The sequence below is a fragment of the Panicum virgatum genome, chromosome 9N, assembly GCF_016808335.1.
Source record: "Panicum virgatum strain AP13 chromosome 9N, P.virgatum_v5, whole genome shotgun sequence".
NCBI lineage: Eukaryota > Viridiplantae > Streptophyta > Magnoliopsida > Poales > Poaceae > Panicum > Panicum virgatum.
The window spans coordinates 50,958,794-51,030,882 of NC_053153.1; the positions used below are offsets into that span (position 1 = coordinate 50,958,794).

At 46.4% G+C, this 72,089-nt stretch overlaps 1 non-coding gene across 1 annotated transcript; it reads left to right on the forward strand.

The window, feature by feature from the left end:
* Positions 1-33,797: 33,797 nt before the first annotated feature.
* Positions 33,798-33,906, forward strand: LOC120693716. Its single transcript, XR_005683171.1, has one exon. It is a non-coding gene; the product is annotated as a small nucleolar RNA R71 (small nucleolar RNA).
* The last annotated feature ends 38,183 nt before the right edge of the window (positions 33,907-72,089 follow it).

Here is a 72,089-nt window from a genome sequence, read left to right on the forward strand (position 1 = left end):
TAAACAAGTGACGAGCCTAAGTTTACCTTGCCTTGATCTTCAACCTTAGATAAACCACACTACCCAAATCTCGCCTACCTCTTCTTCTCTTGGGTTAAACTAGCCAGAAGGTCATTACACATCCGTTCCTAGTGAAATCTCGATACCCTGAATACTTCCGGGGTGAAGTGCTACAACGGTATCTTCCGTGCGCTTGCGGATTATTCTGTGAACGTTAAGAAATACCAACAAGTATTTCTAGCGCCATTGCCAGGGAATGGTTGCTGTAGTTATCTTCGAACCTAGTTGACCCGTGTATCCTTTCTTTTACCTTTTCTTTTATCCTTTTCTTATATCATGGAAAACCTTTCTATCCAAAACCTTTCTGCTCCCAAGGGCGAGTTCGTAGAGCCACCACAATCATCGAAGCCAATCACAGCTTCTAGCTTTGAACTCCGCCCTGGCTTTATAGCCATGGTTCGGGAACAAACCTTCTCAGGACATGATAACGAAAATCCCTACCACCACCTATGAGAGTTCGAGCAGTTGTGCTCATGCCTGTCAATCGCAGGCATGGCACAAGAAACACTTTGGTGGAAGTTATTTCCCTTCTCTCTCAGTGGGAGGGCGAGGCAATGGTATGCCCATGACGTAGGAAAGGTAAACGGAGAATGGGAAGAACTACGAGATAGATTCTGTCTCGCGTTCTTTCCCATTTCTCGCATCGCTTCCCTACGAAAAGAAATCCTCGACTTTCGTCAGGGTGAGAAGGAATCCTTAGGTGCAGCCTGAGCCAGGTTCTCACAGCTTACGCATGCCGGCCCAGACTTGTCTATCCCTGACCACGTGTTGCTTCAGCACTTCTGGTTAGGGCTTAGCAAGGAATCTGCCCTACAGCTTGACATCTCTGCTGGAGGGTCGTTCACCCATAAAACCGCAGCCGAAGGAGAAGCTCTCCTGGATCGTATCCTAAAGAACACATCCTTCACTGAAACCCTTTCGGCAGCAGAATCCTCAAGCCATGAGGAAGTTCCGTTGGTTGATTCCACAAAACCACCATCAGATCCCATAGAACCAACCACCGAATCTTCCCCTGAACCAGAAACATTGGAGGAAGAAGAAATTCAACCTCCAGAGTTTCCCTTTAACATCGAGGAGGACGTTTTCCAAAACTTTGGAAACACCTCGATGTATCCACGTGAAAAGAGACCTTCAGTTCCCAGGGACCCAGTAACCCCTCCAGACAAAGCTTCTTTACAAGAAGCCATTAAGGGGGTGACAGCCGTCATGAACAGTGAATGGGTACACGAAGGGGAGATGTCAACCGAAGCAATTCGATTACAAACCCCCTTATATACTCTTCACTGTTTCATCCAAGGAACTACTGTCTCAGCTCACTACAGTTGTAACGTCCTGCCTCCCCGAGGCCGGGCCCGCTTACATCTGGCTGCTTTTTAGGACATAGATTATCCTCACAGACCAACACCAGTCTTTTCTGCACACTTTGTCCTCACTCGTGCGCACCCGGAAAGAACTTCCCGGTCGGTCACCCATCCTCAAATTTCTCCGGGTCAAGCATGCTTAACCTCGGAGTTCTTTGGAGACCGGCTTCCGGAAAAGAAGTTGCAACTTGTTGGTATGAGTATCCTATTAATCCTATTAAGCCCTGGGCCGGGGTGTCACAACAGTCCCACGGTCGGAGCAAACATTATGTCTGCATCCTTTGCGCTTAGCTACCTAAGTGACAAACCATTGCTCCCGACCATGAGATCCCTCTGGAGTGGACCTCGCTCCACCATGGAAGGGATCGGAATCTTGCATGATATACCAGTTTTGTATGATCAAACTGAGCTTGCCCTAGACTTTCATATTTTCGTAGTTCAAGACTTCAACATTCTGATTGGGCATCCCGTCGAGAAGATGTTCCAAAACATTTCTCCCTTAGGAACACTCGACGTAACTCTTGGGGGTAAGGACATTAGCTTGCCAATCCTCCGGTCAAAAGATTCCATGACCGAACCTACACCCCAAGAAGAAATAGTTGACGAGGTTGAAGCCATCCTTCCTGTAGAAACTCCTGAATCGTCCTTAGATAACGATGCCGAACTCTTTACTGAGGAAGAGGACGATCAGGATGAAACAATTGAGTTACCCACTCATGAACAGCCGCCTCGTCAACCCATAGAACTAAAACCTCTTCCTTCTGGACTCCGCTATGCTTTTCTAAATGACAACACTAAAACCCCCGTCATCATTAGCTACAAGCTATCTGACGAGGAGACAACAAAATTAATTGCTGTTTTGGAAAAGCATAGGGCCATGTTCGGCTACTCACTCCAAGACCTTAAGGGAATCAGCCCTGCCCTTTGCACGCATCATATTCCGACAGATTCTACAAAACCACCTTCTAGAGAGTCTCAGCATAGGCTCAACCATACGATGCGAGAGGTTGTCAAGAAAGAGGTCCTGAAACTCTTGCATGCCGGGATAATCCATCCCGTGCCACATAGTGAGTGGGTTAGCCCAGTCCAGGTAGTGCCAAAGAAGGGAGGTATGACGATCGTTGAAAATAACAAAAGCGAGCTAATCCCTCAACGAACCGTCATAGGATGGAGGATGTGCATAGATTACCGAAAACTCAACGCAGCCACAAAGAAGGATCACTTTCCGCTTCTGTTCATTGACGAAATGTTAGAATGGCTAGCCAAGCATTCCTTCTTCTGTTTTCTTGATGGGTATTCGGGTTATCATCAAATTCTCATCCATCTCGACGACCAGAGTAAGACCATGTTCACATGCCCCTACGGAACCTATGCTTACCGTAGGATGTCGTTTGGGCTATGTAACACTCCTGCATCATTCCAAAGATGCATGATGTCTATCTTTCCTGACATGATTGAGGAAATCATGGAAGTTTTCATGGACGATTTCTCCGTCTATGGAAAAACTTTCGATCATTGTCTTGAAAACTTAGACAGGGTATTACAAAGATGCCAAGAAAAGGACCTGGTTCTCAATTGGGAAAAATGCCATTTCATGGTCCGTGAAGGCATCGTCCTCGGACACCTAGTGTCCGAAAGAGGAATAGAGGTGGATAAAACCAAAATTGAGGTCATAGAAAAACTTCCACCTCCGATGAATGTTAAGGGCATTTGTAGCTTCCTAGGTCATGCGGGGTTCCATAGAAGATTCATTAAGGACTTTTCACAAACTGCTAGACCCCTCACAAGCCTGTTAGCTAAAGACGCACCCTTCGAGTTCACCGACGAGTGCTTGAAAGCCTTTAACACTTGAAAAAGGCACTCATCTCGGCCCCGATCATCAAACCTCCGGATTGGAGCCTTCGCTTTGAAATAATGTGTGATGCCAGTGACTTTGCTGTTGGGGTGGTCTTAGGCCAAACCAAAGATAAAAAGCATCACGCAATCGCTTACGCTAGCAAGACGCTAACAGGAGCCCAGCTTAATTATGCAACCACAGAGAAGGAGCTCCTGGCAGTTGTCTTTGCTATAGACAAGTTTTGATCTTATCTGATCGGAGCAAAGTTCATTGTTTATACTGATCATGCAGCTTTAAAATACTTGCTCACCAAGAAAGATGCTAAACCATGTTTAATAAGATGGATTCTCTTACTCCAAGAATTTGACCTTGAAATAAAAGATACAAAGGGAGTAGAGAATACGGTTGCAGACCATCTATCGCGTATGCAGGTTACTAACTTGCAGGAACCGCCGATGAACAACTTTCTACGCGATGACATGCTACTAAAGGTGACGGACTCCACCCCATGGTATGCAAATATTGTGAACTTTATGGTTGCAGGATATGTGCCACCAGGGGAGAATAAGAAGAAGCTGATCTACGAGAGCCGTCGACACCTTTGGGATGATCCATACCTATACAAGGTATGCTCAGATGGTCTGCTAAGACGATGCGTACCCGCTGCAGAAGCCGTACAAATCATAGAGAAGTGCCACACTGCAGCATATGGAGGCCACTATGGAGCATTCAGAACTCAAGCAAAAATCTGGCAAAGCGGTTTCTTCTGGCCAACAATGTATGAAGACACCAGAGAGTTCATCCGAAGGTGTCGCAGATGCCAGATGCATGGTGGCATAACAACTCGCAATGCAATGCCCCTCACAAACAACCTTCAAGTCGAACTATTCGATGTCTGGGGTATTGATTTCATGGGACCATTCCCAAAGTCCCAGGATTGCTAGTACATACTGGTGGCAGTGGAGTACGTATCCAAGTGGGTGGAAGCATTACCATGCAGAGCTGCCGATGCCAAACACACCCGGAAGATGTTCCAAGAAATCATCTTCCAGCAGTTTGGAACTCCAAGAATGGTCATAAGTGACGGAGGGTCACACTTCATTGACAAGACCTTCTGAAACTACCTCAGGGAGTTAGGAGCCAAGCACAACATTGCCACTCCATACCACCCACAAACCAACGGTCAAGCAGAGACATCCAACAAACAAATAAAAAATATCCTGCAGAAGACCGTCAACGAGATGGGGAAGGGATGGAAGAGTAAGTTGCCTGATGCACTCTGGGCATATAGGACAGCATACAAAACCCCCATCGGAATGTCCCCATTTCAACTTGTCTATGGCAAAACATGCCATCTGCCAGTGGAATTAGAACACAGAGCCCACTGGGCCATCCGGCAATGGAACATGGATTTAAAGCAAGCCGGAAAGAACCGACAGATCCAACTGGCAGAATTGGAAGAATGGAGAGAGAAGGCTTACCACAGTGCTAAGATTTACAAAGACAGAACAAAATGATGGCACGACAAGAGGATCATGCCGAAAGAATTCAAACCCGAAGATAAGGTACTATTGTTTAATTCCAGGGTTAAACTCTTCGGCGAAGAAAAGCTCCGAAGGAAGTGGAAGGGGCCATATACCATCCTCAATGCATCATCACATGGAGCCGTCACACTCCAAGACGACAAAGGTAAGTTGTTCAAGGTAAATGACCAACGTTTAAAAGTTTTTCATATGCCATATAACCCCAGTGAAGAGTTTGATATTATAAATTTAGTAGAATTCGACACATATCAAACTCCTCAGCCCCAAAATAAAATCCAAAACCACTTGCATGGGGGCCACCTCGTGCCCCCTGTCCTGTGAGAAAAAGTTGAGAGCCAGAGGGGCCCGAGTGGGGCCGACCGAACCCCTGGGTCGGCCGACCCCACCTGGCAGCTGCAGCGCTTCAAATTTCATATTTGGATCCCCTCAAATGGCCACTTCTCGTTTCCATACGTGCCGAGCTGCAGAAAGAAAATTTTCTCCCAGTTTTGGCTTTAAAATGATCCTCTCCTTCTCCTTTCTTCCTCACCTCCATCTTGATCTTCTTGCTCTCATCCCCTCCACAACTCTGATCATTCCCTATGGCCAGCAAGGCAATCATTCCGTTCAATGAAACTTCGTCCACGTTCGCCCTCGAGGGAGAGCCCTCGCCGACAAACCTTGCCCTTGCAGTCATGGAAGTCGACCAGGAGGCCGAGCACATCGCCAAGACACCATTGGTGGTCATCCCTGCGCCAGCACCGAAGGGGGAGGCGAGGGGCACCGACAAGGGGCCGGCCGAACCCCTAGTTTGGCCGAACCACCTCGGCGGCCCCTCGGCCTCCCGTTCGATGCCGCGCACCGTCAGGAAGATCTCCGCCAAGAGGGGCAGGTGCCCGGGCTCAGGAGGTTCTGCACGGCCAACGACGGGGATGCTCGCGCCAAAGGACGTCTCCAAGCGCCTCTTCGCCGACCCGCTTTCGCCGATGCCGTTAGAGGAGGGACAAGAGCACATTTATTCGCTGTACACCAAGAGTGGGGATGTCGTTAGTCATAACTATGTAACCACACCCACGCGCACCACCACGACACCCTCGCCTTCACAACGATTTCACGTTGTGGGCATTCGTACCCCAGGCGGTAGGTACGGCAAGGGGTTGATGCCCGGACTCTCTCCTAAGGATAAAGGAGAGGCTGAGTCTGTGGCATCCTCCCCTAAGGGTGCCAAGCGCGTTAAGAGACACATCCCCCCTCCTCCGATCACGCGTCCCGGTTCGCAGTATGAGAGCGAGGATGAGCAGGTCCTCAAGGGACCTAAGGTCGCCCAGCTCCTTCGCACAATAATAAAACTGCGCGATGGGCAAAAGGAGCTTAACGACCGCGTGGCAGAGCTCACTTTAGAGCTCAAGTCCATTAAGGACGACTAAGACACGCTCCACCGCGGTCTAGGCGTTAAGATAGAACGCCTGGAAAAGCGAGTTGAGAAGGGCAATCTCTAGATTGCACATCACCCTTCACAGTATCCTTTGGGCACATTACCACTTTACTTCCAATATTTATTTTTCATGTATTTCCCTTCAAATTGTAATGTGCCCCCATTTGATAACTCAATAAAAAGATCAACTCCCCAGTCTTCAAACCGGCAGAGTTTTTGTTTTGTTTCCATGTGTTTTTGAGTAAGATCGCAAGCAAAAGACTAGTGTGGGGGAACAGCACGCACCTAACACAGCACACAACACCGAGACAAGCCACACAAAAAAGGGCAAGGCCAGAGGGGCCAACCTTGGGCCGGCCGACCCATGGGTTCGGCCGAGCCCAAGGGAAGCCCATCTTGGCCCCACTTTCTCCTAGACCTCAGTTTGTATTTCTAAACCTGTTTTCCCTGTGTTCCAAAAGAAAATCCTGTGCAAATAAATAAGAATTAAAAAGAACCATGCACTCCATGCACTTCATGATAAAATTTGCATACTCTTTATTCCTTGTGTTTACCTCATTCTTGTGAACCCATTCATGATATGGACCCCATGCTAATCTAGTAATTGACTTTTGCGATATGGTTAAAATGAATGGAACCTAGTTCTCCCTTGCAAAGTACTTAGAATTTTCTTTTTAAAATAAAAATTTTAATAGCATGGCTCCTTGTTTGTTTATAAAATTCCCATCCAAAGCCATATATTATTCAAATTTAAAACCTTCTACATATGCAACTTGTTATCTCTTTGAACTTTGTCAAATTGTTGTGACCCTTTTGAGAGATGCATTTCATATTCCCATGATCAAGATCACGTACACTCCACATATTTTACCAACTTCTACACTGGAAGTTGTGCATCCATTCCACAAAAATAAAAACTCCATGTTATTCATAGCTATTCTCTCCAAGCTGAAAGGACATGGGCTAGGTAAAAAAATGGACACATGAAGGTCCAAAGCATTAAAAAAATGGACACATAAAGGTCCAACATGTTTCAAAGGAAAGTTAGCCCATGTCCAAAAGAAAATAAGAGAGAAATAGCTCATGAAAGGAGTTCATACATCATCCACAAATTCCACACACTTGCACATCTTGATCAAGGTTTATGACTTGTTTCTCCTAAAGGATCCGGTCTTTGACTCAGCAACACAAGAGGAACAAGTATGTTTACAACTTTTCCCTACCCTGAGATCCACATAAGCCTTTCTAGAGGTAGGAGGAAAAGAAGGCATGATCTGCCTTGGTAAGGAATCCAAAAAGCAAAAAGAGAGATCCGAGAGTACAAACTGAGGAGCTAAGCTATATTTTGATTTTGAAAATTAATAAAACCTAAGTACCGAAGCTCGGGAGACTAAGGAACCTGAAGTTTAAACCGTTCCAAGTTTCAATTATCAAGGTAAGCATGGTAGACACTCAAAAAGTTCATAAGTTTGGGAGAAAACTTGGAATAACTTGTATGAAGGTTTCTTCAAGGGAGTTGCATCCACCTTAGTCTTCGCCTCTTCACTCGAGGACGAGTAAAGGCTAAGTGTGGGGGTGTTGTTGATGGCCCTTAAGTCAGAAATAAAACCGTCCACTCCTGCATCTTTTCATAACTTTCAAACACCAAAAGTAGTTATAGGGCTTAATGCTAACCATTTCCACAAGTTTTGGTGATTCTTGATTTGCAGGCACCCATACCCGGAATAGAGCAAAAACAGACAAAAGACGCAACACACTTGCACAGAATATCCAACACTGCGTCATACCAACAAAGAAGGCCCACAAACTAGACCAAACTGACCAACCCAGCCCCCGCACCGACCTATCTGACATCAGGACCCATCAAGAAGAGACCCAGCAGAAGGCAGTGGCCAGAGGCGGCCATGTGGGGTCGGCCGACCCCACATGGCAGGGGATCGCCCTGAGTTTTGGCGGAAGATCATTCTTAGCCTCCAGAAGGCGGTTATCCATGTTCCCATATTTGTTGATGGCGGGAACCGACCTTTGGAGCTATAAAAGGAGCCCCACACACCCTCTCAAGCATTCCATCATCATCCATCACTCCATTCACTAGTTGGAGAAGTAGTAGTAGGTCTCCACTTGTATTAGTAGAGTAGAGGGAGTGTGCGGGAGAAGGATCGGAGAAGAGCCGGACATGTCGGCCTCTCTTCGTCTTGTACCCCGGCGGGTATGAATCATTTGAGTAAGTATCCGAAGTTCATCTTTCGTTAAATTCTTGGTTTAGTATTCTTAAGTTATTCATTTGTTTACGGGATCATCGTTCGTTCTCGTAACGGTTGCTCTAGTAGAGGGCCCCTGATAAAGACGGGTAACCCTGCGCAACGCTAGAGTAAGTAGTCGAAGGATTAAGCGTGGTGCTTAGGTCCTAGATTGCCTTTGTTTGCCTCGTGCTCCACAGTATTGCGGGGTAGACCGTAGGTGGTGACAGCCCTGTTGGTCCGCTACGAAGCTGCTTCGTGGTTAGTGCACTCCCTCCTGTCCGAGTACGGCGTAGAGCCACAAGCCGGAGGTCCCTAACAATACCTGGGTCAGATCGGTGCCCAAAGTAAACAAGTGACGAGCCTAAGTTTACCTTGCCTTGATCTTCAACTTTAGATAAACAACACTACCCAAAGCTCGCCTACCTCTTCTTCTCTTGGGTTAAACTAGCCAGAAGGTCGTTACACATGCGTTCCCAGTGAAATCTCGATACCCTGAATACTTCCGGGTGAAGTGCTATAACGGTATCTTCCGTGCGCTTGCGGATTATTCTGTGAACGTTAAGAAATGTAAAGGCTAAGATTTGAGAGAAACAAAAGTGATGTAAATTGTATTGATTCGATTGAGAATACTCTCAATCGGCCTTAGACTTTACATTTATAGGTCGAGGAAGTCGTACCCCTTCCAAGTCGGTTTGTACAAGGATTCTAAACATAAAAATGAAACCTACTCGGATTACAGACTGGCTGGCCACCGACTCTGCCAATTTTGGCTGTCAACATTTGCCCCCCCTGCTTTTTGGTGAGTTTCACAAGCCAAAAAGTAAGTACTAAAATCTAGTATGATATTCATGCATTACACCACAAGTCAAAAAAACAAAACCAAGGACGATATCCAATACCGGTCATCTTCGTCTTCGTGCACTCTGCCACGAGCTGGGATAATATTTCTTCAAATACCTTCCATTGATAGTTCTGCATAGACGCTCCTCTTGCACCGTCTCCATCATATATGAATTTCCGGAAATAACCTTGATAATCTTGTATGGACCCTCCCAACTTGGCGACCATTTGCCAAACTTATTGCTTTTCATTCCAAGAGGCAAAATTGTCTTCCAAACCAGATCTCCAACCTGAAAAGATTTAACTTTTACTTTCTTGTTGTAAGCTCTGGCTACCCGAAACTTGTCCTTCTCAATTTCCTTTAGAGCCCACAAATACTTGTCGGTTACTTCATCAATATAATCCATCATCAAATCATAATAATCAACAACAGAAAGGTTATTTTGTTTAGCAAACCTATAAGCGTCCAGATTTACCTCAACGTGCAAAACGGTCTCCTGACCATACACAAGTTCAAAAGGAGTAACTTTAGTAGCACCATGTCGAGATATACGATGAGCCCATAATATTTCGGATAACACTTCATGCCACCTCTTAGGATTTTCTTCTATCTTTTTCTTGATAAGTTGATCAAAATCTTATTACTTGACTAGGCCTGTCCATTTGTCTGAGCATAATATGGAGATGAATTGAGAAATTTAATCTTATAAGATTCGGCAAAAGCACCCACCTCCTTTGATATAAATGAAGAAGCTTGATCCGTTGTCAAAGTTTGTGGTATGCCGAATCTGTGAATAATATGCTCAGTGATGAACTCAATTACCTCCTTGTATGTCATATTTTTCAAAGGAACTGCTTTGATCCACTTAGTGAAATAATCTGTAGCAACCAACACGAAGCGAAGCCCCTTTGAAGATGAAGGATTAATTTGTCCAATGAAATCCAACCCCCAATCTCGGAATGGTGATGGTTTAATAATAGAACGCATCAACGCAACGGGCACCAATTGTAAATCACCAAACCGTTACCACTTTTCACATCTTCATAATATTTGAAACAATCAAATATCATGGTAGGCCAATAAAAACCGGCTCTTCTAAACAACCACTTCATCTTGGGAGCCGATTGACGAGGACCACAAATGCCTTCATGAACCTCATCCTTAGAAACTCTAGCCTGATCTGAGCCCAAACATTTGAGAAGCAAATCTTCGGCAGTTCGACGATAAAGCTCGTCGTCAATCAAAATATATTTAAAAGCCAAATGCCGAATATTCCTCTCTGCACCACGACCAGAATCTCTTAAATAAGATATAAGAGGAACCCTCCAATCCTGATCTTGGGCCTTGATGATCGAATCACCTTCATAGTCGAATTGACATTATCAGCAGAACTACCTGTTAGACCGGTTGTTTCAACAGGTCGGACCGGTTCGTTCAGAACCTGACACTCGGCTTTCGCCCGCATCGGCTTGCGAATGTTAAAATATTTTTTTGTAACATTATAGTCAGATGCTTGCTAAGCCAGAACGTTTGCCTTTCCGTTCTCTTCCCTCGGGAGATGTCTTATCACAAACTCATCAAATGAAGAAATAATATCAAGGCATCTATCAAGATATGCATTTAAAGAACCATTATAGTATTGGCATACCTTGGATACTTGCTGCACAACTAGAAAAGAATCCCCAAAGGCTTCAACATGCTTTACGCCCATGGATTGCAAGAATTCCAAGCCAAATAGATGTGCTTCATATTCAACTTGATTATTTATGCATTCTTCTTCTAATCGATTTGAAAATTCAAAAATAGCACTATTCGAAGAAATAAAAACAACACCAATTTCTTGACCATCATCACAAACCGATCCATCAAAGTACAACTTCCATGATGTACATGTAACGTAACCGACTTCTAGATTATGCTCGTCATTAATCCGATGGTCAACAATGAAATTCGCTACAATTTGGCCTCTCATAGATTTTAAAGATTCACAAGCCAAATCATATTCAACTAAAGCATAAGCCCACTTGCTGATCTTACCACTCAAAATCGGTTTTTGTAACATGTGTTTGATCACTTCGGTTTGACACACTACTATGCAAGTACTAGATAGTATATAATGCCTTAATAGTACAAGCATAATAGAGAGACAAACACAACTTTTCAATGAAACTATACATTGTCTCTGCATCAATAAGGCGTCAGCTTAAATATGTAATGATATACTCCTTGCCTTCGGTCTCTTGAGTCAAAATAGCTCCAATAATCTTGTCTTCAGCAGCCACATAAAGCCTGAAAGGCACTCCTCTCCTAGGTGCCTTAAGCACGGGTGGTGAAGACAAATAAATCTTGATCTTCTCAAACACTTCTTGCTGTTTTGCCCTCCAAATAAATTCGGCTTCATCTTTTAACTGAAGAATAGGAGTAAAAGCATCGATCTTCCCAGACAAGTTGGATATAAATCTTCTCATGAAATTTACCTTGCCCAAGAACTTATGCAAATCCTTCTTGCAGGTTGGAGCCTCAACTTTCTTCGTGGCTTCAATTCTCTTAGGATCAATCTCTATGCCATTCTCATGAATAATGAAGCCAAGAAACTTCCCAGCCGATACACCAAAAGCACACTTGAGCGGATTCATCTTCAAATCATACCGGCGCATCCTCTCAAGAGCAAGTCTCAAATCGGCCAAATAATAACCCAAACCAGCCGATTTAATAACAATATCATCAATGTATACTTCCAAGATGACACCAAGCAAATCATGGAAGATCAAATTCATAGCTCTCTGATAAGTTGCACCCGCATTCTTTAAACCAAAAGTCATGACAACCCACTCAAACAAACCGACCAATTCAGTACATCTAAAGGCCGTTTTAGATGCATCTTCTTCTCCCATAAATATTTGATTGTAATAGGCGTTACCATCAAGAAAGCTAATAGCACGATGTCCGGAAGCCTCATTAATCAACTTATCGGCTATAGGCATAGGATATTCATCTTTGGGAGTAGCTTTATTAAGATCTCTAAAATCAATGCACACTCTAATTTTCCCCGAGTTCTTTTTTTCAGCAGGCACAATATTAGAGATCCAATCAGCGTAATGACAAGACCAAATAAACCCAGCATCAAGTAAATGATTTATTTCATCTTTAATTCGGTCATACATAACGGGATTGAAACGCCTAGCCGATTGCTTATAAGGTCTAAAACCGGCTTTAATTGGTAAACGATACTCAACAAGATCACGACTCAAATTAGGCATTTCATGATATTCCCAAGCAAAGCATTTAACATATTCTTTCAATAAATCAATTAAATCGGCTTTATATTCAATCAACAAATTTTTGTTTAAAGGTCAGCCTAGGAACAGTCCCATCAACAATATCTACCTTTTCTAAAGGATCAGCCGATGTAAAACCTTGGCCCAGCTTGTCCAGATCATCAAAATCTTTAATGGCTTCACACATATCATTTGTACACGCCCGATATTGATCTAGCCTTTGCTGCAGCCATTCTGAATTAGACCGGTCTGACCGGTCAGGGCATCCGATCTGACCGGTCGCCTCTGCGCACCGACCAGAGTCAGACCGGTCGGACCGGTCGGTGCTGGCAGTCTGACCAGTCACATCTAAAACTGCTGATGTACTCATCTGATTCACATTAAATGATTTAGCCGATTATCCATCAGCTTTAGCACAACATAAACAAATACATCCTTGGTGCAGCTGATCAAATCATAATCGGACAGATACATGCCCGATAGACACTTGACGTTGTCATGCGCACTAATAGAATCGGAATCGGCCATAGAAACAAAAGGTGAAGTATCTCAATGGACCACTTCAACCTCATCACCGATCCACTGAATAAGAAACTAGTGCAAGGTAGAAGGAACACACTGGTTTGCATTAATCCAATCCCTTCCTAGAATTAAATTGAAATTACCTTCCACCTCTAAGACGAAGAAGGCTATAGCAAGCGTTTTACTCCCGATGGTGAGCTCCATGGAAGCAACCTCCTTGGCATCAATGGGCTCAGTCCCATCGATGCCGCTGACCGTCATGTCTTGATCAGCTCTTCGTCTTGGCCACCAAGCTTCTTATATAAAGAGTAGGGCATAAGATTTACAATGGCCCCACAATCTACTAGCATGCGATTGACCGGTTTCTGTTGATGTGTCCCCTCATGTAAAGAGCCTTCAGATGGTTATCTTTCTCACTGGGCTTATGGAACATAGCCTCACAAGGTCCAAACTGAAGATGAGCCACATCCTCTTCCGGAACCACGAAGTAATCCAAAGACAAATGAACAACATTGATCTCAATGTTAGTGCGCTCCAGAGATGCCTCATAATCCACCAATTCCTCATCCTCTGGCGCTGGAATAATTGCTGGGGCTTCATCAATAGGAGTAACAGAAACAAGCACAGCTGATTCGGCCATCGGCTCTATGCTGGGCTCAACCGATCTGACCGGTTGCTCGGGGCAGTCAGACCAGTCTGGCTCACCGGTCAGACCGGTCGGCTGTGGTGGTCCAACCGGTCCTGCTGGCTGGTCAGCTGACTTGAATAGCCAAATCTTGCCTTGAGGGACCATGGGTCTGTACTTGTTGAAGTGCTTGTCCCTCATCTTTTCTGCCTCCTACTCCTTCATCTTCTTGTTGCGAAGGCACTACAACTTCCTCTTCTGCATATGAGTCAAGCGGTACCACCTAGGTTGGTGGTACTTGCCCACTGCACTGCTGCTACTGGGCTCATGATCATTAGCCATGACCGTCCTCTACACAGGAGTATCAACCATTTTTTCAAAAACCATCGGTCCTTTGCCTGTGTTGACGATCCTTAAATCAGAAATAAAACCATCAGCTCCTGCATTTTTTCATAACTTTCAAACACCAAAAGTAGTTATAGGGCTTATTTCTAACCATTTCCATGAGTTTTGGTGATTCTCGAATTGCAGGCACCCATACCTGGAATAGAGCAAAAACAGACAAAAGACGCAACACAATTGCACAGATACCCAACGCGGTGTAATACCAACAAAGAGGGCCCACAAACCAGACCAAACCGACCAACCAAGCCCCGGCACCGACCATCTGACATCAGGACCCACCAGGCAGAGACCCTGATGAAGGCGGTGGCCAGAGGCGGCCATAGGGGGTCGGCCGATCCCACCTGGAAGGCTCTCACTCTGAGTTTTGGTGGGAATGTCATTCTTATCCTCCAGAAGGCGGTTGTCAATGTTCCCATATTTGTTGAGGACAGGAACCGACCTTTTGAGCTATATAAAGAGCCTCCACACACCCTCTCAAAGAGACACCATTCACCATTCACCACTCTATTCACTTGTTGGAGAAGTAGTAGTAGGACTCCACTTGTATCATTAGAGTAGAGGGAGTGTGCGAGGAGAAGGATCAGAGAAGAGCCGGACGTGTCGGCCTCTCTTCGTCTTGTACCTTGACGGGTACGAATCACTTGAGTAAGTATCCGGAGTTCATCTTTCGTTAAGTTCTTGGTTTAGTATTCTTAAGTTATTCATTTGTTTACGGGTTCATCATCCGTTCTCGTAACGGTTGCTCTGGTAGAGGGCCTCTGATAAAGACGGGTAACCCTGTGCAACGCTAGAGTAAGTAGTCGAAGGCTTAAGCGTGGTGCTTAGGTCCTAGATTGCCTTTATTTGCCTCGTGCTCCACAGTATTGCGGGGTAGACTACAGGTGGTGACAGCCCTGTCGGTCCGCTACGAATCTGCTTTGTGGTTAGTGCACTCCCCCCTATCCGAGTATGGCGTAGAGCCACAAGCCGGAGGTCCCTAACAGTACCTGGGTCAGACCGGTACCCGAAGTAAACAAGTGACGAGCCTAAGTTTACCTTGTCTTGATCTTTAACCTTAGATAAACCACACTACACAAAGCTTGCCTACCTCTTATCCTCCTGGATTAAACTAGCCAGAAGATCTTTACACATCCGTTCCATGTGAAATCTCGATACCCTGAATACTCTCCGGGTGAAGTGCTACAACGGTATCTTCCGTGTGCTTGCGGATTATTCTGTGATCGATAAGAAATACCAACAGCCCGCATCTTTTATAGCCACTCTAACATCGCCGATCTGAACAACAACATCGGCTTTAAGCTCTTCTATGTCATTAGTGGGCTTTGGCTCCTCCCTTTTTGCCTTGATGCAGTTACTTGCCTTGAAACATGAGCTTTGCCCGGCCTCCGATAAGACCGGTCTGACCGGTCGGCGATGGCCGGTCTGATCGGTGCCCGCTGCACTGAACTCGATTGGCGTGGCCCCAATCGGTCATGCACGGATCTCCTGGAATCTTCCCCTAATTATGTGGAGGATAAGACATCGGGAAGCACTGCATCTAGATCCCTTCATCCTCTCATGTAGGATTTATAGTATTTGACGCCGGCGGCACCCATGGCATGGTAGCATACACCTTTTGGGGAGGAAACAACGTAGTAACCTCACCCCTGCGCCTGTTGGATTCCCTCCTCGGGGATATTGGCCTGTCTTGGCGCGGTGGTGGTCGCGATCTCTTTTTGAACGACCGACCTTTTTGAACAGCCTTTGTGTACTTGTTTAGCAACTGATCAAAGGTGGGCTTCTGATTAGCAGCTCTTCTCTACACCTTTGCTTCATTGGTCTTCCAAGTACCCACTTCCGGATGTTTCGGCTTGAAAGTCTAGGGACGGTCACTGGGCCGGTTTGTCCGGCTAGAAGAACCGGTCTGACCGGTCGGAGGAACGGTCTCACCGGTCGTGCCTAGGCAGCAGACTGACTATCTGATGGAGAGCTTCCTTGACCCCAAGCCTTGGAGCTCTAACAATGATCTTCAGAGTGTGTTCACCATTAGCAGTCTTCTCCTTGACAACCTCTCTGGCCAGAATCTTGTCATTAGCATTCATCGCCCTAGGGTCACCAATGACAACGTTATTCCCCTTGGCTCCCTTCGGCTTGTTCTGGCCTAATGAGTATCTGTAACAGCCCACATTTTATGAGCATGGATTAATCCTAAGAAGCTAGGGTTAAGAAGGAGAAAAGGAGATGCAAAAAGGAAAGGACGGAAAATAGAGTAAAGAAAAGTCAAACTGAGTCGAGTTTGGTCAAACTTCAACCATATTTGAAAACTTTGAATGTTGAATTCTCTAAATAGTATCAAACAACATATTTGAATAGAGGACACTCACAATAGCTGATATTTTGAAAAGTTGCTAAGCAAGTCAATCCTTAATTTGTATGAGAATACAATACAATGTGTATGCTTTGCAATATGACCAAGGTTCAAGTGTCTTGAAGATGATGATAATTTATTTGACGGACTCAAAGTTGGAAAGAAATGTTGAAACAGCCCAACACTAAGAATATTTCTAGTCTGGAATTTATAGTGAAAATGGTCAACTTTGGAGCCAAATAAAGTGATATCGCATGCAGTATCTTTGGATGAAATTACCAAAGTTGAAAGTTGGAGGTCCAGGCTTCACAGTGATACTATTTGGATATATGAAAAATGGCAAGAAGCAATTTAAATTTGAATGCAAAAGTGCTAAGTGGAATGATTTTGCTGAAAATTCTGAAACTCGTTTAAACCAGCCATTTTCAGAGCTATTTTTGACTACCATAGAGGCAAAATGAGAGGAGGTGCCTGAAAGGAAAAATGTAGCCTAATGTTAGGTCTAAAACTTTTTATTTGGAAGATTTCAAATTTTCTTAATGGAATTTGGAGACAAAAGAGCTGAAATGTTTAGATTCAGAAATATTCAGTTTCAACTCAGTGCAAACAGCCAAGTTCAGACCACTTTTTGACCATGGTAGAGGCTGAACCAAGGAAAGTGCATATGGAGAAAAATGTCAAGGAATGTCCCCTCTACAAGTTTTGTATTGGCTGATTTCAAAGTTTACTAGTGAAATTTAGAGAAAAGAGGACTGCAATTATCAGGTTCCGAGGTGTGCGCAGTTCGATTCAGTAAATGCAGAGATTGATCATCCTTATCCTGTCGCCGGTGCATTGCCTTTGCTTCGTCGGCAAAATTCAAAGGCTCCACGCGTCGATTCCGGGCAACGCCAGCAGCAAACAAGCAGGCATGAGGTGGAGAATTCGGAGGCGGTAAGAATTCGAATAAGAACTGCCGTGAGAGCGATTCATCGTCATCTACAGACAGTACATCTCCCCTCGCGCCCCTCCCTGTCCTTGCCAAAACTCGTGCTCACCCCGTCTTGGTCCGATTCCTCGCACACACCACCTCCTAGGATCACTACGAATCAGTTCGAACCCTTCCCAAGCCAAATCCATCACCACAGCTTCGAGTCCGCCATCATCTTCTTCCTCTGGTTGCCGTCGCGCAGAGAGCCTAGGTCACCGGTGAGCACCATGTTAGGGGCTCGATTTGTTTGAGTCAAGCCGTGTTCTAGGTGTTGTAGGTATACTAGGAGCTTGCGCAGCGGGAGGTTTGCCGGGCGTGGTTCCAGGGAGCTCGGAACGGCTCCTCGCCGCCGCCATGCCCGCCTGCCATGGCGGGCGCCGTGGAGATCACTGTTCCGGAGGGTTTGGGGCAGGGCGAAGAGCATGGAGAGGTTACAGGGGAGGCGAAGATAATCCTCGGCCTGGGGGATTTGGCCGGGGAGGGCCGTGTGTGGCCAGCCACCGCTGCCCGAGCTTAAGCTCAGCGTCGGCCATGGCGGGCGGCTACAGGCAGGGTAAGAGAGGGAGAAACTGGGGGCCTAGGGGCGCGGGGAGTAGGGGGTGATGGGGCGCGCCTAGGGGCCGGCCGCCGGCGTGGCCGCTGCTGGCGAGCCGCCGGGGGCTCTGCCCTGCGCGCGCGCCCAGCCCCAAAAATAGGGGAGGACCGACCACAGCGGAGGGAGCAAGAGCAAATTTGCTCCCTTCTCGTTTCCCACGTCCTCTCTATTTATATTTACAGTGACAAACAGTGTATTTACAGTGCCAAACAGTGTATTTGCTCCTTCATTTCCTCCTTCCACTGTGGACGGTCTAAGTGGAAAAAGGAAGGGCCTGGTTGAGAGAAAAAGAGAGGGGTTTGGGTGAAACAGAAGAAAGGAGTAGGGGGTTTTGTGTAAAAACTTAATTAAATTTTGTTTCTTGTGCCAAAAATTGTAGATTCATCCAAAAATTGTGAAATAAATTTTGCTAGGTTTCTTTAATTATTCTCTATGTAATAAAATATAAGAACCAAATATTTTAAATAAGAACTTTTACTTATTTAATTTCTTTATTCTAAGAGATTTAAATAAATAACTAAATCCTTATTTCTTTTTAGAAATAAAATTTTGGATAATTCTTAAATAGTTAATAGATATAATTAGGAATAGCAGATAAGGAATTTAGGTTTTGTTTTCTTAAGTAAAATAAATCAAGAAATCTTAATTAAAATTTAAAGACTTGTTTAGACTTAATTAAATTAGAAGTAAATTGTGGTTAAAGTTTTAAGGGTGTGTTAGTGTTGGATTACAACTTTATAGGGGTGTAAAGTTGTAATTCAATTCTTCCAAATGCCTTGCATTCATGCACTGACACTGCATATCATCACGATCAGAATTCGATCGAGGTCGTCCGAGCCAAGTTCGTCAAGCCGTTGCTCGAGGCTTCAGAAGAGGAGAAAGGAAGTTAATTAGGATAAAGCTCGTACAATTACTTCAAGTTGAAGTATCACCTTCCAAATCGGAGAAAGGCAAGCACCGGAGCATCTACACCTACTAATTTCCTAACTATTACTGTTATTTTCATATCATCTCATATGAATGCTTAAGTCAAGGAGTTGCGTGAAACCCATTTGATGCATGTTGAACATTCTTGATTTAAGGGCATCTTTGCTACCTTCTCAACTAGTTAGATCAAACCAAAGTGTCTAAAAGAAATCTACACTAAAAGCAACAAAAAGTCTAGATATTACTCAAAGGTTCACTTGATGAAACTAGACAATGGTTGATGATGGGTATGGTGGTCGTTGAGTACAGAGCAGAAGAGGAGTTCTAGCTCTGTGCTCACTTCCAAAGAAAGAATAAGGAACTATGGTATGTTTGACCGTAGAGAGAGCGGAACCTACCGGTCACATGCTGACATATGGAACTAGTAAGCCCAGTAGCTTGGTGGACCTAAATTCTAAAATCGAGTTTTACCCCACCTGGCATGGGAAGTTGGCGGGGTCGAAGCCTTAAACCGGTGTCGAGATCAGGCCCGATGGGGGGGGTCTGTCAGACCCGGGGCAGCGGGACTGCTTATAGGCATAGAATGTTTTAGAGTAAGGGATATCACATGGATGTACCACTTGCCTCTTTTGTAACTACCTGAATAGGCGTAGAACTAGCTACAGTACAAGAAACCTACCCGACCGTGTTGTAGTAGGACTCCAACTGTACTCGGCTAGAACTTTCCATGTAATCCTGTTGTCAGACCCGGGGTAGCAGGACTGCTTATAGGCATAGAATGTTCTAGAGTAAGGGATAGCCCATGGATGTACCTTACCTCTCTTGTAACTATCCGAATAGGCGTAGAACTAGCTGCAGTACAAAGGAAACTACCCGATCTTGTTGTAGTAGGACTCCAACTGTACTCGGTTATGACTTTCCATGTAACCCTGTTCCCCCGGATATATAAGGGCGCAGGGATCCCCTCCAAACAATCATCAACACCTAAGACAATACAAACAACCACACAGGACGTAGGGTATTACACAACTCGCAGCCCGAACCTGTCTAAATCTTTGTGTTCCTTGCACCATCGAGTTCCATAGTAGTCGATCCGTACCTACAAACCTTACTGCTAAGGGTATCCCTGAGCAGACTTGGTGGTTAACACCAACAGCTGGCGCGCTAGGTAGGGGACCTTCGCTTTCAGCACCATGGTGTTTCCTCAAGGCGCCACCTTCGTCTTCGGCTCGTGGGTCTGCGTCGCCAATGGTTCGGGCGGCTTTGACAGCCACTTCACCAACTCACCCACGCTGAAGACCACCACATCGGAAAGCTCCAACAAACTCGCTGGATCAGATGATCATGGCATCATGCTGCTTCCCGACCTCACTAAGGAGATCGAGAAGAAACTCGAAGACAACTCGAGTTCTACTCGGACTCAGATTGATCTCATACCGAATTCTACTCGGATTGAGATTCCACTCGCTCAACCCGTCCTTGGGTTGCGCAATGCGTCATCTACTTACAAACAAATGATTAGATCCATCTATGAAAACAGCTTGGATCGTTTCCTCTACGTCGAGAACCACTCAGTCACCGCCAGCCGGGAGGCACCCGTTTTTGAAGTATATCCAGATCCAGTCGGGTCATCCCAAGACAGCCTGGACTTCATCACCAGTGCGCTGGCAAAAATCCAAATCAAGTCTTACCAAAGTCATACTCTCGCAGAACTACTCGATAACCTTCGAGAAGTTGCCAGAATTAATGATCTTTCGTTTCAACATGGCACTCCCCTTGCAGCCGAGAGGGAGACGGGTTCTGGGGAAACTGTCCTAGCTGATTGCGAATCAGTCTAGAAAGCTTCTCTCCCGAACGTCTGGTTCCGGTGATCATCCAACAAGCTGGAGGTGGTCCAAGTCATCATGATCCCATTGAAGCCTTGGATCATATTTCAGAAGACAATTTGACCCTAGACGCTCCACAAGATGAGGATGAAGCCACTCGCACAGCTCGCACGACAAGAAATCAATGTAAAGGAGAACGCAGGGTTTGAGCTGCTGAGCGATCTCCCCTTCCCCCGCGCAACCTCAACAATGAGTTCAACAACGTCGCGGATCTAGTCTTCAGAACCCCAATCTCTGCGATGACAGAAGCAACCCTGCGGCTCATGCAGATGCCTCAAAATCCGGAGATGGAACGTGTCATACACCTTGCCAAGAATGCAGTTGAACAACTCGAGAGACAGAATCCGCTGTCCTTGCTTCATGGCACCCGGTCGAGGGCCACCGCAACAGTCATACCCCAAGCAAGCCGTACTCCTGGAGGCCATCATCGTCAACAATAGCTGGAGGACCAAATTCAAAGAAACCAAGAGGATCAAGAAGTCGCAAGCATCCATCGCCCTAGGGGTGGTCAACCACCAGCAAACCAAGCTCCTGGGCCTCAACCAGGTCGCAAAAACAACCGTGGCCACAACAGAGAAGAAGTAGCCGATTCCATAGTGGACGCACGGGACATCATCAACGCAAGGCGCAGATCGCAGCTTGCAGACAATTCTGATCGCTTCCAAGCCCTCAGCAGAGTCTTCGACAACATCGAGTACCCGAAGGACTTCAAACCAACGAACATATAGAAGTACGATGGTAAGCAAGACCCTGCTCAATGGTTACGTTTATACTCGACCGCTGTTAGTGTTGCAGGAGGAGACACCAACACCAAGGTCCTCTACTTTTCGATGGCCCTGGAGCCCACACCCCTCACGTGGCTAGAGAGCTTGGCACGCGAGTCCATACACTCATGGGATGATCTCAAGAAGGCCTTCATCGACAACTTCCAAGGGTCGCTACATCGAGTAGCTACCCGACACGCTTTGTCGATGTGCAAGCAGGAACAAGGCGAATCGATCAGATCCTACGTCAAGCGCTTCTTCGACACAAGAGCCACCATCCCCAACGTTGCTGATGATGACATCATCGACTACTTCTAGAGCGGCATCACTGTCCAATCTCTATACCGTGACTTTGGGCGCAATCGCCTTAAAATGGTAGTGGAGCTACGAGACATGATGCAGCGTTGGGCAGACGAAGAGGAGCAAGAACGCAGCCGCTTCCCACGCCGTAACAACGACAACAATGGAAAGCATCACAACAACCGTGGAGGGTCCAGGAACCAGCGGGATCCTGCGCAAGCTCATGCCTGACGATACCGTCGGTACCATGGATCGCACTCCGCGTGGTAAGAAGGGTGAAAAACCGCAGGACCAGTTCGACAAGATCCTTCACAACAAAAGGTGTCCAATCCAACCCAAGAGCAACCACTCGATGTGGGAGTGTACGATCCTACGCAAATCTTTCCAGACGGCACCTGCAGACACTCCCAAGAAAAAGCAGAACAAAGATGACGAAGACGACAAGAAAGACCCCGACGGGTTCCAACAGCAGCGAAACATTATCAACGTCAAATTTGGAGGAGATCCCAGCTTCTCCAAGCGAGCCCAGAAGCTTCTACTTAGAGAAATTCTCTCAGTTGAGCTAGCAATTCAGAGGCCACTAAAATACAGCAAGGTCCCCATCACCTTCTCCAGGGAGGATCAATGGACCAGCTTCTCTGAACCCGGAAAGTTCCCGCTAGTACTTGACCCAGTTGTCCAAGGATCCAAGCTCACTCGAGTACTCATTGATGGCGGCAGCGGGATCAACCTGATCTTCGTGAGTACATTGGCCAAGATGGGCCTCAACTACATGAGCCTACTGACTCCAAGCAAGGCTCCATTCTACGGCATTGTTCCTGGAAATTCGTCTACACCGATTGGCTCGGTCACCCTCCCAGTCACATTCGGTACATAACAAAACTTCCGGACAGAGTACATCAAGTTCGAAGTAGCCGACTTTGAATCTTCCTACCATGTCATACTAGGAAGACATGCGCTGGCTAAGTTCATGGCAGTACCAGACTATGTGTACCTGCTCCTCAAGATGCCATGCAACACAGGAGTACTCTCCCTGCGAGGAGACCTCCTCAAATCCTTCGAGTGTGACAAGGAAGCAATAGATCATGCTGCCACAATCTGAGTTCCTAGCTCCGTCAGTGAAATACTTGCTGCAGCTAAGGAACTCTCACTCAACACGGACTCAACGCCATCCAACAAATCAAGCCAGTCGTCGGTTAAATCAACCGGCAATGTGGGCACCAAGACTATACAGCTACAAGAGGGAGATGACTCCAAAACTGCCATCATCGGAGCTGGCTTGGGCGACAAATAGGAACTCGAGCTCGTCAACTTCCTTAGGGCCAATCGAGACGTATTCGCGTGGAAACCAGCGGACATGCCAGGAGTGCCCAAGGAGTTGATCGAGCATGCCCTGAAAGTTGACCCCACAGCTACACCAAAGAAGCAGCGGCTACGATGTTTCTCCCCAGACAAGCGAGAAGCCATCAAGAAGGAGCTGGCGAAACTCCTCGCAGCAGGGTTCATCAAAGAAGTCTACCATCCAGAATGGTTGGCCAACCCTGTACTCGTCCAGAAGAAAAACAACAACGAGTGGAGGATGTGCGTCGACTACACCGATCTAAACAAGCATTGCCCAAAGGATCCTTTCGGGCTACCCCGCATTGATCAAGTAATCGACTCCATGGCAGTATGTGTCATGTTATCCTTCCTCGACTGCTATTTAGGCTATCATTAGATCGCCCTGAAAGAAGAAGACCAAATCAAGACGGCATTCATCACCCCTTACGGGGCATACGCCTACAAGACCATGTCCTTTGGGTTGAAGAACGCTGGTGCCACTTATCAGCGTGCGATACAGCTGTGCTTCGCTGACCAGCTACATCGCAATATTGAAGCCTCTGTTGACGATGTTGTCATCAAAACCAAGACCCAGGATCAATTCATCACTGACCTGGAGGAAACCTTCAATAGTCTTCGAAAATTCCGTTGGAATCTCAACCCAACTAAGTGTGTCTTCGTCGTACCCTCTGGAAAACTACTCGGATTCATCGTCAGCAACCAAGGAATCAAGGCCAACCCAGAGAAGATCAATGAAATCATGGCCATGGACACCCAAGCTACTATCAAAGACATCCAAAAGCTTACAGGTTGCATGGCTGCCTTGAACCGGTTCTTGTCGAGACTTGGTGAACGAGGCCTACCCTTCTTCAAGCTCCTCAAGCGACAAGACAAATTGGAGTGGACTACAGAAGCCGTGGAAGCGCTCGAGAACCTCAAGCATCATCTCCAGTCACCGCCAATTCTTACAGCTCCACTACCAGGCGAGGAACTACTCCTCTACATCACCGCGACTACTCACGTAGTCAGTACGGCGATCGTAGTCGAACGCCCGGAGGAAGGCCATGCTTACGGCGTTAGAGATCAGTCTACTTCATCAACGAAGTACTCTCTGAATCAAAGTAATAACTGACTTCCCATTGGCGGATATACTCCACAATCGGGACGCCACTGGACGAATTTCAAAGTGGGCAGTTGAACTAGGAGCCTTGGAAATCAACTTTAAGCCAAGAACAGCAATCAAGTCACAAGCACTAGTCGACTTCTTAGCTGAATGGTGGGAAAATCAAATCCCAGCACCTCATAACGTCCCTGAGCATTGGGCAATGTACTTTGACGGCTCATTCAAGCTCGACGGAGGCGGCGCGGGAGTTTTGTTCATCTCCCCCAAGGGAGAACAATTGAAGTATGTGTTCCAAATCCTGTTCAAAGTTTAGTCAAAGACATCCTCAGGGAAATTCACGAAGGAGTTTGTGGCAACCACGCCACATCAAGGACACTAGTCGGCAAGGCTTACAGATCAGGGTTTTTTTCCTACAGTTGTTTCAGATGTAGAAGACCTTGTCAGACGATACCCCGGCTGTCAATTTTTGGCAAGAAGACTCACGTCCCAGCACACAATTTGATAACAATCCCTCTATCATGGCCATTCGCCTGTTGGAGTTTGGACATGATCGGACCTTTAACCGTAGCTCCAGGAGGATTCAATCATGTGCTGTTAGCAGTCGACAAGTTCACCAAGTGGATCGAGTACAAGCCCATTGTCAAGATTTCATCAGATAGAGCAGTGGATTTCATCTCTGACATCATTCACCGGTTTGGATTCCCACACACCATCATCACAAATCTTGGCTCCAATTTTACATCGCAGTCCTTTTGGGATTTCTTTGATAACTCTTGCATTGAGGTCAAGTATGCTTCAGTAGCTCATCCTAGAGCAAATGGTCAAGTGGAGCACATCAATGGCTTAGTACTCGATGGCTTAAAAAAAGACTCTACGACGCCAATACCAAGAAAGGTGGCAAGTGGATTCAAGAATTACCCCATGTGGTCTGGGGGCTGCAAACGCAGCCTAGCAAAGCAACTAGACAGTCTCCTTTCTTCCTCACCAATGGGTCAGAGGCTATATTACATGCGGATATCATGTGGAAATCCCCACGAGTAGAAGCCTATCAAGAAGGAGAGGCAGACGAACCTCGACAACTTGAGTTAGATTCAGTCGAAGAGGTCAGGATCAATGCTTTGACCCAATCGGCTAGATATCTTCAAGGAGTCGGGCGCTATCACGATCACAATGTCCAGCGGAGATCTTTCAACATTGGAGACCTAGTTCTACGAAGGATTCAAGATGAGACAGGATTACACAAGTTAAATTCCAGATGGGAGGGACCTTTCATCGTGTCTAAGGTCACAAGACCCGGATCATACAGAATTACTGATGCAGATGGCAACGAGGTACCCAATTCCTGGAATATTGAACACTTGCAAAGATTTTATCCTTGATCCAAGTAGCATGGTGATGTCAGTTGATCTCTTTAATAAAGCAAGGGTTTTCATCAGCTCTTCGACTACATTAAAGGCAGTTTTCAATCTGGCGGCATCATCTCCGACTACTCTCCAAAAGGTTCATCAAACCAGGGTAATCTCCATAGGTTCATACCGACATGGATAGCCTCTTCAGGATAGCTTACACAGTTTTCCATCAGGATAACTATACAAGTCACATCCTTGTCCTCGATATAAGGGCACAACCTACTCGTTGTCTCGAGAAGGTATATGGATACCTTTACTAGTTTGTCCATCTTGGGTAACTCGACGGAGTTCATCCTAGCAGGTCAAACCATAAGGAACTCCGACCTTGCGCTAAAGGCAAAACTACTCGCTCGCTCGAGTACGTTATGGATGCCACTAAAATTTGTCCTTCTGGGGTAACCCGACGGGGTTCAAACTAACTGGTCAATTTTAGTAGTTACTCCAGTCTACAAGTTAGACACCCTATTCGCCAGGCTGAGTAGGTATTGGATATTTCTAAGGTGGTTTCGTCTTGGATAGCTCGACGGGGTTCATCCTAACAGATCTATCTTAAAAATTACTCCAGTCCGTGGTCAGGACACCTTACTTACTTGCTCGAGTAGTTTATGGATATCTTTATAGTTTTTTCTATCTGGGTAATCCGACAGGATTCATCCTAATTGACCAACTGTAGAGATTACTCCATGCTAACATTCTACTCGACTGATCGAGTAGTTTGTACTTATCCTGCAATATCAGATCATATTTCTGAAGACACACCAACAGGACAAAAGCAATATATACAACGACAAGATCTTACAGAAGATGACAGGAACTATTACAGGCAGATCATTCTGCCAAGTTCTTCAAAATCTCCTCAGCAATTACTTCCGACTCTTTACAACCCTGGAATTTCTCATCAGAACAATCAGGAGCTATTCCTTTAGCTATGGGAGCTAAATTTTACTGAGGCAAGTAAGACTTGACAACTCCAATCATATGGGTAAGATAATTCTTGGAGATGGCCGTCATGACTTCGAAGAATTTCTTGGGAGCCTCCTCTAGACGCTCTACTAAAGATTTACTACTCGACGACCCCTCTTTAGAATCTACCATATCCACAATAATCTGAGCTGCTGCTACTAGTCGGTTATGGTCACTTGGAGAGCTTGATGGAAGGATACCTTAATGGTTATTCAAAGCATTGATGAAGCAATATCAAGATAAGGATCAAAATACTTGTTGACATTTCTTAGCTCAATCACTAGGAATGGATAATCCTTAGCAACAGCGCCAGAAATGCCTGTTGGCAGTCCTTAGTGAAATCACTAGAAATGAGGGCGCCGAACCCATCCTAGCAACTGCACCCAAGGGGTGCCACTCTCGTGGTATAATCAATATGATTACAGATGGATCCGCAAGCGCACGGATATACCATTGTAGCATTTCACCCGGAGAGTAAGGGTATCGTCATTTATTTGTGTCCCAAAGGACGGCAGCGGCAAAGGTATTGTACTCAACATTAACCATGACATTGTGCCTCAAGCAATAGGCAATACTCTAACAGGGGTAAGTACAGATAAATAATAAGTAAGGGTAATGCGACACAGCACACATCCACACTCCAAGAGGAAGGAATAAAGTATAGAAACTATAAAACAAAGGACTACTCTATCCTACGACAAGTCAGCTGGAGCTTAGGCTAGGTTAGGTGTCCTAGTGCTTCTAACCAAAGCTGGGGTCATGTTAGATCATGGTTAGGACTGCAGGTGCCAGAAAAATGGGATAGCGGGGAGATGGTCCAACGCCGGAGTACATCCAGTCCCGTTACCTCTTTGCATGAACTCCTACACCGAACCCGAACGTCGAGGAGTACGCTAAACGCAACACCACTGTTACGCCGGACGGACAGGGCTGTCACCACCTGCCGTCTACCCCAGTCACACCGTGGAGCACGGTCATATCAGAAGAATCCCGCATACCCGAGCACCACGCTCGTGTATGAAGTCACTACTCTAGTGCCCCCAGGTCTCCCACCCTTCGGATGGACGAGTAAAACACTAGAGCAAGCCCGAAGGCACAACGAACCTCTATCCGTACCTGGATCATCTGGCCTAACCAAGACCGTAGCATAACTTATGAACAATCAAAGCATGGATTGATAAACTATCAAGATAGTAAAGCAACCATGGCAAAACTCTATATTATGAATAGAAGTCTGACAAGTCGGATACAAAGCCATACCAGGAGCCGAGGATTGCTCAACGACCCCGAGGACGACTTGCTCGCTAAAGAGAACTAGCCTAGCTCCACTACCTAGCTAAGAGAGCAAGAGAGAGGAGAGCCTTCTTGGAGAGAATGGAATGAAGTGTGTGTGTGTGTTTGAGAGGGGGGGAGAGGCCCTATTTATATTACTTGGAGGTCGGTTTCCCGCCAACGCATATATGGATGGTGATCAGGTGCCTTGGCCGTGACTCCTCCTCGAGATGCACCTGGACGTGTTGTAGGCCAGGTTCGGCTGACCCCACCTGTCAGCCGTTCGTGCTAATCCTTTGCTGGGTGGTGATTCGTTAGATCTTATCCTTATCCTCTAGTGCATCTTGTGTGGAAGCCCCATTTCCTATGACATGTGGGCCCTCTTTGTAAGGGTGTGACGCCGGATGCGATATTCTGCGTAGTTATGTGGCGTCTGCTGCGTGTTTTCGTCTTATTCCACTCTTGCTCGTCTGAAATGTACAAAACTCGAAAACAACCGTGGAGCGAGGTTAGTGATACAAATATGTGAGTAAGGCATATAGGTTTCCTTTATTATTGAGTATAGTTGACGGGTGGAAATGGCTCTTAAGCACCATCAACAACTCCCCCAAGCTAGCCCTTTGCTCGTCCCGATCAAAGTTTTAGACTTAGGTTGTTGATCAGGAGTTGCTACAATGTCGCATTCCTGACTTCTGCCCAAGGCACAACCGAGTGTTCTTACCTTTATTCTGAATAAGTTGGCCTTGTTCGCACCTTTTACCTTACTCCTGTGGGGATTATAGCATCATCCTAATCTTTGGCGGTTGAGGGTCAAAATGGCTTGTAGAGTACCACTTACCACTCCTTTGTTCAACCGTTAATCCGGAGGTTTTATAAAGTTTTTGAAAAGAAATATTGTAGTTCCTCGGGTGATCTCTCGGTTCGCTCAAATGTGTTTCATTCCTCACCAAGGCCTTTTTATGTGCCTTTGTTTTTCCATCTTACTTCTAATGGCTCTTTTTGGTGGATCTGTAGGTATGGAGGATATAATGGCAAACTTGCTTCTCATATTTCGCTAAGTCAAAGACCGGATCCAAAGGAGGAACAAATCATAAGCCTTGATCAAGATGTGCAAGTGTGTGGATATTTTTGGTGGATGGTGGATGAAACTCCTTTATATGATTTCTCTCTCCCTTGTAACATTTTTTGTATGGGCTATATTTTCTTTTTCCCATTTGTTTTTTGACACACCTTGTGGGTGTGTGGCATACCTTCTTTGGGTATGCATCTTTTCTCTTCTTTTTTTTTGACATGCCTTGTGGGCATGTGGTATACCTTCTTTGGGTATGCATCTTTTATTTCTTTTTGTATAGCCCATACATTATGATGATTACTTTGGAGAGAGATAATCATGGCACATCTTGGAGTTTTATTTGTGGATGGATGGGGGATGTACTTGCTATCTTCCAGATGTAGAAGTATAGCATGTGAGTGGACGTATACGTGATCTTGATCATGGGCGTATGAAGTGATTCTCACAAAGGGTCACAACAATTTGACAAAGCTCAATGAGAAGACAAGTTGCATATGTAGAAAGGCTTTTCAAACTTGTAACTCATATGGCTCTGGATAGGAATTGCATATCACCGAGAAACTTTATTCTATTTTTGTATTTTCTTTTCCGGATATCAAGCATCATGTAGGTGAAGATCATAGCAACTCTTTTCAGCCATATTATAACCCACAACAACCTAGATTCGAATTCTGCTTTTTCGCTACCCACAAGTTTCAAGCTTAAGGTTTGAACATCTAGCCACCAAACTCAGAACTTAGGGAGAGCACAAGGTTGTAAATAGGCATATGAAAGGAACTAACAGAGCAACTATTCATCATCTCAACAAGGAAAAACTACACATACTGGAAAGCAAGTAAATATTTTTGGGTTTTTAAAGATTTTGTCAATTTTTATTTGATTTTAGTTATGCAAATTTTTATGGATTTTCAGAATTTTGCAAATTTTTGTTTGGTTTCATGCAAGGTTTTGGAAAGCGGTAAATGTAGAGTTTGATACAAGGTACCTCTCATGGGGATCCTCCCCCAAGCTAGTTTTAGGCTCACTTCTGCTGGTTGGGATTAAACCCAGCCCAACGGTAGTAGGCCCTCCACTCCTCCTGGGATTGCTGCTATTGCTGCTCCAGATTGCGGATCCTCTCGCCTATGTATCGCTGCCAGTTCTGTGTTGACTCGATGTGCTGGCCCAGCGACTCGTCGATGTTGGTGGTGCGCACGTTCAGCTCGCCCATCTGCCGAGTCAGAGTGGCGAAGCCTCTGGACGAAGCTGTACGTCACGGGGGACCACAAGGGCTGGAACTGGTGGACCGATGCCCTGAGGCCTGCCGTGCCCACTCGGTGGAGCTGGCACTCTGCCATGACGAACTTCCAGCCTCATATTGCTGTGGTTGAGGCTGAGGTTGCTGCTGCATGAATTCTTTCCTTCTGGCCCTGCTTCTTGTAACCCTGCCAGGAAGACCAGAAATACTATGCCGGCGGCTCTCCTCTTGTGGAACAAGAGGGATGGTTAGCGAACGGCAGTTATACAAATGATATCCCGCTTTTGGCAACGGGATTTCATTTGCATAACCAAGTGAAAAGAAAATCAAGGAGTCATCCGGACCTTTCATGAGCGTGTAGCCTTGAACCAAGTACGCCTCATCGATCATAACACGGGACTCCTCAATGAAAGGAACGGGGTTCCCGTCTAAGATTCCCATGTTTGATGCGATGCGGGTAACCAAAGAAGTGCATTCAATTGGACCCGTCATCCGAAAATTTGTGAGCCATTGCTTAACCATTGCTTGTGCGGGGGAGATTCGGATCTTGTTGACCATGGCGTATAATATCATCAACTCATCGTTGCGTACTGGTCGTGGGTCATCTCTTGGAAAGAGAGTGATAGCCACCCACTTGTGCATCAAACGAAGAGTCGGATTTTGAATGTCATTGCACCGAGGTGCAAACTTGCCATGAATAACTTGACCCGAAGTCAAACCCCAAACCTCATGTCGATCAAAACCGCGGCAAGCTTTTGCAAGGGAAACTGGCAAGCGCGTGCTAAAACCAAGGAGGTGACTGAAATTTCTCCAATTAAAATAGCGTTCAACTCCAAAAAGTCAAAAAGAAACACCATCGTCCACCTCCCGAAGAGTGCAAAGAAACTGGATGGTGAGGAGATGAGAACCATTCTCCTCAACGGGCACAAAACCATCCCATCCAATCGCATGCCAAACACGAGCGAAGTCAACGTCCATACCTATTTTTTCGAGAAGGTCCGGATCGAAGGCTCTGGTATGACCAAAGCTTCGATTCTTGATCATGGCGTAGGCTTGATGCTCGCGGTCGCCTTGCAAGTCAAGGTACGGTGCATCATCTTCATCTATTTCCATGTCCTCGGCTTGCAGTTCTTCATCTTGCTCCTCGAACTATTCTTCTTGTTCGTCTTGCTAATAATCCATTGTGGTCGGCGTTGGTGTAGGTTCGGGGGAATGACGGGAGCTCGACCCACCCCGTGAATGAGATGAGCTTGACCCTTTCATCTTCTTGAGAGCTCTGGAAAGTTTCCGACCTACACCCTTCATGCTTGCAAAAAGAACGAACAAGAACGAACGAGAACAACTCGATTCAGTTTACGTTAGTGAAATGAAAATAAAACTCTTACCCGAAAGTTGTTCCTCCAATTATGTGATCAATCTTGCAGCAAAGAATTGAGAGAGAGAGAGTGTTCTTGCAATCAAACTTGAGCCAAAATCCAAAGGAAACCCGAGCAAGAATGTGTGAGAGGGAGTGAGAGTGGAGAGAGTGAGCATGAGAGCTCATCACCCCTCTCTCGGCCTCTATTTGAAGGAAACTAGGCGAGTGCACCCGAGGAGGAGCCAGGCACAACGATCAGGAAGCCGTTGGAGAAGGTGGGGCCCAGGAGCCATTGGCCCTAGGTCTGCCAACCTGTGGGGTCGGTCGGCCCCAGGGTGGGCCCCCTGGTGCCCCCCTTTGGCCAGGTGATTCCTCAACAGTCATAAACTTTGAAAATATGGTGCACGACCAAAAGTTTGCTCGAAAAGATGTCCAAATTATTTTTCCCAAAGGATTTTAAAACTCAGAAAATGTTTTTGGTCTTTTTGTAAAAAGGGGAAAATGCTAGAAGAATTCCAGCATGCAGAAAACAAATTTGAAAATTTCAAACATGCAGTGGAGAAAAACAAATAAGGTGCAAAGAAAATGTTGAAAAGCGGAGAAAGCAAATATGAGATATATACCAATTTACCTTTGGCAAGGGTGCGTCGTTTAAAGTCCAACGTGCACGACTTTTCTCCATCGTTCTTACCATTCATCGGCTCGTCTTGGAGAACTGGACGAGGCCGAACTCTTGACCTTCCGCCGCACCTTCTTTTCCTTCTTCTTTCTTTTAGGTGCGGAGGGTCGTTGTTCTGGCTGGGGTTCTGGTGCACCCCAGAGTGCTTGCCCTTCACTGTCTTGTTGGATCATGAAGCGATGCTCTTCCTTCTTCTTGAACCTGAAAAACATATCCTCCTTTCCGACATAGAAACAGATTTCTCACTTACCAACATCGATCCTTGCCTTGGCAGACCTTAGAAAAGGTCGCCCAAGTACAAGGTCGACTCCAAGGTCACCCTCCATATCCATTACCACAAAGTCTGCAAGGACGAAGGAGTCTCGTACTCGTACGAAAACGTGTTTGGCTATCCCTTCGGGATACCGAATGGTTGAATCTGCAAGCTGTACGAGCATAGTTGTTGGGGAAAGAGCAGGATATTCAAGTGCTTCATATATTACCTTGGGCATTATATTCACGCTTGCCCCCAGATTGCATAGGCATCGCTCAAAGTGTTTGATGTAGATCGAGCAGCTGATCATGGGGATCCCTGGATCCTCTTGCACCACTGCCACCATGCCATCCCAAACGTCGTTCCTTGGGGGATAGTACCTACCTGCATGGTTATTGCGTGGTGGCCTCCGAGATGAGTTACCCCATCCGGTAGACACCATGCTGACATTTTCAACGGGAAACACGGGTTGCCTCGGGATCTTCCCGCTCTCAACAGCAGGTAACGAAGCAGCAATTTGTGCAAGCTGGGTTTCGATCATTTTGTTGAAACTTAACTGGTTTTTAAGAGTTGAAGACAAAGTTTCAAGTATGACATTTAAACTTTCCAGGGATTTGTCATTGGCCAAGAGCTTTTTATTTATATTTTCGTTGATTTTAACTTGGCCAAGAACAAGTTCTCTCAAGGGAGGTTGGTTTGAATTGAAATTCGAATTATAAGAAGGATTGTAGTTATTACCTCCCTGAAAAGGTGGACGTGGCTGGTTCCACCCCTGGCCTCCTTGCTGTGGACGGTACTCGTTGTTGTTGTTGTTGAGGTAGGCGCAGTCTTCACGAGTTTCGGGGCAGTCATTCCCCGAGTGTCCATCATTACCACAAACTTCGCACGTGAAGTGTGAACCCATGGCGTAAATGGGAGCATGGATCGGTTGTTTGCTCCCTTCCTCCATCTTCTTGATTAGGAGGTCCAGCTTTGCGGCAATCATATCCGTGTCTTTGACAGTATGCATTCTTTTGGTGCGGGGTTGGAGTCGTTCATCGCTCCACCCTTGATTGGAGACCATCTTCTCGACCAATGCTTTGGATTTGGCTATGGTCAGGTCGAGGAAGGCTCCTCCAGCAGCGGCAACAATGTTGGCTCGAGATGTCATTGTGAGCCCGTTGTAGAAGCTTTGCAGGACGAGCCACTCGTCCATGCCGTGGTGAGGACAGGCCAGGATGTATTCCTGCAGGCTCTCCCAAGCTTCTGGGATGGATTCCATCCCTGTCTGTTGGAAACTTGAAATTTTCCCATGCAGGGCATTTTTTTTTGCCCAGCGGGAAGAATTTTGTGAGGAACGCCTTGGAGCATTTGGCCCAGGTGTCGATGTCCTTTTCTTTATAAAACCACTGATTCGCCTTTCCCAGGAGGGAAAAGGGAAATAGACGAAGCTTGACAACATCGGCGGCGACACCCCGTATGACAACGGTGTCGCAGAGCTCCAGAAAGTTCTGCAAATGTGCATTTGCGTCCTCGTTCGGCTTGCCACAGAATGGGCTAGCCTGCACCATGTTGATGAGGCTTGATTTGAGCTCGAAGTTCATGTCCCTGACATTGATGTTGGGGCCAGAGGCCACATTGTCGGTGGAGGGGTCGGAGAACTCGCGGAGAGTCTTTTCAGCCATAGCCTCAAGAACGAGTGGTGCTTCTGAAATGGGTTCCTGTGCCGGGAGGATAGCGAGAGGAGGAACGACGCGAGGTCATGCCCTTCTCACGAGCCTCTCTGGATTGTCTGTGTAGTTTTCCGGCAGGGAGAAACTGGTCATACACTACCCCTGTCTTCTTTCAAATAAAAAAAATAAAAGAAGACATAAAATGACATTAGCCTGAAAGAGTAAAGACTATATCCTGAGTACAAAGTCTAAGTTACTATCAGCACAATATCTTTGTTCACATGCCGTCCCCGGCAACGACGCCAGAAATGCTTGTTGACATTTCTTAGCGCAATCACTAGGAATGGATAATCCTTAGCAACAGCGCAAGAAATGCCTGTTGGCAGTCCTTAGTGCAATCACTAGAAATGAAGGCGCCGAACCCATCCTAGCAACTGCACCCAAGGGGTGCCACTCTCGTGGTATAATCAATACGATTACAGATGGATCCGCAAGCGCACGTATATACCGTTGTAGCATTTCACCCGGAGAGTAAGGGTATCGTCATTTATTTGTGTCCCAAAGGACGGCAACGACAAAGGTATTGTACTCAACATTAACCATGACATTGTGCCTCAAGCAATAGGCAATACTCTAACAGGGGTAAGTACAGATAAAGAATAAGCAAGGGTAATGTGACACAACACACATCCATACTCCAAGAGGAAGGAATAAAGGAGAGAAACTATAAAACAAAGGACTACTCTATCCTACGTCAAGCCAGCTGGAGCTTAGGCTAGGTTAGGTGTCCTAGTGCTTCTATCCAAAGCTGGGGTCATGTTAGATGATGGTTAGGACTGCAGGTGCCAGGAAAATGGGATAGCGGGGAGAAGGTCCCACACCGGAGTACATCCAGTTCTGTTACCTCTTTGCATGAACTCCTACACTGAACCCGAACGTCAGGGAGTACGCTAAACACAACACCACTGTTACGCCGGACGGACAGGGCTGTCACCACCTGCCATCTACCCCAGTCACACCGTGGAGCATGGTCACATCCAAAGGATCCCGCATACCCGAGCACCACGCTCGTGTATGAAGTCACTACTCTAGTGCACCCAGGTCTCCCACCCTTCGGATGGACGAATAAAACACTAGAGCAAGCCCGAAGGCACAACGAACCTCTATCTGTACACGAATCATCTGGCTTAACCAATACCATAGCATAACTTATGAACGATCTAAGCATGGATTGATAAACTATCAAGATAGTAAAGCAACCATGGCAAAACTCTATATTATGAATAGAAGTCTGACAAGTCGGATACAAAGCCATACCAGGAGCCGAGGATTGCTCAACGACCCCGAGGACGACTTGCTCGCTAAAAAGAACTAGCCTAGCTCCACTACCTAGCTAAGAGAGCAAGAGAGAGGAGAGCCTTCTTGGAGAGAATGGAATGAAGTGTGTGTGTGTGTGTTTGAGAGGGGGGGAGAGAGAGGCCCTATTTATATTACTTGGAGGTCGGTTTCCCGCCAATGCATATATGGAAGGTGATCAGGTGCCTTGGTCGTGACTCCTCCACGAGATGCACCTGGACGTGTTGTAGGCCAGGTTCGGCCGACCCTAGGGGTCGGCCGACCCCACCTATCAGCCGTTCTTGTTGATCCTTTGCTGGGTGGTTGATTCGTTGGATCTTATCCTTATTCTCTAGTGCATCTTGCATGGAGGCCCCGTTTCCTCTGACATGTGGGCCCTCTTTGTAAGGGTGTGACGCCGGATGCGATATTCTGCGTAGTTATGTCGCGTCTGCTGCGTGTTTTCGTCTTATTCCGCTCTTGCTCGTCTGAAATGTACAAAACACGAAAACAACTGTGGAGCGAGGTTAGTGATACAAATATGTGAGTAAGGCATGTAGTTTTCCTTTATTATTGAGTATAGTTGACGGGTGAAAATGGCACTTAAGCACCATCAACAATACTCACAAGCTTGATCAATCTGTAACTGTTCTTGGAGCTTAGTTTTCTCTTCCTCGAGGCTCTTGATCTGCTGCTTCATGTCACAAAGTTCTAGATGATGCTTTCGGTTCGCTTCATACAGCTTGTTCCGAGCAGCAAGGGATTCATCTAGTCGTTTGGCAATTTGAGCATTATGCTGCTCCAAGGTTTTTCGATTGTCCACAGTCTTATACAAGGCATGAGACTTTAAGAAAGACCGATTGGCAACTTCCTATAAAATTCCAAAGTGAGATTGGTCAGATGTCACCAACTACTCGACACAGGCAAGCAGCAACAAAAGAAGGTTTACCTTGGTATATTTAAAGCACCATTGCATGGAATCTGCGAGCTTCTTTACATTGTCTACAGACAGCAATGAATCATCAAAGAGCTCCTTTCCTAACTCCTCCTGTGTAGACTGCGGCAAAGACTGAAAGGGTACCAATCTAACAGCATGAGTCTTTGACCCTTCAGCTCCACTACTGCCAGTTCCTGCAGCATTTGAGGTACCCTCAGTGGCTGTGGAAGGCTTATGCTTGGGTGCTTCAGGGTTTGGCTCATTCGATGTCCCAGGCATGTCTTTATTTGCTGGATTGGCAGTTGGATTTTCAATCAACCCGATTACCGGAGAATCGGGTGATGATCGAGTAGTTGTCTCTGGACTACTCTCCACCCAGTTACGGAAGTCTTGGATTTGATCCCTCTCATGGGCTGGGTGATGTTGGATCCTAGCCAAGCAAAGTTTGAAATAAGTAAGCTGAGGCAAACATGATCTAATTAAAGAATGACAGATTCTTACTGTCCACTGTCGAGATGATGTATTTTCCTCTGCAACATAGCTCCAGGAGCTTCCTTCCGCTTCTTGCCATCAACAGAAGGAGCAACATATTTTGAAGTTGGAGGCATACAATACCATGCCTTATAATTATTCTGCAGAGGAAAGAATTCGTCAGCAGGTCAAAATGCATGCCTACAAGTACTCGATACTATTCCATAACACTTACCCAGGTTTTTTCGGGAGGATTCGCTGCCTAGAAGAGTGCTGGCAATTTCAAAGACTTGTCAAAATTGAGTACTTTACAACACCATCTGATTGCTTCAGAGTGAGCCATTGCTTCTGCCGATAGTCTGGTGGGGTCCCTTGTACCTTCATATCTGAAGGCAGGATGTTTCCGATGCTGGAGAGGCTGGACCCGACGGCTTACAAAGGAGAAAACCACATGATCACCGGTAACTCCTTTGTTTTTCCAATTTGCAATGACTCTAAGGATGCACTCGACTTGCTTGCTACCAGGTCCTTTATTCGACCAGTTCTCTTGGACTTGGGGGGCGCCAGGCACTCTTTCTGGCAGTGGAGATTCGAAGTTCCCGACATGAAACCATAATTTTTTCCACTCGGTTCCTTTACCCGTTGCATCATAAGCTAAGTACTAGTCCCGGGTTTCGGGACGAAACACTAGTTCACATCCGCCAACGACGGAGGGTTTAGTGGCATTTGGAATGGGTACAAGGATGAAGAAATGCTGGCCAAGTTCATGGCAGTGCCCCACTACGTCTACTAACTCCTCAAGATGCCAAGCAATACAACAGTCATTCGCGTGGAGACGTCTCAAAAACTGCTATCATCGGAGCTTGCTTGAGTGACAACTAGGAACTCGAGCTCGTCAACTTCCTTAGGGCTAACCGAGACGTATTCGCGTGGAAACCAGCGGATATGCCAGGGGTGCCCAAGGAGTTGATCGAGCATGCACTAAAAGTCGACTCCAAAGCCATACCAAAGAAGCAACGACTATGACGCTTCTCCCCAGACAAGCGAGAAGCCATCAAGAAAGTGCTGGCAAAACTTCTCATAGCAGGGTTCATCAAAGAGGTTTACCACCCCGACTGGTTAGCCAATCCTGTGCTCGTCCAAAATAAGAACAACAACGAGTGGAGGATGTGCGTCGACTACACTAATCTGAACAAACACTACCCAAAAGGATCCTTTCGGGCTACCTCGCATTGATCAAGTAATCGACTCAACAGCAGTATGTGTCCTATATCCTTCATCGATTGCTATTCAGGCTATCACCAGATTGCCACGAAAGAAGAAGATCAAATCAAGACGGCAACCGTCAATGGTGTATTTCTCTGTATCATGAGTTAGGTTGTTCCTGACTTGCCAGGTTCTCCAAAGCAATAGCAGTACCTTTGCTGCTCCATCCACATCCAGTCCATCTATAATAGTTAAGAGGCTCTCAGGTGTAAATTGCCGGTAAATCTCCTCGTCCGGCAACGTCCACACCTGTCTCATTGCTTCACGTAGCGCTTGAGCATGGTTACATCTGACGAGGGTGTGTGCTGCCGATTCATCTTCAGCACCACAGATCTCACATTTGTCTGAAACAACTATATTCCTATTTCTTTTGCTCTTCTGGGTGGCTAGCCATTATGGATGACTTTCCACCCAAAGATAAGAACTTTATGCGGGACAGGGATCCTCCAGTAGTTTTTCCAAATCGGTCGATCCCCCTGGTTCCTTGACGTGGATTGCCCATTCCCTGTTGAGTTCCATAATACTTCCATGGCTAGCCTGTAGGCACTCTTAACAGTGAAAACACCGGTTTTCTCATAATGCCATGCAATGAAATCAGCCACAGGGACGCGTGGCAGCCGTATGTTCAGTATTTGATCAACGTCATGTGGCCAAAAGTATTCAATTAGCTGTGCAATCCACTTCAATCTGCATGGTTGTTTCTTTCCTATTGGCCGTAGCGAAGCTCCTCTAGGGATCCAGGGGTCACGCCAGATCATAGTGTGTTCACTGTTAACCAGCTCCAGCCCATGAACTATTGCCCTCCAAGTTGGCGACTGGTTAGCGGAGAATGTTGTATCCAACCGGCAGCCATTTGGATAGTATCTTGCCTTCAGCACCCTGGCACATAGGCTAGTTGGTCGATCAATTAGGCTCCATGCCTGCCGAGCGAGCAGGGCTTGATTGAAAACCTTCAGGTCCCAGAATCTGAGCCCGCCCAAACCTTTTGGTTTCATGAATTTATCCCAAGCGAGCCAATGACTTTTCCTCTTGTCACCTAGCTCACCACACCAAAATCTTCTTATACTCCTTGTAAGATTTGCCTGAATTGCTTCCGGCAATAAGAACACGCTCATGACGTTTACCGGAATGGCATGTGCCATTGACTTAATGCGAACCTCTTTCCCTGCAGACGACAGAAATCTCTCATTCCATGTGTTGCATCTCTTCGCTAATCTCTCCTGGATAGGACTGAACTTGTTTGCTATCGTTCTACCTTCAGGTGTATGTAAACCCAGGTACTTGGCTTCAAAAGTGTCTCGAGATATGTTCAGTTCATTCCTCACTGCATGCCTATTGGTTTCGGCTTGATTCCTGTTAAACAGGACGGAGCACTTATCATAATTAATCATTTGCCCTGTAGCCATGCAGTATTTTGCTAGTGCCTCTTTCACAGAACGGGTCTGCCCCTCATCAGCTTTGAAAAAAAGGAGGTAATCAGCAAAAAGTAAATGGGAGACTGCTAGTGCATTGCGACACACTCGGAGTCCTTGTATCTCCCCTGTCCTGTTTCCTTGCTGCAACAACTTGGACAAACCATCAGCCACATAAAGAAATAAGTATGGTGACAGTGGATCACCTTGGCGTAGACCGCGTGTGGGTTGGGCAGAACACCATTGAAGCGTACTCTGTAACGGACAGTGGTCACACATTCCATGACCCACTGTACCCAATTACGATGAAAGCCCAACTTCTCCATGGCATGTTGTAGGTAATTCCAATCCACATGATCGTACGCCTTGGCCAGATCCAATTTAACTGCACAAAACTTACTATTTGCTGAATTATTCTACTGAATGGCATGAATGCACTCAAACGCTATCAGTGCGTTATCCGTAATCAGCCTTCCTGGAATAAAAGCACTCTGATTCTCGGAGATCACACCCTACAGTAGTGGTCTGAGGCGGTTCACCAGACACTTGGACACCACTTTATATAAAACAATGCACAGATTGATGGGTCGATAATCCTTCAATGTTTCTGGGTGCATCACTTTTGGGATTAGCACAACTGCTGTATCATTCACCCCATCCAGCATTTTCCCTTCATTGAAGAATACTTGGGCAGCATGCACAATGTCCTCCTTGAGAAGGCCCCAATTCCGCTGAAAAAACCTTGTCAAGACAACATCCGGGCCCGGTGCTTTCATGGGACCGATCTGAAACAGGACGTTACTAATTTCCTCTTCGGTGAAGGGCTTGCATATAAGTCGACATTCATCTCCTCCGTGATGCAAGGGGTTTAGTTGCGTAACCTGCTGTGGATCAATAGCAGGGTCTTTCATATATAAATCAGAAAAATAATCATTAACCATTCCTGTCATGCAACTTGTGTCTGATGTTGATGAGCCATCCGTTTGTTTAAGCTGTCGAATCTTATTCTTCCTGGCCCTCCATGCAGCACGTTGATGGAAGAACTTTGTGTTACGGTCTCCCTCTTTTAACCATGATATTCTCGATCTTTGCAGCCGCATCATTTCTTCCCTATACAATAATTCATTCATCTTACAAATAGTTTCTCTAGTTTCTGAGATATCCATATCTGCATCCTGCTGTTGGGCCAACTGGCTCCTGAGATTTTCCAGTTCCTTGCGCACTGATACGAACTGGTTTGAGCTCCATTTTTTCAGCGCTTGGAGGACTTCTTTCAGCGCTGAATAAACTGTTCCCAGGTCACCTTTTGTTCCTGTATCTTCCCACGCCTGCTGCACGCGCTCCTCTAGGGATGCATCCCGCTCCCACATTATTTCATAGTAGGCCTGGCGTTCCCGGGTATTACCTCCCTGTTCCTGCAGAACACGTAACAGAAGGGGACAATGGTCCGAGCAAGGTGAGGTAAGATGGGTTACAGAAGCATCGAAAAAGCGATTAAGCCAGCTCTGCGTTGCCACGCCACGATCAAGGCAAACTTTAACATTGCGGGTGCCTGATTTCTTATTATCATAGGTCCATGGGGTCCCTGAAAAGCCTAGGTCCTTAGCCTGCAATCGTCCAGCACATCTCTAAAATTTGCCATTTGTTTTTCTCCCCGTTTAGTTTCCGAAAAATGTTCATATTGCCACATTGTTTCATTAAAATCTCCCACCACAAGCCAAGGTTCTGAAGATCGGTTCTTAAGTCTCTGCATAATTTCCCAAAGTTTATGTCTACCCTCAACACGGGGTTCCCCATAAACAAAAGTTACTCGCCAAGGATCAACAGAAGGATCATCATAGATAGACACATCGATATAATGCTCACCCAACGATAATAACTTTACTTGAATGTTTTCCTCCAAAAAACAAAGCTAGACCCCCTCTTTTAGCCTTACTGTCTACCGCAAGACAACCTTTTAGACCTAATCTCCACCTTAATTGTTTGACACGATTCTCACTAATCATAGTTTCACACAAAAACACCAGCTTGGGGTGGTACAGATGCACAAGGGCATCCAAATCACGAACTGCCGGGGTCCCCCCCCCCCCCCCCCCCCCGACAGTTCCACACTAATGCATTCATTTCTCCTAACGGGCCTCCTACCGAGTGCACGTTAGGTTCCCAAGCTGACCATCAGCTTGCTTGTTTTGTTCAGTCGACACCTCAACCGTAGCCTCTTTTGCGACGTCAGCGCCACCAGCCTCAATTCTGATCCCGTCGGTAGTCATCCGCTCGCCCTGCAGTTCCTTGATCGTTGCAGCGATCCCTGCAACAGACGCCTTCCTCACCCTCTTTTGTTTATTAATTTCCTTAACTGGACTCACCGCCTTCAAACCCAGCCTCTTTTCTTGTGCATGTTGAGCTTTTGCCATCTGAATCTTCTCCTGGAGCGTGCGCGGGCCTGTCCCGTTGGTGCCATTCCCAGCCGTTGGCGAGATGTCACTCGATCCCATGTAGGAATCAAGCCCAGACACCCTATCTCGCATCCCCACTAAGTCATGCTGGCTTGGTGAGCCATTCTCGCCATTCATTCGCAGCTTTTGCACACTAGTGGACAGCTCGGCACTAACTTCCGGAGGCACTTGTTTCAAACCCGGCTGCTTGTTTTTGGGCATCAGTAACAACTTGTCCCTTCCTCCTACCAAAGTAGGAGGACTGAATCCACCTTTCGTCATGCTTGATGCAGCCTGACCTTCTCCCTTTGTGGTCCACTGAAGTGCAGCGCACGGATCAGCCGCTGTCCTACTGGCACAGTTAGCTCCCGCTCAATGCCCTTCTTCTAAGGCAAGCGACGCAGCCAGTCCCCAAATTTCTGCACCATTGTGTTTTCCTCCTCATCCGTCTCTTCATCATCATCCGGACATTCCTTCTTTGAGTGCCATAGTCTGCCGCAAGCAAAGCAGAAAAAAGGCACATTTTCATAGTGTGTTTCAAAACTCATCTCCCCTGCCCCTTTGATCTTAACCACCACAGCTGGTTTGAGTGGTTCAGCTAGGGGAAAAGCAACTCTAGCACGTAGGTAGTTCTTGACTGGTCCCTCTACCACCAACACTGAGGGGCTAACCTTTTTCGCTACAACACCAGTGAAAGCCTTGTTCATCAGATGGACCGAAACATCATAGAAACGGATCCATAAATTGATGGAGTCAATGAGCACCTCCGATGGCCTGCTACAACTATAATAAGGAACCACAATTAGCGCATCACCCTTGTGTCTCCTCGGGCCACCATTGATCATGTAGTTGTACTCCGCCTCCACATCAAACTCGAGGATGTATCTGTAATTCTCTAGAGGTCGGACTGGGATTGGATTCTCACATCTCCATGCCACACCCATCTCCTCAAACAGGAACTTTGAACGTTGTCCAGAGTAGTACAGCGTCATGGTGTACGAATTCGAAGCCTACTCCTTCATGCCCTCGAATAGATCAAACTCAAACTCCTTTTCTTCTGCAGTCGCCTTCCCCTTCCCCGCCGTGTCCACCAGATCACCCGCCGCCATGCCATCTTGGCCGACCCCTGCCATAGCCTTCGCCGACTGGGAAGCATCTGGCGATAGTGTGACGAGGATATCCTCCACTATTACCCACCGGCAAAGACGCAACAAAAAAATGGGCCAAGTGGCCCAGTTGTAGTCGGGCGGCGACCGTGTGAGCCTCATAATCCCACCTTGCTTAACTTGGGAGGAGGAAGCCATCTTAAAAGGGAGAGCCACCCTTCCCCTATTGGACTAGTCTTTTGGGGCGATCGGGCCTTTTCCTGAGTGGGTGCGCCGAAGTGCGGTGCTAAGATTGCCGAGGCACAACAAGAGGCCCTAGTGGTGTTGTAGGCCGGATCGGTGCGTCGTAATTTCGAATGTCGGTGCTAAGATTGTGGGATTCGGGGAATCCGGATCGGTGTGTTGGGTCCCCGAATCGGTGTGTTGGGCTTTTCATCCAATTCCACCTGGGTCAGACTCATCATTTGATATCAGAGCTGGACCCTTGTTTAAGGGGTGGGAATGATGAGGACATCCGGTGGGAATGATGAGGACATCCTCCACTATTATTTAAGGGGTGGGAATGATGAGGACATCCTCCACTATTACCCGCTGGCAAAGACGCAACAAAAAAAATGGGCCACAAGGGGTGGGAATGATGAGGACATCCTCCACTATTACCCGCTGGCAAAGACGCAACAAAAAAATGGGCCAAGTGGCCCAGTTGTAGTCGGGCGGCGACCGTATGAGCCTCATAATCCCACCTTGCTTAACTTGGGAGGAGGAAGCCACCTTAAAAGAGAGAGCCACCCTTCCCCTATTGGACTAGTCTTTTGGGGCGATTGGGCCTTTTCCTGAGTGGGTGCGCCGAAGTGTAGTGCTAAGATTGCCGAGGCACAACAAGAGGCCCTAGTGGCATTGTAGGCCGGATCAGTGCATCGTAATTTCGAATGTCGGTGCTAAGATTGCGGGATTCGGAAAATCCGGATCGGTTTGTCGGGCTTTTCATCCAATCCCACCTGGGCCGGACTCATCATAGTGCCACCTCCTTTTCCACCACCACCTCTTTCTCCAGCTCCGCCCTCTTTTCTGTTCCCATAGGCGGCGGCGCCTCCTTCACCATCTCACGCCGGTAGATCACGCCCTCTGCTGAGTTCATCATCGTTTGTAGCTTCGAGTGGGCAGATCCCTCACCGGGTTCCCCTTGATCATCCCCACTAGCAAGACGAGTCCAAACACCAGCGGAGAAACGTGAAAAACCTAGTAGATGAGAAACGGCAAGGCAGAGAAGTAAATAGAACTTCGCCAACGGAAGGTACTCGGTCTTTCACCGTAATCAAGCCGGACAAAAAACAGCCGCCTCCCACAGACCCTGGCGTAGCGAGCCAGGAGTCGTGGAGTAGAGAAAGCAAACCAGATTCTACCAGGACTCCACACGGATCACGCGATGTCCACTGAGAGAAGATTGCATCGCAAAACGATCACTTCCTCTCCTGGAGATCATCTCAGAGACGGATGCAATATAGGTCGCCTCCAAGTCGCCGGGAGTCACCTCCATCGTCGCTCCGAGTTTTCCGGGGGTCTGTTGGTATGTCATGAACTCGGACGAGGCTCACTAGATGCAGTTGTTTATTTGACTAATGATGTATTAATGTATGACTAGTAAATATTAAATAATATTAATATATTTTAAAGATGTTTAAGATATACTTAGATAAAATAAGAACTTAAGAGTATTCATAGAGAATAAAAATCATAAGCATAATCTTATAATATTTTTATTCCATGCAACGTATCTTTATATAGACAACCAATCAGCATTAGTTCTCAGCCAAGCTACGTAGATACAATGAACTAAGACCCTGTTTGGATCCACTGGTTATTTCTTAGCCCCCCTCCAAATAGCCCAAATAACCTTAGAGGAGCCAAACAGAAGGGTTATTTATGGGCTACTTGTAAATAGCCACGCCAAAAAAACTATCCCCCTCAAGGGGCGCTAAATGGGATTATTTCGGGTGGGGCCTACCAATTTTCTATTTTTCTCTCTTGGAAAAGTACTTTATGAGTCAAATTGCCCTTGGATTCAAACATCTCAAGAGCTATTTCATTGAAGAGCCATTTTTGGGCTCAACTTTAGCCCTCAAAATAACTCTCGGCTATTTCTCCAAACAGGATCTAAATATGTTGTATACCCTCTGTCCCATGGGAGCCTAGCACTAAGATACAAACCAGACTCTACTGCTACGTGAACCGGACAGGTCCTATGGTTCCGACCGATTTGCATCACACACACAAGCCCAGTGCCGGTCCTAGGGGTAGGCCACCATGTGCGATGGCCGAGGGCCCAAGCTTGGAGGGGGGCCAAGCTCAGGTATGTATTATGTACGTACAATACAATTACTGACCAGCTAGTCTATGTGATCGCAGTCTAAGGAGGCTAAGAGCTAATCATTAAAGGTGATGCAAGTAACTTTGCCAGATTCTTTGATGTCAGCATTTGAGATTCAAAAGTTTGTTATGGCTGCAGATTTCTATCCAAATATTTTGGTTGCTTATCGAATCCTCTTAACTGTACCTGTGACTGTAGCTTCAGCTTAAAAAAGTTTCTAAAAAATAAAGTTGTTGAATAACTATTTGAGATCAACTATATCACAAGAAAGATTAAATGGCTTTGCAATGTGCAACATCGAGGAGGCTATATTGGACACTATTGATCTCAATACTGTCTTGATGATTTTGCATCAAGAACTGCTAGAAAAAGTATCTTTTTGTGAGCCAATGGATATTATGGAGTGCAAATATATGGTAATCAAATTAATTCTAGAAGTACAAATAAATTATTGTTTTAGTCTACAATGTTCCTCGATAATTATCAAACATGTTAAATGTTGGAAGAATGCAAGGTAATTTTTTAGAGTATTCTCCACAAGGCAATGAGAAGATATATTTTCATGGCATACTCTAGAATTAGTAATAAGTAAACTAAAAAACTTTGTAATATTTAGGAATTCTCTAGAAGGAGGGACACATGTCACCACCCTATGATCTGCCTTACCAGGACCCCCTCCTTGTTATGCCATCTATCTAAGAGCTTGATAAATGAGAAGGGTGGTGAGTGCTAGGATAGCCACAAAGAGAGGGTATATTGTGTACTCTTGTGTAATACTCTTGTGTTGTAATAAAGCAAGTGTTTTGTAAGTGTATAAGTTGTGATCTATCGTAGGCTGGCTCTACCACCCGAGATCACAAAGGGTCTGGGCTTCATCGTAGGAAGGCTCTGCCTTCCGGAAGCTACCTTCGTCTATTGGTAGGGTCTGCCACCCGGAAGCGAAAAAGCGGCTCTGCCGTCAAAAGAACCTTATACACTAAGTAGCTAGAAATTAAAAAAAAACTAACCAAGGCGTCATGATGAGTTCGCCAGATGGACATCAAAATCCTAGGGCGGGACACTTCCCATTTTATCTTTCAAAAATAAAATAGACACAATACCTTCATGTTGTAGTTTGCGCCTCCCATCACTAGCAGATCAATACATAATTTGGCACCATGCTGTAGTGCAACATGGAAGGGTGTTCTATCCCAAAAATTTCTTATATCTATGTTCACACCTTTATGTCCAAGAAGAATATGTCAGAAAACAACTAAAAGATCATTATTTGACATAGAATGGTAAAAGGAAACCATGTAATACTTACATTTATCAACAAAGGATCATCCTTCATTGCAGTTGTTCCGCAAAAATCAGGATTCGCCTGAAGCAATAATTTCACTGTATACCCTCTAGAATGCAAGTTCCGTATGATTAGCACAAAATATGTTGAAACAGGAGTTACCATAGAAAAGAACTTATTAAGAATTACATTTGTCATCCCTATTTTTAACTTCAGCAATCGCCATACACAGAGGTGTCCCGAGAGGGCCACACATATTAACGGATTCTTTGTCTTGTCCAGCCGCAATAGTAATCCATCTTCGCAACAGAGTTTGGTTTCTCATTTGATACATAAATGTAGAGGTCTATGAAAATATTTCAGTTGTCATCCACCACAAAAATACTAGAGAGAATATACGAGGTATTTAGTCACACAAATAAGAACATAAAAAATAAGCTTATTAGATAAATGTTTCTATCCAAAAAATAATTCTTACGTCACATTGCTGGAATTTGTTCTCCCCATAGACCCTCCATGATTTGAGTATGGCCAGAGCACATGCATTCCAGTTCCTCTCAATGCTAATATATTAAATACAATTCTCTTGCCCATCCATTGCATTAGGATCACCCCTAGCATTTAGCAACTCTTGCTAACACAAGAAGATGATTGATACCAACAACAAAGTTACTTAATACATGCATAAGACATACAAACATAATGTAAAAGAATAGCCACAAGAGATGAAGAGATAATATACCTCCAAGCATTTTTCAAAGCCATTTTCTCATGCCAAGACCAAAGCACAATGTTCTTTATCTTTGCTATCAATAGAGAATCAGTTATTTTTTCTCTTTTTCAAGTAACATCCTAGAAAGTGCAAAAAGGTTAGGTTTTGAATGAGCATTGTCGTCGGGCCATAAGAAGTTTAATAACTAGCCTAACATCATCCTCTTTATTTTGCAAGATATAATCATGCGATTTCTCCAGCTTATAGTGTACTGTCTCATTCATTTTCGTGCTGCTTAAACAAACAAATACTGCATTACAATCATTTATACAAAAGAAAGAACAAAAGAAGATGGGAAGAATAGCATCTCTTTTAATTTTTCCTTTTTTTTTATGCAGCCCGATGCAGGACGAGACAGACTTGGTTTCGAAGCCCAATCCACCCTTGCTTCCGCTGTCTATTTCTGATGCCATGGTGGCCACCGCCGCCGCTAGCTCCGGCCTCTGCTTGGCCTCCACCTCCACAACCTCGTCGACGATGGAGGTGGCATCACCCACGCCCCCGCCTCCATCACTGGGGGACACCACGCGCGATGCCCTCTGGATAAGATTGTCGAAGACCTTGAACTTGCTCTCGAGCTCGACGACGTGCGTGGTCTCCTTTCGCTGCTGCTGCGCGCGGAGCCTGACGGCGTTGCGCGTGGCCTCCTGCAGCACATCGAGGAGCTCCGCCGGAACACCTGCTCCGCCGCCTCCCCGTCGACCTCAGTGAGTCGCACCTCCTCCTCCACGTCCGCCGAGACCAGCACCGCCGCCGCCGCCTCCAGCTCCTCAAAGACCGGGCACGGTGGCAGCTCCCGGTATAGAAGGAACTTCAGAGCATGTCTTTCCCATTTTTCCTTTGTCATCTCTTGCTGGGGTTCTTTAGACATCTGTTGACGACCAAAATTGGCAGCAGACCAGACCAACCGGTCTAACCGGTCATCCCAGGTGGTCCGACCGGTCTGTGAAGCTGTAGCTGATCCGGCAGGAACTGACCGGTCTGACCGGTCCATGCAGAGTCCGAGTACAACTAGGGATTCTTATAGATTTAGATCTGTAAACATGATTTCTTGCGGGGTAAGTCTTCCCCACCCTGTAAATACAAAGGGCCACGGCCGATTGAGGACAACCCAATCGAATCTATCAAAAACACATCTTTATCTCTTTATCTTTTGTTTTTACCGTACTTTTCCAACCTCGACATGCTGTTCTTCTCTCATCTCCATGCTGTTTGAGGACACCCTAGCTGGCCTGCCGAGCCTAGGGCAACCCTACGCGCGCTTGCCCCGATGGGGTCCCTCCCGGATGAGCGTTCGTCGGATCGTCGTTGTTCTGCACGGCGACCGGTCTGACCACTCCCCCTGACCGGTCTGACCGCTCCATGCAGGAGGTGCTGCAAGGAGCCCCTCCTCGTGCCGTGCGACCTAGCGCGATCGTGTGTTGGCCCGTAAAAGGCGTCAACACAAATTGGCGACTCCGTTGGGGACAAGAATCTGGCTATCATGGCCGATCTATCAAACTCCAGTGATATGATGGCACTTGAAGAATTACCTGAAGAGCTACTCAAGAAGACTTTACGCCCTCACTGTTATCGGGTAACGGAACAAGGCATCATCATGGTGAAAATATCTGTCATCAATGAGTTGAGGATGTATGATCTACCAAAGCACAGTAAGTGGTTTTCTTAATTTTGTGGATGATCAGATCGATAGAAATAAGAATGTAGATCCAATTCCTATTATTCAAAAGTCGGTTATTGAAAAGCGACTAATAATCCTTGCAAAAATTTGGCTGATGTTGCTTGTCAAGATACAATTCGGCCGTCCCAAGCCAAAATTGTCGAACCAAAATCCCCTAGCAAGGGCACAGAGATTAAATCTAGTATTTCAACGCTCGGGGGGCAACAAAACAAAGGCAAAGCTGCTGGTTGCACTGCAACTGGTCTGACCGGTCTTGAGACCGGTCTAACCGGCTCATCTAAGGTTTTGCAAAATAAATCAAGACCTAAGATGGTTAAGCCAAAGAAACCTGAGATCGGTGTTTGGAAAACCGTTCAAGCTAAATGTCATAGCAAGCATCGAAAGGCAAAGCCGAAGCCCATTGGAGAGTTCCCGGCTAAACCTCAAAAAACACAGAGATGCAAAAGATGCTAGTTGGCTTAGTAAATCCAAACAACCAAGATCATCTCCAAAACGCCAGTTCCGTAGTAAAAATCGGCAATGGAAGGATTTTTCTACATCGATGTCGTTTCCATCATATGGATCTCCCATGAATATGCCATGGGGTGCTGATTTCAGTTTGCCTTATTCTTGTGCACCATGGTTTCATATTTCATATATGTCATCTCTTCCTACATATTTGTGCCCAAGTTATATTACCAATAAGGAGCCGGCAATTAGTAAGCCATCACCTACAAATAATGGCCGTTTTGATCCTAAAAATCGGCCTGTGCATAAAAGGAAACACAAGGTGATCAAGCAAGTCTATCGTGTCAAAAAAGATGGACGATTGAATAAAAATTCAGATTTGACACAAGATAAAGAAAAGCCGACCGTTGAAGAAACATCGGCTAGTTCTGTTGCTCAGATTGTCTGCAATGGAGACCATACTTCAAATGATATAGCTGAACAACGATCAAGTTCGGCTGGGGGGCAAGATAAGAGCTGTTGACGCAAAATCAACACACTAGAATCCGTAAAATCAACACACTGGAATCTGAGGCCACCGTTCGCCAAGTCTCAGAATGCAGACCAAGCGTGCCAGTCAATTTGACTTGTAAATTGACAAAGATACAATAAACCGTCAAATTCAAGAGTGTATTGGCTGGATTTCCGAATCACTCTTACGCAGGGTATCAGCAAGGCTCTGCCGATACAGAAGGCGACAAAAGATCGTGTAAGATGAGCGTGTAATAAAAGCGATCTATTATGGATCGGCAATGAGCTGCCGACGCCGATGAGCAACTAGACGGCTAGATCTAAAAGCCGACACGTGCCAGGTAACAATGTACAAACCCACGAATGTATGGATCTGGATAAAGCTAAGCTTATGATTCAATCTAATCGGCTTTACAAGGTTTATCGTGATAAATAAGGAGCTTACAGCTGATTAAACAGATCACTAAGCCGGGTAATTGGTGAATTAATCTAAACAAGAAAACAGCAATACGCCCAGTGATCAAAGCTTAGATAAATTCGATAAATTTTGAATAGATCTGAATGAAACAACAGCGATGCGCCCGTAAGCTAAAGCTCAGATTTACTCGGTAAACGAAAACTTACCAGCAAACCAAGTCGCTCGAATGTGAGACGTCCTTGATCAGCTTGAAAGAACTCACAGAAAGAAAAAAGATGGCGAAGCCGCCGACGAGAAAGTAAATTGCAAGTAGAGTAAAGTTTTGTTTGTTGGATGTGTATCAATCTTTACAATAGCTCGGGGGTTCATATTTATACCCCACGCTAACACGCTAACACAGTCCTAGCCGATTATGGAAAAACATTGATTCTATCTAAAGAAACTTATTCTAATAAACAGAAAATACCGCCTTCCAATCCGAGACTGTCCCGTATCAAAATTTGCCTAGAAAACGCCGAGACGCCTGATCGGTACTAAACTGCGCCCGATCTTTACCTTCCATGCACCATCGTTATCTTCAACATGCATTCCTTTCTTCTACTGATCCTTTGACACGTGCCGAAAAACGGTATCAACACATGCCCCCCAGTTTCGGAGTGAAATATCCTTTTGCTCCGAAATTATTTACCAATTACAATTATTTCCTCCAAATAGTTGCCTCAAAAGCGCTTCACGCCGTTGCTTTTATCAATCCAGTATTCCAACTCTTGAGGTGGGGTCACCTTATAAATACACTAGGGTATCTTTCTTCCTTTCCTCCCTACAACCTCTCGCACTCTGGCCATTTCCTCCTCCACTGAAGAACTCATCTGCGCCGCCATCTACGAACCCCGGCGAATCTTCCCCGAACACCCAAGGCTCTTCCCAAGGTCTGCAAATGGCTTCCATCTCCGAGATCCCCCAGGTATCACAACATTTCTATCCCCCTGCGTCACTATTTTGATTTGCGACCTATGGCTGTTCTTGATTTTCCCTTTTTCTGCCATCATTCCCTAGGCCCTTGGGAGTTTGATTTTCATCCCTTTGTCCGAACAACCTAGCATGGTTTGCCTAGGTCCCATGGGAAACCCAGATCCAACTGTTATAATCAATCTGGAAATCGGCAGAATTTCGCTAAAAGCTTCAAACATGACATCAGATTGGTCCCTTGCCTTCAGATCTTGGCCAAACGTTACCCCCGGGTGGAAAAATTGGTTTCGTAGAGTAGCAGGAAGTCACCGATCCACCTGGGAACAATATGACATTAGCCAATGCCTCAATTTATCCCTGTCTGAAATGGTGAAGAACGAGGCGATGCTCATATCGGCTTCCTTCTTTTGGTCTGATGCTATAAACGACTTTCTGTTTGGTCATGGTCCAATGACCCCCACTCTGCTAGATGTTATGATGTTGATGGGCCTGAACATCACTGCCTCCAATAGAGCTTTTAATTTTCTAGATCCGTCCTCTTTCAAGATAAAAACTAGAGCTATCGGTGGCTGGAGCGGATATATTTCTGAGAATATGAAAATCGGCTCGGTGTCAGTTAGGGAGCATACTGCCTTCCTCAATATGTGGTTGGAGAAATTCATCTTCTGTGGCAAAACAGTAGGCCCAACCAACAACACTCTGAAGATGGCCGAAACTCTGGCCAGTGGAAACCCAGTACCCCTTAGCAAGCATCTTCTAGGATCAGTCTACCACCACCTCCACCCGGTATCGGCCAAATTAAGGGCCGATCAGCCGATCTCCAACTTGGATGTTCCCTGGTGGTTCATCCAATTATGGCTGAATATGTATATGCACAAGACCATGGACATCAGGTTGTCAGAACTGTCCTTCGCATCTGAAGAATTTGATGAAGAGGAAGATCCAATTACTCTCCGTTATACCTCCTTCGGTGAAGCAGCTATCATGATTGCCAATGACTCCAATGTCTTTGGCAAAACTGATTTTTTCAAATGCTTCAACAATGGTTTCACCGAAGACTCTAGCATCTAGTTTGCATATCACGATGACAACAGAGAGTATGAAAATCCTTTCAAGCTCAACCTTGATTCTTAGAAAAATGATGAAGAAGCCACAAATATCATGAGAGAGGCCATATCTCCACGAATTCTGCCTGCTAACTTCACCTCTGGCAAGAGCGCAATTGGTTATGAGTTCTGCTACCCCTCAGTTGTAGCCAGGCAACTGGGATTCGTCCAAGTACCGCCTCTCTTCTATTTTGCCGATAAGGTACAGGCGAGAAACCCAATCGGCACTGCTCTCACATAGAATCGGCTGAAGAATCTAGAGCCTGTTATCGACATGACACAGCTAGCCGATTGGCAAGTAGCACCACTTACCACCATCCCTTTTACACAATGGTGGTCATAATGGCAAGATCACCTCTTCTGCGGATCACTGAAGGTCTACTGCATTGCCTTGGATGAAAACTACCAAGGTGCTGATGATGAGGTAAACACAGAAAAACCTCTCTTGTTGCATTCTCATATTACACTGTCTTTCTGTATTCTGACAAATCTTCTTACCAGGCTGATGGTACTCCACCCCCAACAGTCAGCAGAAGCGGACAGTCGATTAGATATGCTCCACCAACTGACTATCCTCTTATCGGCTACAATGCGCCAACCCTCGCTGATGTGGCCGCTGGCAAGAAGGGAAAGGTAACCAGCACCAAGAAAACAATTCAGAAGACTCCAGGCTCCTTCAGTCGAACTCTAACCATTGCATCGGCACCAAATGCCGATGTTCCAGCAGATGCTACTCCTCCTCGTTCAGAAGGTAATGAATAATTTTATTCTTCTATTGATTGTACCACATTCCTTACTGACCTTATCATTTTGCATGCTTAAACATAGCTGCCGAAGACACAGATGAAGATGATCTCCAGGAGATTGGCTCCCAAACATCTCCGATTGTCCAAGTATTCTTCCTGCATATTCATAATCTCCCGATAAACACCTGATGTTTGCATTATCATGTAAGATCTAGCATCTTCCTTCCAAGAGGGCCAGGATAACTGCTTCACCAATCCAGGTAACACAATCATCTTTCATCTTCTGATTAAATCATGCATCTAACATCGATCCCTCTATCCAGCAAACACCAAGCTTTGTGCAAGAGCCATCAATCATTCCTTAGGATTCTCTACCTAACTCTGGTGTTTCAACATTGTTACTTGCATCCTCTTCGGTGCCGATTGTTGATGAAGTTCCTCGAACTCAAGTAAGACATTTCGTCATTAGAAATTCAGAAGGAAATCATCTAATTAATATCCCTTCCTCTTTGACAAGGTACAAGACAGTCCAGACAACAACTTGTTTTCCTTTCAACTTGGGACTAGTGGTGCAGAAGATGAAGTGACATCATCAGCAGAATCGGCTCCACTACCTGAAGAAACTAAGGCCATACTCCAGGAAATTCTACAGTTGTTGAATCAAGATATTGGCCAACTGGTTCAAGATGCTGAGCCAATTCGCACTATCCTGAGGTCTCTGAAGGGTATTCTTCCTGAATCCCTTGAAGTAGCACTGCATCCTGCTGCCTATATTGAGAGTCATCAGATTTTAGTCCTCAAAGCCCAAAAGCGTCTCTCTGATCGGCTTCACCAAGAGCAAACGATCAAACAAAGAGATGATCTGAAGAGTCTCGTGGATGCAACCCGAGGGAAAATTGTTTCTATGACCCAGTCCAAGGCAGCCATGGAGCAATCCAAAAGAGTTCTAGAAGCCAAACAGGATCGTCTCCTCATTGGAACATGTGAACCAAGAAATTGCCGATGTGGACAACAGACTATCCCAGCTTCCAATGGCTCTTCAACAACTTGAAGCAGAGAAACAAGAACAAGCCCGTCAAACCTATCAGCTTCATAAAAGCATCAAAGCAATACCAGGTTCTGCTGAGGCTGACATCCAGGAGATCCAAAAGGCCGATGACATTCGCCTGCGTGCGATCTCTGTAATTCAGAATGTCCTGGGACCCTTGTGAACTGTCACTCATTCTTGTCGTGGTGGAAAAACTTCAATCTGATGTACTGTAAACGACAGTTAATTTATAATTCCTGCCTTTGCCCAATACATCATTTTCTTTTGAATTTTATTGCCCTAAGGTTGATACAATATTATATCGGCGATCCACAGCCAATGTTATCACAATATCACTGGCTTTCCTTTACATTTTTTGTTCTAAAGGCGATATTTGTTATGTCGGCTATACTAAAACTCAGCCGATGCTTGCATCATCAGCTTTTACAAATACCACCTAAGGTTCATCTGTAGATTCAACCGCCGAACTCGATGATATTTCATAATCGGCAACCTTTAGAAATTCCGCTTCCCATGCTTGGCCAGAAAAGCACTTTACTCTTTCATAACTCTCTTCACAGGCTTCTGTCAATGCAATACTGAATGATAAATCAGCAGCAACGACTTCAACAACATCACTGATCCACTGTATAAGGCATTGATGCATAGTAGATGGTATGCAACAATTGGCATGAATCCAATTTCTTCCCAACAGCAAACTGTATGATCCTTTTCCATTGATAACAAAGAAAGTAGTGGGAAGAGTCTTACTGCCGATGGTCAAATCAACGCACAATGCTCCAACTGCCGGAGATACAACCCCTTCAAAATCTTTGAGCATCATATCTGTCTTGATCAGATCTTCACTACCTTTTCCGAGTTTGCGTAACATAGCATAAGGCATTATATTCACTGCCTCTCCTCCATCCACCAACATCTTCGTGATAGGTTTACCGTCAACAAATCCTTTCAAGAACAGAGCCTTAAGATGTTTGCGCTTTTCATCCCCTGGTTTCTCAAAAGTAGCTGGTATGGGTTCCAAATTTAACTGAGCCATAGCTTCTTCCAAGTCTTGCTCCTCACAATCATCATTTGGAGCCATGAACTCACTAGGTAGCATGAAGACCATATTAATAGGTGCAGCCGATGACCCTGATGGTTACTCTTCGTCAGCCTTTGGCTTAACATGCCAAACTTCAGATCTGACTCCCCTCCTAGGAGCCTCTCTTCTTTCCTCTTCTTCCAGGGCCTCTGTCTGACGCAATCTCTGAACTCGTCTCTTCTGTGACCTGGTCAAACCTCCTGGACACCATCGAGGCCGATCAATGTTGTCATGAACAGGCACTCTTTCTGGATCTCTGCGGTGTGGGTACTCATCAGGAATATGAGCAGCAGCAGTTCGTTCAACTCACTCATCGGCAGAAATCCTTCCTCCTGCAGGATCACGCAGCATGGTCATGCCCCCTAGCCGATCATGCACTGAAACCCAACCCCCCAGCCGATCATGTACAGAGATGCGTCTATCATTGCTCCTCTCTCTAATGATCGGCCCTCGAGGCCTCTGGTCGAAACGTGGCTTCTTGAATGACCGGTCTTCACGATAGAAGCCGTTGCACTCCGGACAATTATCCTCTGTCGGCAGAGTCAATCCTTCTTCCCAACAGTACACAAAGAAAGAACACTTCCAATGTCCCTCACGTCGTCTGGCAGATTCTTCCCGGTACTGTCTTCTCTCTTGATCACGTTGGAATTTTTTCAACAGCATCTGAGATGTCACCTTCTTCTTAGGCGCCGCCGATTCTTCTCTCTGTTGTGGCCCTTTGCATTTAGCATCATCGGCCGTAATCTGTGCTTTGGGATCAACAGCACCAGATTCCTTGGCCGATTGTGATGTGAGCATCTTGGTTTGTAAAGCATTACCCTTCTTTCCAACATCTACCATGTTTGCCGGAAACGGATGCCCATCAATCTTCATCGACTTTTTGGGTGTCTCAAACTTGAGCCTACCTTGCTCTATAGCCGATTGTATCTGCTGACGGAATACCTTACACTCATTGGTATCATGAGATGTCGCATTATGCCACTTGCAGTACTTCATATTCTTCAATTCCTGATCTGTCGGGATCTTATGATATGGCTTCAACTTGATTTGTCCCTCTGACAGCAACAGGTCGAAGATCTTGTCAGTTTTGGTAATATCGAACCCATACTTCTCGGGTTCTTTGTTACCAAAAGGACATGAGATCGGCTTCTTATTGTTCTGAACCCATTCAGCCGATCCCACCATCTGATCATCATCTGAATCAGAAGAATCTGAGTAGTCAACAAAGTTAACCTTTTTCTGGAAGTTGCTCCTCTTCTGTTCATCTGGTCTTGCCTCCCCTGTCATCCTGTTAGCCATCTGACTGATGCTGTAGAACTCCTGAGAAGCATACTTCTCCTTGATGTGTGGAAGGAGTCCTTGGAAGGCAACCTCTGCTAGCTGTTGATCAGACAGAACTAGACTAAAGCACCGGTTTTTGACATCTCTGAACCTCTTGATGAAGGTAACGACCGATTTATTGTTTCTTTACCTCAGGTTGGTCAAATCGGTCAACTTCATCTCCTCTACACCAGAGTAAAAAAACTGGTGGAACTGCTTCTCTAGATCGGCCCAATATATGATGGAATTGGTTGGCAATGTAGTGAACCATGTGAAGGCCGATCCAGACAAGGACATGGAAAACCAACGCACTTTTAATGCGTCGTGTTGAGCTGCCTCTCCACACTGCACGATGAACCTATTGATTTGTTCCACAGTGGAGACCTCCACCTGTCCAGAAAACTTGGTGAAATCTGGAAGCTTGTACTTGTGGGGCAATGGCAATTGATTATAAGCAGTTGGATATGGAGTTCTGTACATCAAATTCTGCTGCTTTGGCTTGAAACCAAACTGATCTCTCATCACCTCAGCAATCTTAGATGTCCAGTCGACCTGTTGGCCACCAGCTGATGCTGCTTGTGGTGCTGGTGGAGTCAACGGCAAGGTTGCGGATGCAGGCTGGACGTTTGGCGAGGTCATCGGCTGTTCAGCCGATGACCTCGCCAAATGTCCAGCCGATGCAGGTTGTGTAGCTTGATGGGGAGGTTGATTAGACGGTGATTGCTACAACACCATCTCATTGCTTGGACTGCATTGGTACAACACCATCTCATTGCTTGGACTGCTCTGTGTTGCCCCCTGACCAGGCTGACGGTGTGCAAAGCTAGGTACGTTAGGCACATCCACATGGCATAGCATCCTAGTCGCAAGATCTTGGAAAACCGATATGACCCCATTGACATGAGGAAGCCTGTTTGCTAGAACTTTTGTTGGAGACTTGGGTTGCAGCATCATCGCCAGATCGTCGACGCCGCCGTCGCTCGCCTGCCGGCACAGCATCGGGCTCGCCGCCGCGTTCCACATCTCGGCACCTGCGTGCACACGTTCGGTTGTTACTCCAGCCGTCAGACACACGTACGATCAATTGATGAAATTGAAATGGATCGGAAGAGCAGCAAGTACCATTCGAGAAGGTGCTCGGGTAGGCGAAGCTGTCCCATCTCAGCTCGTGCTCCGCGGCGCTCACCATCCCCATGTCGTCGCCGCCGATGAAGAACGTGTCGTGCGGCGGGGACGAGTGGCCGCTGGGCACGAACAGGGGCGGGGGCAGCGGGCTCGACGGCAGCCCGGTGGTGGCCGTCGCCGTCGCGTCTCCGCCGTACGCGAGTGGACTCTGCAGGATCAGTGTATCTCAGATCAGACCGCGTTAAGACATGCTCCTCTGACATACTACTAGTATAGTAGTAGAAAGCAACAGTAACACAAAGGAAAGAAAGGTTCTTCTTTTCTTTTTTCTGTCCGTATTAGAGTGGCTTTCACAATAATTCCTTTTTTTTTCTTTGAACGAGTGGCGGCTATGGAATTGGTACCTGGAACGTGCTGCCGGATTCAGCCATGGCGCACATTTCCCTGCTCATGTCCAGAGTAGGAGGCGGGCTGGAATTGGTGGGCCTGAACGCGCTGAGCTGCTCGCTGCTGACGAGGGACTAGGTGCTGGAGACCTTGCTCATCTGCGCTCTCCCGCCGGCCGCGTTGCTGGCTCCTTTCGCCCTCGCCGCCGGCTCGCCCTGCAGCAGCCCGGCCTCGTGTCTTTTGATCACGCGACACAGCGCGTAAGCCCCCTGCAGGAGAAGAACAAGCGCGAGTCCCATTCAGCTCAGCAATGGCCAATGGCCAATGGCATCAGAAATTCAGAATGATCGATGGGCAGGACGTACGATGAAGTTGCAGGCGCCGTGCGCGAGGTCCTGGCAGAGGCGGTACTCGTGCATGACCCAGTCAGTGCGCTCGCCGCAGGGGGCGCGCCCGCGGTAGAAGATGAGCGTCTTGCGGAGGCCGTAGACGCCGCCGTCGCCGTCGCATAAGCATGAGATCTCTAACCAATATCTAGCTCTCTAGTAAAATTAATTAATTTTATCCAATCCTCCACAAATTTTAGTTGATTTGACAAAAATAAAACAATTAAATATAAAGATGCCATGAACCATTTCCAACATAAATGTGGGGTAACACGATTAGGGACACCCTAATCGGGTACTAAGATCACCCTAAAAACACAAAGCACATGTTAAGGCAACAGGGCCCACGAAGGCCCACGGCCTCCTTCCAATCTGGAAGAAAGGAATGGATTCAAAAAAGCCCAGCATGCGGTCCATTCGCACCCCCCTCGGACCCGCGGAGCGATCTCCGCCTCGCTCGAATGCTCCCATCGAGACCCTCGACTGCGCCCCGCATCTCCGCCTCGCTCGAGGGTAGCGAATCTACCCTCGAGCAAATCATCTCCGCCTCGCTCGAGGGTAGCGGGCCTACGCTCGAGCGGGCAACTCATCTCCGCCTTGCTCGAGGCCACCCTTCGGCGTAAGGGACAAACGGCCCTGCCGCTCACCCGCCCGTCGTACGGAGGCATTAAATGCCAACCACTCCTCCACAGTGCCCAAGACAGACGGCGTCAGGCCGCCATTCCCCACAGTGGCTGTGACCGGAGTCCCATCCGCCACTGCGGTCACTGCTCCGCCATCCCGGGCGCTGTGGCAATACTGTGGGACCTGCGACGCGGGATGAAGCGTGCTCGGCACAGTTTCCATCACTATTCTACCAACTCCGGCTGTCCGGACTCCACCTCACCCACGCGTATGGCCCCGGGCCCGCCTCCTGCTCGGGAGGGGGTACGGTGACGCCACGAGCCCCTCGAAGAGGGGCGCCCAGCGCTAGCGGCCGGAGGCCCGGACCTCCCCCTCGAGGGGTCTGGGACCTCCACGCGATCCTCGGACCTCCTTAGTGCGCATGCCAACACTTTGTTCAGGGGGGTCCGGGATCGCCACGTGCCCCGTTACCGCTGGAGCACGCAAGACCCTGACCCGCAGGGCCCACGGAACACCATCACGCATCATCTGGAGGACTGCACACCCTACAGCAACGACCACGCCGCCTGCTGGGGGTGGCAGGACGCCAGCGCGATCTCCGCGAGGACAAGGACGATGCCCAGGACGACCGTCACGCCCGACGCCATACCCCACAGTGTACTTCCCACAGTATTCGACTGTTGTATCCCCACAGTTCGGGGAGAAACGACGACTTCCGCGATCCCCTGTACATGTACCCGCCCCTCCTTGTGTCTATAAAAGGAGGAGGCGGGCTTCCCTTAAGGGGGTCGGTCGGTTCTCTAGGCATTACACCGCATGCAGAGCACATACTCGCTTCTATCCCCAACATCGCTACTCGCTACACTCAACTCCTCTTCTAGCAGAGACTTGGGAGCCTCCCTCCCTCTCTCGCCTCGCTTGTACCCCCTACTACAAGCACTCCGGTTGCAAGATAATACAGTGCCCTCGCACACCCTCTTGCTGGACGTACGGCCCCGAGGCCGGAACCAGGATAAACCCGTGCGTTACTGTGTTGCCTCTTGCATCAACATCTGGGACGAGGAAACACGCAGCATTTACTAGTTGGGATCCGGACCCCTGGGTCGGGACACCGACAGCTGGCGCGCCAGGTAGGGGCTCGCTGCCTGACATTTTCTCTCTTGTTCCCATTTGATCTCCAGGGATGGCGGGCAGATCCAACCCATACCCCATGGGCGTTTCGGATCCGCTCCCAGCGGGATACGTGATCTGGTTCGGGAGTCTCGAGTTCAGAGCGACTGGCAACGGCTACCTCATGGAGCTCCTCCCGCCCAGACTTCACCAGCCCGGCGCAACGCGCGCTCGGGCCAGCATTCGCGACAAGCACGCGCGGAGCGGCGCCGTGCGGCACGCCACAGCTCCCCCACGTGGGTTGAGGCTGGCATGTCGCAACTCAGCATCGCGGCCAACGGGGCCACCGCTTCGTCATCACGAGCATCGGCGTCATCTGCGCCGGCATCATCATCTGCTGCAGCACCCGCACCTCCTAGGGGGGCTTGACCTCGCCGTCGCCCTTTCCCTTCGGGATGCGCAACGCTGCCATCTACGCTTCTTCAATCAGCACTAACTTCACCGAGTATGAGGATCTGCCGGGTCATCATCTTCTGTCGATCCGCAACCTCATCGTGCCGTCTCCTGACAAATCATACCCCAAAACAGCGAGTTCGATCGCCAACGACATCAACTTCTTCATGAACAATTTCACGGCCGAGGAGGCCGAGGACTACTCCGGGGTCCGTGACCTCGGTGCTTTCCGCTCGTTCCAGCTCGCGACGGGTTATTGCCTCACCTGCTCTGAGGACTATAGTGAGGGGGAGTACAATCCCACTCGGGAGTGCTTCATGGCCGATCTTGCGGATGAGCAAAACGACAACGCCCTGGGCGACGGCGGGGCGGACGCACAGGCGAACCAACCAGTGGTGCCGCCTGCGGCCCGTACTTCTTCGTCAAGCTCAGCGGCGCGACAAGCCCAGCTGGCACAGCTCAAAGAGCTTCAAGCTAAGCTCAACTAGCAACGCCGGTAGACACAGGAGCTGCGCACCGCACTCGAGCAGCAGCGCACCGCGCATGGTGCACATGCCCAGGCGGCGGCGCGCGTTGCCCGGGAGCGCATCCTGGCCGACGACAACGTCGACAAACCTCCGAAACTGAAGACGCCCTGCGAAAAACTTGTCGCTACGGCCTACCTACTCCAAGCCATGCCCGAGCCATCGACGGCTTCGGGTCGCAACCTGCGCCGCGAGGCACAGGCGCTCATTGAGCAAGCTGCCGTACAGCAGGCCGAGAGCTCTGCGTCTCGTATGCGCTCGAAAGCCCCGGAGCAGCCCGGTGGGACTACACGTCAGGACCACGAGGCTTCGGTGCACACTCCACCAGCAGGGAAGGGCAAGGCAGCCGTAGCGCCCGGTGCGAAGGCACCCTCGGTGCACGACCGCATCGGAAAGGCTCCCGCGAGGGATCGACTCCATGACACGCGCGGGCACGCCGACGATGGCGACGCCCGCTACATCATCAACGGCAGGAAGTACACCCCTCGGTGGGGTGGACGCTTCGACCCCGAGCACGACAGGGGTGAGTCACTGGAGCCTCCGGGCACCCGGGTGTTCAGCCGGGAGATTCGAACTGCTTTTTTCCCGTGCTTTCGACAACCCACCACCCTCGTCAAGTACTCGGGCGAGACCGATCCTGCAGTCTGGCTCAATGACTACCTCCCCCTTCATCTTGCTGACGCGGTGCGACGGAAGACGCAGTCATCATCCGCAACCTCCCCCTTCATCTTGCTGACGCCACACGAACGTGGCTCGAGCACTTTCCCGCGGACCAGATTCACAACTGGGCCGACTTAGTCAAGATTTTCGTGGGCAACTTCGAGGGCACATACGTGCGCCCTGGGAACTCATGGGACCTCAAAGGGTATCGCCAGAAGCCCAATGAGTCCCTGCGCGACTACGTGCGGCACTTCTCCAAGCAATGCACCGAGCACCCCAGCGTCACCCACGTCGAGATCATTAACGCCTTCCTCGAGGGTACGACGTGCAGGAACTTGGTGCACGAGCTTGCGAAAAGCCGGCACGCCAACACCAACGAGTTGTTCGACACCACCACCAACTACGCCGCCGGCGAGGAGGCTGTTGGTGCCATTTTTGACGATAAGCCGAACAAGCGCAAGGAAGATGCGCCCGCGGAGGGCAGCAACGCCAAGCCCAACACCCCCGCCAAGAAACAGAAGCGGGGGAGGAAGGGAAGGAAGCCGGTCCCACTGAACCAGCGCGGATCGGGGCAGGCAGAGGACTCCGAGGAGGCCTTCGCTGCCGCCCCGGACCGCAAATGACTTCGAGGCCCCCCTCGAGGCGGTGGTGGCCTGTTCGACGACATGCTTAAGAAGCTGTGTCCTTACCACAAGGGCTCGGTCAATCATACCCTCGAGCAGTGCGAGATGCTCAAGAAGTATTACAACCGCGTCGCGCATCGCGACGAGGGTAAGAAAAAGGATGCTGGCAACGAAGGTGGAGATGACGAGTTCCCCCCGGTGGAGAACGCTTTCTTCATCTTCGGAGGACCAACGACGAACATGACCTCTCAGCAGCGCAAGCGTGAGCGCCGGGAAGTCTTCTCCGTCACAAGGCCACGCCATCCTACCTCGACTGGTCGAAGGACACCATTGCCTTTGTCCGCGAGGACCACCCCGACTATGTCCCGCATCTGGGACGGTACCCGCTCGTTTCGACCCCATCATCGGCAACAGCCACTTCTCCAAGGTGCTCATGGACGGAGGCAGCAGCCTAACCATCATGTACGCCCACACCTTGGAACCAAATTTTCACTTGAAAAATTATCTGTCTCATAAAAAATGTCTGAATCTTTTTTTCTCATAAAGCGACAAAAAATTCTAAAAATGGAAAAAAAAATTGCGGTCGGAAAATCGACCGTAGGGACCCCTCCCCTACGGTCGACCTTAAAATAGCGTGCCCCACGCCGTTGTCCTCCCCCTTGCCTCCATTGGCCTAGGTGAGAGCGCCACCTGGTGGATCGAAGAATCCCACATTGCCACCTCTTGATTTGACCCTTGATTTGACCCGCTGGTTAAGAGCAAGTATTATGATGGGCGGTGAGCAGAAGAATATGTACGTGGAGGAGAGAGAAATAAAGAGAGAAGGAGATGGGCATCTTGAAACGTGCCCGCTGAAGCTGGTGGAGACACACTGAGTGTGCTGCTATTAGCTGAGCAGCAAGCTTTACATTAAATCGTGCGCACATCGCAGCGAGCGGCTACCAAAATCATAAGAAAAAAAATCTAAATTACTCTCTCAACTATAACTAAAGTCTCTTAGGCCATCCCAACCCATAGTGTTTATAGGTGGTGTCTAAAGATAAAAGAAAGTTAGAAACCACCCATAGACATTACTTCCCCCAATGCATAGTTTCTATAATAAATAAAAAAATAAATCTCATCCAATCCTCTCTTTTCTCTTTTCTGGCCTCCTATCGCTCTTCTTTCTTTCTTGGTTCTTATATAGATATGGTGTCTTGCATAAGAGCAAATATTATAGCAGGCTGTAAGCATGCTAAATGCTGAGGTGGAGGAGAGAAGAGAGGAAAGAGAGGAGAAGCGGGCTATAAGCTTACAGTCGGCTTCGACACAATAATCAATAAACCTTATGAGAGAGACAGATGAGCCATGTATTAATGATGAAGGACTAAACCACTATACGAGTAAGCTGAGAGGTAGGTTACAAGAATTCTTACAACCAGCAGTAGGCTAAATTATTAACCTTACTTTAAGAAATCATGTCTAGCTTTCCCCTCGTTAACTCCCTTATCACATCACTAAATTGCTTATACGGTACTCTTATTAATTTTATGGACACCATCCTAATCCTAATAAGAGGGTTGGAACTGATCTTAATAACCTCAAACTATGCCAGTCACATGGAGCGCAGGCGGTGGTCACGTGGGTGCGGCGGACTGGCGGAGTGCATCGAACCAACCTTAGCTCCCCCTCACATCTCTCTCCTCGCCGCTACAGTCGCTCGAGTGCAGGAGCCACGCGCGCTCTGGGGAACGGGGTAGTGCGTGGAGCCACACGAGATCTGGCGCAAGAAGCCGTGCATGCTTACAGCAAGGCTAATGATTTAATCTGTGTTAGCTGTAAGCACATTTGTACCTCATCTCTCAGTCCAATTGTATAATGGTTTAGCTCTCTACCATAAATATATGGCCTACTTATCTATCTCATAAATTTTTTTATTCTTATGTCGAAACTGACTGTAAGCTAACAGCTCACTTCTCTTCTTTTACATCTTCTCTCTCCTCCACCTTAGCATTTAGTCTGCTTTTAGCCCACCATAATACTTGCTTATAGGGGGATGGGGTAGCACGTGGAGCCGCGTGAGATATTTTTGTTTGAGCAAACATACAAAGGACAGCTAGCACAAAGATACAAATTTCTTTTTTTTATATGTTTTATTATTTTCTTAATTAAATAGATTTCTACAATAAATTTATAAATTATTTGTAGGGCCAGGTGAGGGTTTGATCCGTCCCTAAAAATGACATTTTTAGAGGCGGACCACCCCCTCACCCGCCCTACAAATGATTTTAAGTTTTATTCCAAAAAAATAGCACCATGGATGGCCCGGCCATAACTGGTAGACGGTTCACGGGTTCGGACATCCGAACTTTACTGCCTTCTATAGTGTAAAGACGTTCGGACGTCTGAACCTTCTGCAGTGAGGTTCGGACATACGAACACATTTAGGCCGGACCATCCGCCGTGCTATTTTTTTAATTATATAAATTTTTGGAATAAAATTGAAAGTTATTTGTAGGGGCAGGTAAGGGGGTGACCCACCCCTATAAATGGTATTTTTAGGGGTAAGTCACCACCTCACGTGACTCTAAAAATGGACCCATTGTTAGGAGCGGATGCGGGGGTCTGTTACTACAATAATTCCGCTCCATTTATAGCGTTGGGTCAAATTTTGATCTGCTTCTAAATATTTGGGGCGTAGCTACAAATCATTTTTGTAGTAGTGGTTGGCAGCAACTGTGAAACACAGGCAGGATGTGGCCAGCAATTTGACTTCCATTTGTGTTGTCTTTGGTCCATTCCTAGATACACTGGTTTTTTCACAACAGTGCTCATTGTACATATAAAAATAATACTTCCCTTGATCTATTCTTCATGCTCTGCTAGCTAGGAAATATAATTTATCACATTAAGTCTCTCTCACAATTATATTAAAATATGAATTATCATTATATTAGAATACCATTCTACTTATTGCCAGAATCTAATATATGAAGTGGGTCACTGGTGTTTCCTGGATATCTCAGTAATTGTTGTTCCCCTAGCTTCTTTTTTTTCTGAGGAAAGGTGTTTCATACCTGATTCATATCAAGCAAAACAATTGGTAGTACAATGGAAGGACAACTTGACACAAGACAACATAAAAAAAATAAAATTACACCGAAGAGATCTCTGATCGTCTTCTTCATCCGATTGTTCGCCGTCCACCGGAGCTTGAAAAATACACTGAAACGACAGTAACGGAAAGGGACACCTACAAACGCCATCGCTACATAAGGCTTTGAAGACCGCAAAAACCACTCGATGCTTGCAACGAGATCTAGCAACCTTAGAAAGAACATCGGCTGGGTAAACACCCCAAGCAAATAAAATAGGTTTGCAATCCTTCACCAGCAAAATAGAGGGTTGAAGAACCGGATCTTGTCGCAGAATAGATCGAAAGAAGAGGTCTAAGTCGCCACAACAAAGGACATCTAACTGCATCTCCTGATTGACACACCAACTGCAAAGATATGGAGAGAACCTTCAAATCTGGTAGAACGAACTCTCACTTGGCCATCGTCGGCGCCAGAATGGACGTTGACTAGGTAGGCAAAGGCCGTAGAGACCTTATTCCAAAGCGTCATCATTGCCACCACCTCGTCGATGTCACTGGAGAACCAAACTCTAAAAATAACGTAAATAGATCTATAAAAGGACGGGTCCCCACTCCTCCACCTCCCAGCGACGAGACCACCGAACGGTACAGGAGGGGGACCGAGGGGGGGGGGGGCTGTAGGTCTGGCAGCGGCGGCTGTAGGGTAGGTATTCAAAGAGGAGTTATCATAGCATGACACCATCCATGTTTCGGAAACGGCGCTGCGCTTTGCCTAGATTCTTGGTTCTATGACTTCAGCTAGTTCTTAGAAATACCAAGCATAGTGAATCATGTAACTATTAATAAATTTCATTTATCACTTAACTTATATTGAGTTTTCCCCTTTTCCCCCCTTGCTCTAGCTTTCAGAGCCACATGTAGAGAGCTAACACCATATGTGTTAGTCCATATTTTTTTAACTGCTCATCAAAATCCCCACTATAATCAGATTCTTGTGCATCATGGTCTACTCTTTTAGTTTCAGAAGCTCCTACAGATTGAATGGCATGTGTGGTTTAGTTCCCAGTTTTAAGAACTTCCATTCACTTTGTGATTTTTCTACATAAACAAGGGAACACATTTTTAAGATATTTTCTCATACTATGTGGTTACAATTTCGATAGAGCCGTCATGATTGCAATGTATACGGTGGAGAAAAGACTGTCGACTATAATTGTGAACATCTAGCGCCTTTTTGTGCGCCACATCATGATTGCAATAGTAGATTCATAAAAATGAATTGTATTTCAGCAAAGATATGAAAAAAAATACAGCTATGTGACTTTAAATCTAAAGGGGGCATCTATTCCATTTCAGTATTAAAACCTAAAAAGCATGCATATACAATTTTTTATTTCATAGCATGGTGCATCAGCCAACACTCCAATTATTGTTGATTTATTTACTAATAAAAATTTACCATTCATCAAAGTTGACACCCCAGCGGGCATAGGTTTTCCCTCTCATTTCTATATTTTGTCGTAAATGTGAAAACAACCAGGACAAATATTGAAATACCAGCAGCATGGGATTTTTTTTGTTCATTTCATCTGTATCAATAACGCGCCTGTCAATCATGTGGCATTTGCATATCACAAAAACATATCGCGAACTTGTTTCTTAATATTTAATTTAATCATTTACACTATATGTTGTCATCGGTCAATCCTCACTTAGATATTTGTTCATGAGCACACAAATTGAAAAAGATGAAGAGATACATGTGGTATGGCGCTGGGAGTGCATGCCAAACTTGTTAATGATCTCATCTATATTTGTGTTGTTAGAAAATATTTATTTGTTCAAGAACACCAGAAAATGTAGGAATAAAGCTGGCTTTAGTTAAAAAATATTAGAAATCCACCTGAAATTTTAATACAAGCCATCTAGAAAATGCAGGAATAAAGCTGGCTTTAGTTAAAAAAATATTAGAAATCCACCTGAAATTCTAATACATGCTTATTGCTCCTATGAACTATTGGACATATGTTTGTACAACTTGGAGCTCGAGGTGAAGTTGATCGATGGTGTGTGAAGTTTCTTTTCTCTCATGTGCACAAAATGTCCTGGCACAACAAGTGCTGCCGGCTTTAATTTTGCGCCCACCTACCCATGCTATTAGCAACCTCGGATGATCCAAATGAAGGTTATTTTCTCTCGTGAATACGAGCTTATTTTGCTAGGCAATTTTTTTTAAAGATTCACTATGAATCTTAGGATGTATTGCATACTACTGGAGGCTATAGGATTTCGTGGTAGGGTCCAAAACTGCTACTAGCGCCACTATAGCGAGATATTTCTTCTACGGTGGGCACGGTGGCAGCTCTGCGAAATTGTTGTAGCGCCGATAAAGCCCTCTATTTAAAATATTGTTAAAAATCTAATAAAATTTCATGCCCAGCTGAAAATATAAAACCATATGTAATCTATAATTTCCACAACAATCATATTGGAATTAGTAATGATGTCATGTATTAGTAATAGTAATGCACGACATTAAAATGCTCAAACAACGTGGAGGAATGATACATTATGCTCTCCGATCTTTAGCCCCAACAACATGCCCAATGTTATTGTCTAGATCCTTTCATCTTAAACATCAAGTTATTCTACAATGTTTATGACATATTAATAGAGTTAAAATGATCTTATTTGCTCATATTTATTAGCTACACTTTGTATTAATCGATTGTTGCATGCACATACACCTACCAAATAAGGTAAAATATAATATAAATTTTAGGATAAATTTTGAATGACTTACTGTTTATAACGAGGTGAGTACAGAAAATGACACTTGTTCTAAATTAAGTTCCATCTACCAGCGGCACTAGCAGGGAGATATAGAGAGGGAACCGATACATAGGGAGGGAGGTGGCCTCGTGTGGGAGGTGGGCCTCATGAGGCCACCATGTGGTGTACGTGAGCGGTTAAACCAACGAAGATGAGAGTGAGCACTGCAGCCACTGGTGCCACGCATCAGGATGCGGAGGGTACGTTGAGACCGGGAAGCGCGGACAGAGCGGCAAAGAGCAGTACCTTTTAACAAATATGATTTTTACACGGTTGATTATGGTTTTACATTTTATAAATATAAATTTTTATTTTTATACGGTTAATTATAATTTATATTTTTCTAAATATAAATCAGATGTCAGCTGATTTGAGCATCCTTTCCTTACCTCTAGGAGCCAGACTTACTAGATGCAAAGTTATGTTATTTGATTACCTGTGTACATGTAGCCTGGCTAATAAAGAAATTGTTTGGTCGGTCTTGATCAAGGTATAAAATCGCGGGCTAAGACGTGTAGCGGAAGCCTTTCCAAAAAGCTAAGAGAGCTATAGCGAAAGCTATAGCGGAGCTATCCATTTAGCGGTTTGCAAAAAAAATATGCATAATGTGGCTAATAACATTAGTAATGCAACCAATTTCAGCAAAATTTTCATAGCCATACGTCCATAATACATATAAAATTAGAAGCATAATTGGTCTAACATTCTAAAATAGACTCAACACGTCTCTTGACTGCCTAACTGTGCCCGTGATGCTTTGTCTATGGTCCACCCTAGTTATATTGATTCTTTATTTCTTTTGGCTACATCTTTAGCGGAAGTAGCGGACATTTATTATCATTAAATCCTATAAAAAACCCCTATAGCGGACATAGCGGACAAATATTGTATAGCGTAGCCGGAGATCTCTTAAAAAGCTAATAGCGGACAATAGCGAGCTATTAGCGGGCTATTTTGTACCTTGGTCTTGATCCTCCCACCCATAGCTGTCAAGTACACACGGCCTGTGTGTTTAGTTCCACGAAAAGTTTCTAAAATTTTTTATTGATGCACATCACATCGAATTTTACGATACATGCATGAAGTACTAAATGTAGTTAAAAATATAACTAATTGCACAGTTTAGTTATAAATGACGAGACGAATCTTTTCAGACTAATTACTCCATAATTGGACAATAATTGTCAAATAAAGCCGAAACATGCTACAACAACCTTTTCGCAAATTTTTCGCGAACTAAACACACCCGAGCAAAATTGGAGCAGACTTGCACCATAATACCGTATAAGCCAAGCCAGCGAGAAACAAGGAAGAAGAGCCAGGTCGATGGGTCCATTTTGCATCCAGCTAGCCGGGCAGACTCTAGCACCAGTGCAGCCAACCAATTAAACAAATTAGCATCAAGCCAGTCTGGTCGAAGCACGTGCAACTGACTAATCACGCTCTATCCGCAAAAAAAAAACTGACTAATCACGCTCTGGGGTTGAATATATACATACTTATGCTCAAAATCCGACGTGCATACGAAGGACCCGTGATCCGTGGGGTGGGTAGCTCCTGGGTGGTCGGACCTTAAATTTTATTTTACAGCTGGTGCTAGGGAGTATGTGCGGCCAATTTGTATTTTTTTTCCAAACATGTGATGCTTGCAAATTAAATTTAAATATCAGTTAATGTCCTGTCTGCTGCCGCAACACCACCAAGCATATTTTGGCGCTGTTTAGATCACAATACGTAAATCCCGTAAAAAAATCACATCGAATATTTAGACACATGTATGGAGTATTAAATGAAGTCTATTTATAAAACTTTTTGTATGGATGGACTGTAAATCGCGAGACGAATCTAATGAGTCTACTTAATTCATGATTTGCAACAGTAATGCTACAGTAATTATCCACTAATTATGAATTACTCATGGATTAATCAGCATCATTAGATTTGTCTCGCGATTTACAATCCATCTGTGCAAAAAAATTTGTAAATAGACTTCATTTAGTACTTCAAATTAGTAAGATTTCATCGTAAAATTTTTTTGCATTTCACCTAAACACGCACTTTGGATTAGGCAACATGCAATGTCGTAATTCTAGTTTTGCATGTGTGAGAAATTTAAAATTTGAAAGATGATAGCATCCCCGACGGAACCGTACAAAATTGTTTGATCGGTCGTATCAGTCCTTCCACCCATCACTGTCAAGCAATCAAAGAGCGAAAATTGGAGCATACATGCACCGCGTGAAACGAGGAAGAGCCAGGTCCGCAGGTGCATTTTGCATCCAGTGAGCCGGCCAGGCTCTGGCACCGGTTCAGCCAACCAATTAAGGTCTTGTTTAGTTGCATCCAAAATTTCAAAATTTTATAAGATTTCTTATCATATCGAATCTTTAAACATATACATGAAGTATTAAATGTAGCTAAATAAAATAATTAATTATATAATTTGTTTGTAATTTGTGAGACGAATTTTTTGAACCTAGTTAACTCATAATCAAATAATAATTACCAAATACAAATAAAAATGCTACAATACCAAAATTTCAAAAGCTTTTGTAACTAAACAAGCGCTAAATGAATTTCGCATCGAGCGAGTGCTACTCTGATTCCATCAGGAGTGGAATATATACATATTTGATGCTCAAAGCCCGATGAGCATATGAAGAACCTCTGATCTGTGGGAAACGGTTCCTCTGCAGTACCATATGGGGACTCATCCCACTTGCCACATGTTAGTTGGACACTTGGACGAGTTCCCTGCACTGCAGAGGAGTCTCGTTCAATATATGGGGTAGGTAGCTCCTGGTAGCCGAGCCTTGAATTTTTTTTGTCAACTTTGGTGAGTTGGTGCCATTTATTAAACATTACAAAAAAAATCTTTTCTGAGGCAGTTGAAAACTATTAACAGAGGTGGTCAACACCAACCGCCAACCACCTCTGAGCAAACGTCAAAGTAAATAGGGCATTAACTGAGGCGGTTTGTTGCACACCTCAGTTAGAAGAACAGAAAAAATAAAAAAATAGGGGAAGCCCGCCAAGCCCATCGAGGCCACCACGCCAGCCACCGCTGCCGCCGCCGTTGACCGCATCCGCCGAGGTCCCATCTGCCAAGGCCCGCCCGAGCCCGCCGCCGCCCCGTCCGCCGCTCAGGCCACCCCTCGCGCTGCCACGGCCTGCAGCCGTCGCGCGTGCTTCCTCGTCTGCCGCCGGGGCTGCCCCTCGCACCGCCGCGGCCCACAGCCATCGCGCACACGGCCGCTCGTGTCGCCGTCGCGTGCAGCCGCAGGGGCCACCACCGGACCTGCAGATCTGGCGCCCTCGGGCGG